Source organism: Oncorhynchus kisutch, linkage group LG4 (genome assembly GCF_002021735.2).
Source record: "Oncorhynchus kisutch isolate 150728-3 linkage group LG4, Okis_V2, whole genome shotgun sequence".
Lineage (NCBI taxonomy): Eukaryota > Metazoa > Chordata > Actinopteri > Salmoniformes > Salmonidae > Oncorhynchus > Oncorhynchus kisutch.
Genome location: NC_034177.2, coordinates 23,244,930 through 23,317,018, shown reverse-complemented (window position 1 = coordinate 23,317,018; position 72,089 = coordinate 23,244,930). Strand labels below are relative to the sequence as shown.

The window sequence follows — 72,089 nt, the reverse complement described above, 5'->3', positions numbered from 1 at the left end:
TGTTTATTAGATATTATTTACCAGAGTTCTGTTGAATCATTATGTTAGGTAATCTTCCATAAACACTCTTAATACTGTAATAATAATAATGTAATGCACATTAGTTTGACATGATTGACATTGACATACCTAACTTAAATGATTTACATTTTAACATCCAAAGTTAAGACATTATTGAAAGATACAGATGAAGAGGATGCTGAGTTAATCATCTCTATGTTATGACAAGGTGAAGGTGACAAGGTCATAGTGACAAGGTCATAGTGACAAGGTCATGACAAGGTCATGTTCTCCTTTCCTGACCAATTCTGCTATTTTGTGTGCTTTTTTGCACTGATCAAATATTTTGTACATAATGTTTCTGCCAATGTTTCCTATGACCAAAATAGCTTTTGGACATCAGAACAGCGATCACTAACCTCGATTTAGATGAAGAAAGGCACAGGGTGAACCCAAAGTGCAAAATATTAAGTACTCGGGAAATAGTAGGAGAGATTCCTCTCAGGAAAACAAGTAACATTTGCAATGACCAACAAAGACAAAAGGCAGAGGGAGTATATATACACTGTGATAGAGTGGGGATTGGAACCAGGAGTGTGTGATGATGACGAGACAAGTCCGGGGATGATGAGTGAAGGGCGTTTACCAGCAGTTGGTTCAGCAGCAGCTAGAAGGCCAGAGCTGGACAGGAGGGGGAGCCAAGTGAAGACTGGTGTGACACATGTCACCTGTGAAACTAGAGGTGAAAAAAACTCTAAATCATCTTCACTCCACACATAGAAATGCATACAAAGATCGCCCTCCATTTGGCAAATCTGACCATAATGCTATCCTCATGATTCTTGCATACAAGCAAAAACTCAAACAGGATGTACCAGTGGAAGTGGTCCGAAGAAGCGGATGCTAAGCTACAGGACTGTATCGCTAGCACAGACTGGAATATGTTCTGGGATTCACCCTTGAAAAGTTTACCACATCAGTCACTAGCTTCCTTAATAAGTGCATCAACGATGTTGTCCCCACAGTGACAGTACGTACATATCCCAACCAGAAATCATGGATTACAGGCAACATCCGCACTGAACTAAAGGCTAGAACTGCCGCTTTTAAGGAGCGGGACACTTATCCGGACGCTTATAAGAAATACCGCTATGTCCTCTGATGAACCATCAAACAGGCCTATCACCCCTATCACCAGCCTGTTCAACCTCTCTTTCATATCGTCTGAGATCCCCAAAGATTGGAAAGCTGCCGCAGTCATCCCCCTCTTCAAAGGGGGAGACACCCTGGACCCAAACTGTTACAGACCTAAATCCATCCTGCCCTGCCTATCTAAGGTCTTCGAAAGCCAAGTCAACAAACAGGTGACTGACCATCTCGAATCCCACCGTACCTTCTTCGCTGTGCAATCTGGTTTCCGAGCCGGTCACGGGTGCACCTCAGCCACGCTCAAGGTACTACACGATATCATAACCGCCATCGATAAAAGACAGTACTGTGCAGCCGTCTTCATCGACCTTGCCAAGGCTTTCGACTCTGTCAATCACCATATTCTTATCGGCAGACTCAGTAGCCTCGGTTTTTCTGATGACTGCCTTGCCTGGTTTACCAACTACTTTGCAGACAGAGTTCAGTGTGTCAAATCGGAGGGCATGCTGTCCGGTCCTCTGGCAGTCTCTATGGGGGTGCCACAGGGTTCAATTCTCGGGCCGACTCTTTTCTCTGTATATATCAATGATGTTGCTCTTGCTGCGGGCGATTCCCTGATCCACCTCTACGCAGACGACACCATTCTGTATACTTCCGGCCCGTCCTTGGACACTGTGCTTTCTAACCTCCCAACGAGCTTCAATGCCATACAACACTCCTTCCGTGGCCTCCAACTGCTCTTAAACGCTAGTAAAACCAAATTGTCCAAATGGTTCCGACCTTGAATATGTGGACATCTATAAGTACCTAGGTGTCTGGCTAGACTGTAAACTCTCCTTCCAGACTCATATCAAACATCTCCAATCTAAAATCAAATCTAGAGTCGGCTTTCTATTCCGCAACAAAGCCTCCTTCACTCACGCCGCCAAACTTACCCTAGTAAAACTGACTATCCTACCGATCCTAGACTTCGGCGATGTTATCTACAAAATAGCTTCCAACACCCTGCTCAGCAAACTGGATGCAGTTTATCACAGTGTCATCCGTTTTGTCACTAAAGCACCTTAAACCACCCACCACTGCGACCTGTATGCTCTAGTCGGCTGGCCCTCGCTACATATTCATCGCCAGACCCACTGGCTCCAGGTCATCTACAAGTCCATGCTAGGTAAAGCTCCGCCTTATCTCAGTTCACTGGTCACGATGGCAACACCCACCCGTAGCACGCGCTCCAGCAGGTGTATCTCACTGATCATCCCGAAAGCCAACACCTCATTTGGCTGCCTTTCGTTCCAGTTCTCTGCTGCCTGTGACTGGAACGAATTGCAAAAATCGCTGAAGTTGGAGACTTTTATCTCCCTCACCAACTTCAAACATCTGCTATCTGAGCAGCTAACCGATCGCTGCAGCTGTACATAGTCTATCGGTAAATAGCCCACCCATTTTTACCTACCTCATCCCCATACTGTTTTTATTTATTTACTTTTCTGCTCTTTTGCACACCTATATCTCTACCTGTACATGACCATCTGATCATTTATCACTCCAGTGTTAATCTGTAAAATTGTAATTATTCGCCTACCTCCTCATGCCTTTTGCACACAATGTATATAGACTATTTTTTTCTTTTCTTTTTTCTACTGTGTTATTGACTTGTTAATTGTTTACTCCATGTGTAACTCTGTGTTGTCTGTTCACACTGCTATGCTTTATCTTGGCCAGGTCGCAGTTGCAAATGAGAACTTGTTCTCAACTAGCCTACCTGGTTAAATAAAGGTGAAATAAAATAAAATAAAAAGGCAAAGTGTCAATACAAGGCTAAGATCGAATCCTACTACACTGGCTCTGACACTCGTCGAATGTGGCAGGGCTTGAAAACTATTACAGATTACAAAGGGAAACACACCCACGGGCTGCCCAGTGACGCGAGCCTACCAGATGAGCTAAATGCCTTCTATGCTCGCTTTGAGGTAAGCAACACTGAACCATGCATGAGAGCACCAGCTGTTCCAGATGACTGTGTGCAAGACCTTTGAACAGGTTGACATTCACAAGGCCGCAGGGCCAGACGGATTACCCGGAGGCGTACTCAGAGCATGTGCTGACCAGCTGGCAAGTGTCTTCACTCACATTTTCAACCTCTCCCTGACCCAGTGTGTAATACCTAAATGTTTCAAGTAGACCCCCATAGTCCCTGTGCCCAAGAATGCCAAGGTAACCTGTCTAAATTACTATTGCCCCATAGGACTCACATCGATAGCCATAAAATACTTTGAAAAGCTGGTCATGGCTCACATCAACATCCTTTTCCCAGATACCCTGATCCCACTCCAATTCACATACCGCCCCAACAGATCCACAGTTGACTCGCAATCGCTATTGCACTCCACACTGCCTTTTCCCACCTGGACAAGAGGAACACCTATGTGAGAATGCTGTTCATTGACTACAGCTCAGCGTTCAACACCATAGTGCCCTCCAAGCTCATCGCTAAGCTAAGGACCCTTGGACTGAACGCCTCCCTCTGCAACTGGATCCTGGACTTCCTGACGGACCACCTCCATGTGGTGAGGTTAGGCAACAACACATCCGCCACGCTGACCCTCAACACTGGGGCCCCTCAGAGGTGCACGCTTAGTCCCCTCTTGTACTCCCTATTTACCGACATCTGCGTGGCTGCACATGACTCCAGCACCATCATTAAGTTTGCTGATGACCCGACAGTGGTAGGTCTGATCCGTGACGACGATTAGACACCCTATAGAGAAGAGGTAGAGACCTGGCAGTCTGGTACCAGGACAACAACCACTTCCTCAATGTCAGCAAGACAAAGGAGCTGATCGTGGAATTCAAAAAACGGAGTGCCGAGCACACCCCCATTCACATCAACAGGGCAGTAGTGGAACGGGAGCTTCAAGTTCCTTGTTGTCCACATCACTATGGACCTAACATGGTCCACACACACCCCGCACAGTCGTGAAGAGGGCACAGCAGCGCCTCTTCCCCCTCAGGAGGCAGAAAATATTTGGCATGGGCCCTCGGATCCTCAAAAAGCATCACCGCTTGGTATTGCAAATGCACCACCCTTGACCGCAAAGTGCTACAGAGGCTTGGTGCGGACAGCCCAGTACATCGCTGGGACCGAGCTCCCTGCCATCCAGGACCTCTATATCAGGCAGTATCAGAGGAAGGCCCGAAAAATTGCCAAAGACTTCAGACACCCAAGCCATAAACTTTTCACTCTGCTACTGTCTGGCAAACGGTACCAGAGCATCGGCTCTCGGACCAACAGGCTCCAAGACCGCTTTTACCCCGAAGCCATAAGACTGCTAAATAGCCAGACTCCTAAATAGTAAATTAATGGTACCCAAACTATCTGCACTGACCCTACGCACATTCAGTAGACTATATATACAAACCATATACACACTCACTCATACACACTACATTGACACTGCCAAACAAAACCCACCCACATTCACATACACTACATAAGCACACATACACAACACACACACGCAGACAGACACAACACAAATGCACAAACATACACATTATACACCCACACTTTTCCACTCATTATTTGCTGCTGCTACTCTGTTCTTTATTTTACTCCCCTAGTCACCACCCTGCCTTCATGTACATACAGTATATACCTCAAATACCTTTGATCTGGTACTGGTATTCCCTGTATACTGGATACTGTAGCTCCATTCTTGTGTATTTTATTTTATTCCTCATGTTACTGTTTTATTTTTATACTCTGCATTGTTGGGAAGGGCTCGTAACGGTAAAGTCTACACCAGTTGTATTTGGCCCATGTGCCAAATAAAGTTTTATTTTATTTTGACATATCTACCGCAATTATCTCGTACCCCTGAATATCGAATCGGTAGTGGTACCATGTGTATATAGCCAAGTTATCGTTACTCATTGTGCATTTATTATTATTTATTTTATTATTACGTGCTTTATTTTTCTATTATTTCTCTATTTTCTTTCTCTCTACATTGTTGAGAAGGGCCCATAAGTAAGCATTTCACTGTTAGTCTACACCTGTTATTTACGAAGCATATGACAAATACAAATTTGATTTGATTCTAGTCTCTTTTCAGGTGCTCTCCCTATCACATGCTCAGCTGGCATGTTGTCGATGTGTTTATCCTGTCAATTACCTGGGATGAGATCAGACTGAGCTGAGCTGGGTATAAATAGAATGAGAGGACTGACACGCTAACCTCACTCTCAGTGTTGTGGGTTGTGCGGTTCCTCTAGTCCAGTGGTTCTCAACCTTTTTTGGTTACTGTAGCAATCACATTTTGCTCTGCCTGGAGTACTCCAGAAGTACCCTCTCATTCTTTCTACCAGTAGACCTACGGTTGTATGAGTTTTTTCAAGTACCCCGAGGATAGCCCAAGTATCCTGAGGGGTACACCCCTGAGGGGTTCACCCCTGTTTCCGAACCAATGATCTAGTCTATACTCTGGACCCAGATAGGCAGTGTAGGCGGTATGGGACTCATTACTGGTCCCTCCCCGGAAAAATAGTGTTTTTGTACAGTAGGCCTCTTATCAAATCAATTGTGTGCCCTCTAGCTCACCTATCTCAGGTTCTCGCCTTCATTGGGTGAGTCCCAGCAGATATTATCTCACAATGGCTTCCAGGGCCCATAGGAGCAATTATGTCCTGACACCTTTGTCCTTAGAGCTCCAAAACACACACATACTCAAGTTACAACCCAACAGCCAAAGTTATTGTCATACCTCCAGTACGCCAAATCAGACACAATATCCAATAGGTTAACAGATACCATTAGCAAAATGTGTGTGTGTGGGCCTGCTGTGGGGCTGTGAGGGAATTTGAGCAATTGGTCAAAGGCATGGAGTGCCTGTGGTTCGACTGAAGCCACACAGCTGATAGCTACTCTCAATGACCGAATGACAGTCACCATCCTCCATAGGGAAAACATACCATGCTGATTCATACTCATCCTCATCACCATCACCGAACATTCTCTCTGAAACATATCCGTGGACCTTTACAAAAACAGTCAACAGCAAAGAAAGGGTTCCCTATGTTGTTGTCAAGTGAAATAACAGCAAGGAGATGTAGACCAGAATTGAACAGAAACCTACTCTCTTGACCTGCCATCTGTTTAAAACGATTATCAAGTGCATATCTTAGTTGTTTATTTTATCTAACCTATATTTAACTAGGCAAGCCAGTTCAGAACAAATTCTTATTTACAATGACGGCCTACCAAAAGGCAAAAGGCCTCCTGTGGGGACGGGGGCTGTGATTAAAAATACAAATATAGGACAAAACACACGTCACGACAAGAGAGACCACAACACTACGTAAAGAGAGACCTACGACAACAACACAGCATGGTAGCAACACAACATGACAACAACATGGTAGCAACACAATATGACAACAACATGGTAGCAACACAACATGGCAGCAGCACAACATAGCAGCAGCACAACATAGCAGCAGCACAAAACAGGGTAAAACCATTATTGGACACAGACAACAGCACAAAGGGCAAGAAGGGAGAGACAAATAAAATACAATTGTTTTGGTCACATACACATGGTTAGCAAATGTTAATCTGGTGTAGCTAAATGCTTGTGCTTCTAGTTCCGACAATGGAGTAATATCTAACAAGTAATCTAAAAAATTCACAACAACTACTGTCACGCCCTGACCGTAGATTGCTTGGTATGTTTCTAATTTCATTTTGGTCAGGGTGTGATGTGGGTGGGTATTCTATGTTTTATGTCTAGGTGTTGTGTTTCTATGTTTAGGCTTGGTATGGTTCCCAATCAGAGGCAGCTGGTTATCATTGTCTCTGATTGAGAACCATACTTAGGCAGCCTGTTTTCCCATTATGGGTGTGGGTAGTTGTTTCTGTTTTGTGTGTGCACCAGACAGAACTTCTTCGGTTTCGGTTCGTTCTCTTGTTGTTTTTGTCATTCAGTGTTGTTCTATTAAATAATCATGAACACTTACCACGATGCGCTTTGGTCCTCACCTTCTTCCACCTCCAACAGCCATTACAACTATCTTATACATACAAATGTAAAGGGATGAATAAGAATATGTACATATAAATATACGGATGAGCGACGGCCGTGTGGCATTGGAAAAATGCAGTAGATGGTATAGAACACAGTATATACATATGAGATGAGTAATGTAGGACATGTAAACATTATTAAAGTGGCGTTATTTAAAGTGACTAGTGACACCTTTATTAAGTCCATTTATTTAAATAGCCTGAGAGTTGAGTCTGTATGTTGGCAGCAGCCACTCTATGTTCGTGATGGCAGTTTAACAGTCTGATGGCCTTTCAGTTTTTCAGTCTCTCGGTCCCAGCTTTGATGCACCTGTACTGACCTCGCCTTCTGGATGATAGTGGGGTGAACAGGCAGTGGCTCAGGTGGTTGTTGTCCTTGATGATATTTTTGGCAATCCTGTGACATTGGGTGCTGTAGGTGTCCTGGAGGGCAGGTAGTTTGCCCCCGGTGATGCGTTCGGCAGACCTCACTACCCTCTGGAGAGCCTTGCGATTGAGGGCAGTGCAGTTGAGTGAGTGTTTTCAGTGACAAGACAAATTTCTTCAGCCTCCTGAGGTTGAAGAGGAGCTGTTGCACCTTCTTCACCCCGCTCTCTGTGTGGGTGGACCATTTCAGTTTGTCCATGATGTGTACGCAGAGGAACTTAAAACCTTCCACCTTCTCCACTACTGTCCCGCCGATGTGGATGGGAGGGTGCTCCCTCTGCTGTTTCCTGAAGTCCACGATCATCTCCTTTGTTTTGTTGACGTTGAGTGAGAGGTTATTTTCCTGACACCACACTCCGAGGGCTCTCACCTCCTCTCTGTAGGCGTTCTCCTTGTCGTTAGTAATCTGGCCTACCACTCTAGTGGTGTCTGCAAACTTCATGATTGAATTGGAAGCGTGCATGGCCACGCAGTCATGGGTGAACAGGGCTCAGGAGAGGACTGAGAATGCACTCTTGTGGGGCCCCAGTGTTGAGGATCAGCGGGGTGGAGATGTTGTTTCCTACCTTCACCACATAGGGGCGGCCCGTCAGAAAGTCCAGGACCCAGTTTCACAGGGCGGGGTCGAGACCCAGGGTCTCGAGCTTAATGACAAGTTTGGAGGGTACTAAGGTGTTAAATGCTGCGCTGTAGTCAATGAACAGCAGTCTTACATAGGTATTCCTCTTGTCCAGGTGGGATAGGGCAGTGTGTAGTGTGAGGGCGATTGCATCGTCAGTGGACCTATTGGGGTGATAAGCAAATTGGAGTGGGTCTAGGGTATCAGGCAGGGTGGAGGTGATATGATCATTGACTAGTCTCTCAAAGCACTTCATGATGACAGAAGTAAGTGCAACAGGGCGATAGTCATTTAGTTCAGTTACTTTAGCTTTCTTGGGAACAGGAACAATGGTGGCTATCTTGAAGCATGTGGGGACAACAGACTGGGATAGGGATTGATTGAATATGTCTGTAAACACACCAGCCAGCTGGTCTGCACATGCTCTGAGGACGCGGCTAGGGATGCCGTTTGGGCTGGCAGCCTTGCGAGGGTTAACAAGTTTAAATGTTTTACTCACGTTGGCCACAGAAAAGGAGAGCCCACAGGCTTTGGTAGTGGGCTGTGTCAGTGGCACTGTATTGTCCTCAAAGTAAGCAAAGAAGTTGTTTAATTTGTCTGGGAGCAAGACGTCGATGTCTTTCTTTTTGTAATACGTGATTGACTGTAGACCCTGCCACATACGTCTCGAGTTTGAGCCGTTGAATTGCGACTTTACTTTGTCTCTATACTGACGCTTTGCTTGTTTGATTGCCTTGCGGAGGGTATAGCTGCACCATTTGTATTTGGTCATGTTTCCAGTCGCCTTGTCATGAATAAAAGCAGTGGTTCGCTCTTTCAGTTTTGTGCGAATGCTGCCATCAATCCATGGTGTCTGATTAAAAAAGGTTTTAATAGTCACAGTGGGAACGACATCTCCAATGCACTTGCTAATAAACTCGCTCACTGAGACAGCATATACAGTGGGGCAAAAAAGTATTTAATTAGCCACCAATTGTACAAGTTCTCCCACTTAAAAAGATGAGAAAGGACTGTAATTTTCATCATAGGTACACTTCAACTATGACAGACAAAATGAGAAAAAAAATCCTGAAAAACACATTGTAGGATTTTTTATGAATTTATTTGCAAATGATGGTGGAAAATAAGTATTTGGTCAATAACAAAAGTTTATCTCAATACTTTGTTATATACCCTTTGTTGGCAATGACAGAGGTCAAACGTTTTCTGTAAGTCTTCACAAGGTTTTCACACACTGTTGCTGGTATTTTGTCCCATTACTCCATGCAGATCACCTCTTGGGGTGGCAGGGAAGCCTAGTGGTTAGAGCGTTGGACTAGTAACCGGAAGGTTGCAAGTTCAAACCCCCGAGCTGACAAGGTACAAATCTGTCGTTCTGCCCCTGAACAGGCAGTTAACCCACTTTTCCTAGGCCATCATTGAAAATAAGAATTTGTTCTTAACTGACTTGCCTAGTTAAATAAATGTAAAAATAGAGCAGTGATGTTTTGGGGCTGTTGCTGGGCAACACAGACTTTCAACTCCCTCCAAAGATTTTCTATGGGGTTGAGATCTGGAGACTGGCTAGGCCACTCCAGGACCTTGAAATGCTTCTTACGAAGCCACTCCTTCGTTGCCCTGGCGGTGTGTTTGGGATCATTGTCATGCTGAAAGACCCAGCCACGTTTCATCTTCAATGACCTTGCTGATGGAAGGAGGTTTTCACAATCTCACGATACATGGCCCCATTCATTCTTTCCTTTACATGGATCAGTCGTCCTGGTCCCTTTGCAGAAAAACAGGCCCAAAGCATGATGTTTCCACCCCCATACTTCACAGTAGGTATGGTTCTTTGGATGCAACTCAGCATTCTTTGTCCTCCAAACACGACGAGTTGAGTTTTTACCAAAAAGTTCTATTTTGGTTTCATCTGACCATATGACATTCTCCCAATCTTCTTCTGGATCATCCAAATGCTCTCTGGCAAACTTCAGAAGGGCCTGGACATGTACTGGCTTAAGCAGGGGGACACGTCTGGCACTGCAGGATTTGAGTCCCTGGCGGCGTAGTGTGTTACTGATGGTAGGCTTTTTTACTTTGGTCCCAGCTCTCTGCAGGTCATTCAGTAGATGCCCCCGTGTGGTTCTGGGATTTTTGCTCACCGTTCTTGTGATCATTTTGACCCCACGGGGTGAGATCTTGCGTGGAGCCCCAGATCGAGGGAGATTATCAGTGGTCTTGTATGTCTTCCATTTCCTAATAATTGCTCCCACAGTTGATTTCTTCAAACCAAGCTGTTTACCTATTGCAGATTCAGTCTTCCCAGCCTGGTGCAGGTCTACAATTTTGTTTCTGGTGTCCTTTGACAGCTCTTTGGTCTTGGCCATAGTGGAGTTTGGAGTGTGACTGTTTAAGGTTGTGGACAGGTGTCTTTTATGCTGATAACAAGTTCAAACAGGTGCCATTAATACAGGTAATGAGTGGAGGACAGAGGAGCCTCTTAAAAAATAATTTCCAGGTCTGTGAGAGCCAGAAATCTTGCTTGTTTGTAGGTGACCAAATACTTATTTTCCACCATAATTTGCAAATAAATTCATTAAAAATCCTACAATGTGATTTTCTGGATATTCTTCCCTAATTTTGTCTGTCATAGTTGAAGTGTACTTATGATGAAAAGTACAGGCCTCTCTCATCTTTTTAAGTGGGAGAACTTGCACAATTGGTGGCTGACTAAATACTTTTTTGCCCCACTGTACATCAATGTTATTGTCTGAGGCTATCCGGAATGTATCCCAGTCCACGTGTTTGAAGCAATCTTGAAGCCTGGAATGGTCAGACTAGAGTTTTATATACCTGAGCACGGCTGTTTCCTGTTTTAGTTTCTGTCTATAGGCTGGGAGCAACAAAATGGAGTCGTGTTCAGATTTGCAGAATGCAGGGCGGGGGAGGGCTTTGTAAGCATTGCGGAAGTTAGAGTAGCAATGATCCAGAATGCTACCAGCTCGTGTCGTGCATTCGATATGCTGATAGAATTTAGGAAGTCTTGTTCTCAGGTTAGCTTTGTTAAAATCCCCAGCTACAATAAATGCAGCCTCAGGATGTACGGTTTCCAGTTTACATAGAGTCCAGTGAAGTTCTTTCAGGGCCGACGAGGTATCTGCTTGGGGGGTATACACAGCTATGACTATAATTGAAGAGAATTCTCTTGGAAGATAATGTGGTCGGCATTTGATTGTAAGGAATTCTAGGCCAGGTGAACAAAAGAACCTGAGTTCCTGTATGTTGTTGTGATTACACCATGAGTCGTTAATCATAAGGTTAATCACCCCCGCCCTTCTTCTTACCAGAGAGATGTTTGTTTCTGTAGGCGCGATGCATGAAGAAACCGGGGTGGCTGTACCAACTCTGACAACATATCCCGAGTGAGCCATGTTTCCGTAAAACAGGGATTGTTACAATCTCTGATGTCTCTCTGGAAGGCAACTTGTGCCCTAATTTGTGCCCTAATGTAAGAAATAATACATAAAAAAACAAATAACTGCATAGTTTTCTAAGGATCTGAAGCGAGGTGAACTTCTCTGTCAGTGCCATCTTACAATACATCACGCAAAGCAGCTACAACTGTCAGTAAGAGTGTCCATGATTGAGTCTTTGAATGAAGAGATTGAGATAAAACTGTCCAGTTTCAGTGTTTGTTGCAGCTCGTTCCAGACGCTAGCTGCAGCGGACTGAAAAGACGAGCGACCCAGGGATGTGTGTGCTTTGGGGACCTTTAACAGATTGTGACTGGCAGAACGGGTGTTGTAAGTGGCAGATGAGGGCTGCAGTAGATATCTCAGATAGGTAGGAGTGAGGGCTAAAAGGGTTTTATAAATAAGCATCAACCAGTGGGTCTTGCGACGGGTATACAGAGATGACCAGTTTACAGAGGAGTATAGAGTGAGAGAGAGAGCTTCCTACTGCCTGAGCTATGTTGTTGATGTAAATTGAGAAGAGTGTAGGGCCTAGAATCGAGTCTTGGGGTACACCCTTGGTGACATGCATTGGCTGACAAAGCAGATGTTCTGATTTTATACATTGCACTCTTTGAGAGAGGTAGTTAGCAAACCAGGCCAAAGACCCCTCAGAGACACCAATACTCCTTAGCCGGTCCACAAGAATAGAATGGTCTACCATATAAAAAGCTTTGGCCAAGTCAATAAAAATAGCAGTACAACATTGCTTAGAATCAAGGGCAATGGTGACATCATTGAGGACCTTTAAGGTTTCAGTGACACATCCATAACCTGAGTGGAAACCAGATTGCATACCAGAGAGGATACTATAGACATCAAGAAAGCCAGTCAGTTGATTATTGACAAGTGTTTCCAACACTTTTGATAAACAGGGCAAAATAGAAATGGGGCTATAACGGTTAGGATCAGCTTGATCTCCCCCTTTAAATAAAGGACGAACCGTGGCTGCATTCCAAGCAATGGGAACCTCCCCAGAGAGGAGAGACAGGTTTAAAAGGTCAGAGATGGGCTTGGCGATTATAGGGGCAGCAACCTTAAAGAACAAAGGGTCTAAAACATCTGAACCAGATGTTTTTTGGGGGTCAAGTTTAAGGAGCTCTTTTAGCACCTCGGATTCAGTGACCACCTGCAGGGAGAAACTTTATAGTGTGGCAGGTGAAAAAGAGGGAGGAGCATCAGGGCTAGTCGCATTAGAAGGGGTGGGAGATGAGGAAATGTTGGACGGGCAAGGAGGCAAACAAATAAATCTAGATCTGTGAATGTTTCTGACCTAAGTGAATGTGTGCTGGGATTTGGATACTAACAGGGATGGCAGCAGAACAGAATCAGCATGATCGATCAGGGGAGATTGCCTATGCTGCTCTATCTGCTGAACCAGTGCACTGACATGTGACCTCTGGTAATGTTAACACAGTCACAATTTACACTTCCCACATGTCATCACAGTTATATCATCAGTTAGGCAAACCTCATACTTTTGTAGGCCTTCTTTTGTACTTCATCCATACTTTTATTCAATGTGATATTCAGTCTGATCCAGAGGGGTTGGGTTAAATCCGGAAGACACATTTCGGTTGAATGCATTCAGTTGAGCATCTGACTCAGTATCTCCTTTCCCTTCCCAGTTCATTAACTTTAATATGCAGTGCTTTCATATGATAACATTTGGAATTTGCATTATAATGGAGTTGGAATATCTTTGTGCACTGTGCTCAGCATTTTGAAAATGCTATATTTGAGAATAGATTTTTATTAGAGTGTGCTGACCCATCAGGTTTTTGGTACTGTAGTGCAAAAAAGCTTTAACTAATGGTGACATCTACTGTTTCTTTATGGAAAGTGCAAGGCCATATTTTAGCAGGGAAAAGGCCCCACAACAAGCTCAGAAAACTTGAAAATCTCATTAGGTGAAATTCAAGATGACCATATACAAATAGCCCTTAATGTTTATGATTACCAGTTGTATGAGGTCAAGGAAGGAAATGCCATTAGATAATACTCAAACATCAAACAAGTGCATATTTATCCATATATGAATGCAGAGTTTCGAAATATGTGTGCATAATATATTTCTAAAGACGTAGAAGGGTAGCCTACTTTTTTAGGCCATAGTCCGAACAAGCTACTGTACAGCTCAACTGTATATAAAGGCCGTACACAGACAGAGTGACGCAATGAAAATAGCAATTCCAGAAATTCACAAACTTCACTCTTCTGCTGCTCCTCTTACACTAATATCAGTTTGCAAAGACATTTGAAGACAAATTATGACATATGTGTCTGTCTTAAAAACAATACACTTCTTCAACTCATACACTTTAGAGGTTGACTTGCGCTTTACAAAGTACATTCTCGTTTACCAAATCAGAGACGTAAATATTATGAGCGCATGTGAAAAAGATGTGTAGGCTAGTGCAGATACTTTTCTGACCAATCACACCAGCAGCTGGGGTTACTGACAAGCTGTAGTACACCCAATCGAAGTGTATGTTTTTAGCTGATGGGTTTAGCTGGCAGTTTGGAATAATGTCACGTTCAAAACAACTGGGAAATCGAAAAAACGAGCTTCGACTGTGAAAAGTATTTTGAACGGTCATCCAACTCGGAATTGCAAGCCGGAAACTCTGGCATCTTGTTAGATCTCAGACTTTACTACCTGAAGATGACTTACGTTATGATTTGACCTCGTTTTCCCCTAAATTCACACTTGTCTTTAAAGCACCAAAGTTACCACACAGCTGTTTTTCGCGATTTCAGGGATATGACAGGATGTAAGGGGGGGGGGGGGGGGGGGGGGGGGGTATTACTTGAATTGCATTTCAAAACAGCTACGGGGTCTTTATAAAAAGGATAGGTCTAAACATTTGTTTTGTTCAAAAACACTGGGAACTCAGAACTCGAAAATCTCCGACTTCAGTGCGTTCAAGAGAACTGGGAAATCTCCAACTGGGAAAAAAGTTTTGAACGGTCATCCAACTCGGAATTCGCTGTCGGAAACTCTGGCATATTTCTAGAGCTCCGGCTTTCCGACCTGAAGATATCTGACGTCATGATTTGACCTCGTTTTTTCCGAGTTCCCAGTTGTTTTGAAAGCACCAATTGTTGTTATTCGTCTGGAACAAATCTGAACGCGTCCCTGGTTAAATTTACGACCAATAGGATTTAACTGAATCGTTTGCGTTTAAACTTTAACCCCTAGGTTACTGGGTATAGTTTATAGGCTACATGCAGTTTATGGTCTTCTTTATTGGCAGACACTCCGAATTTCAACGAATACCGTGCGGATTCCCATCGAAAATGATTTTCTTACAGGGAATAAACGGAAAGTAGTGCCTTTGACACTGGAAGTAAATTATCTATGTGTGTAATACTCATATGGTGTTTTTGTTATTTAAATCTACTTCATGTAGTACTTGTTCCATAATCGACTGACGTGGGGACCTCGGAGGGCTGGTCGAGAAAGCCTGGATGACTGGATACTACGCTGAGCCTCGCAGTACAGTAACCCTACTCATGCTTTTGTTTATAGACTTTCAAGTGATTATCGCTTTGGTTACATATTTCAACAATGTCGCAACTGGCCTGTAAACAAAGAAAGACGACGTGCTGTAATTTATTTTCCCGAAAACTCATGGTCGTGGATAGTCTACATTGAATACGATTATTGTCAACCAAATAACCAGCGTCATTGACCCAGGTGGACGTTTACTAACTGTTCAGGCAGGTTCCTGCACGCTCTCTGTTTAAAGGTTAGGCTACTTGTACCGTAAATGGAGGTTTGTCTTGACTAAGTTTGGTATTGCCATTTTATTATTGTTAGGCCTAATCGCAATCAACAAAATAATCCATGTTTAAACGTGTGAGTCGATTTTAAAATGGTTGAAAATCGATGCTCCGTTCAAAGGGAAGGGGTCTACCGCTGGTTTTCCATATTGAACTCGGCCCAGAGAGCTGAGTTCATTTGTGGGCTTTTGGACCTCTGTGTTCCCATCGAACTACGCTTCCTCGGGTCGTGCTTGGAAGATTTAGCCCGCAAGGACTATCACTCCCTCAGGGATGCCGAGATCAAAGCCAACAACCCCGCTGACCTCTCGAACCTTACCAACATCACGGACGAGGTCGTGAGGAGCAAGCTGCTTATCTCCCTTGCACTTCTCAGCTCCGACAATCGAGAGGCTGCTGGTGTTCTCTTCCGAACGCTCACGCACATCGACAGCATCATAAACAACTACGGCCTGCAGCTCAACGATGGACAAACGGATGAGCAGTTCCTTCTCCTCTTCACCATGGCATCCAATCACCCGGCTTTCAGCTTTCATCAGAAGCAGGTGCTAAGACAGGAGCTTACCCAGATCCAGGAGATCCTGCAGGTCACCTGTGGAGAGCAGCAGCCCGGGACTGGTGGCTGCGACGGGACTGGAGCGCTGGCCACCCTGTCTCCCGCCACTAACATCCCAACCTACATCACTGCGCCCACCCTCGACTCCTGTCAGGTCGGGTGTCCATGTTCTCATAAGGTAGGTACTATATTGTCCTCCCTGTTGTCACTTGATGGCCAGATATATGAATGGTATTGTGCCACTTACAAGTTTGAGCAACCATCCAAAACACAAAGTTCTAGGATAGCCTACACTTGTAGAAAATAGGTGCTATCTAGAACTTAAAAGGGTTCCCATATGAGAACCCTTTGAAGAACCCTTGTTGGTTCCAGGTAGAACCCCTTTGGTACCAAGTAGAACCGTTTTGGGTTCCATGTAGACCCCAACATGGATCCCAAAATGGTTTTACCTGGAACCAAAAATATTTTTTACTTGGAACCAAAAGGCATTCCCCCATGGGGACAGCCGAAGAACCCTTTTGGAACCCTTTTTTCTAAGAGTGTACCTAACAAGCCAAAAGGTTAGTGAGTGTCAGTGCTAGGAGGCTAACCAGAATCATTCAACAGCTCCCTACACTGTTCTGGTTCTGGGAGTGATGCATCTTGTGGGACAGGCAGCTATTGTACCCTCTTTTGGATGACATGATCATACGAGGGGATTTTCTTTTGTACATACACTGTTGGCCTACATTATTTATAACTGATTGAGAATAGATTGTTGTTACACTGTAATTACGCTAATACGCCTACACCTTTTACTTGTGTGGGTTTTTCCAAAAGAAGGAAGAGAATGATAACATTCTAGCCCTTCCCCCATTTCTAGGTCATGTTGAGACATACTAGGGCAATTCTACGATAACAGAAATGATGCCGAGACTCAGATAGTTGACTTTAAAATGTATGTCAAACAAAAACCACTGATTGCAAAGTTAAACAAACCATATAACTTAATGCACAAGGACGACTTAATCATTTCCACAGTAAATTTGACAAAAACACATTTACTATTTTTTTGGTCATTTAGCAGACACTCTTTTCCAGAGAAACTTCCATGAGCAATTTGTTCACCTAGTCAGCTCGGTGAATCGAACCAGCAACCTTTCAGTTACTGGTCCAACACTCTTAACCACAAGGCTACCTGCAGAACAGTGCAGATGCAAAGTTTGGTAACACAATGACTGCACAAACAGCACAAAACGACATTCTGTTATCAAAATTTGCATCTGCAAAAACAGTGTTTTTGTTAAGTCTTCATGGACATTTTTTGAAGTGGTCCTGGTGCATAATAGTTGTATGGTTTGTTTAACTTTGCAATTATTGTTTTTTGGTTTGACATACATTTCGACGTGAACTATCTGAGTCTGAGCGTCATTCTGTTATCATGGAATTTCCCACTACTAACAAATGTGACCTAAAAGGAATGAATTGAACTAAACAAACATGCTTTTTTCTGGTCCCCCCAGTGGCATATCTGTCTGTTGTCCTCAACCATTGGTGTCCTGAACATTCACTCATACACTCTGTCTGTAGATTCAGCATGACTTTTTACCTCTTTGGACAACCAGATGTTAACACAGTAATGTGGGATTATGAAACCTTGTTAACAAAATATACAGCTTTCTTTGCTTTTAGGATTGTGACATTTATTGCAAAGTTATAAATGATATTATGCCATTTTAAGGGTATTTTGTCATGCATCAGGAATATTATTGTTGATAAAATAAACACCTCAAGAAACATCTGGAAATGTCATTACCCTTCTATTTACAATATTACAGTGTGTGTTTTGTGTGTGTGTATATGTATGTGTGTTTTGTGTGTGTGTATATGTATGTGTGTTTGTTTGAGAGAGAAAGAATGAAGAACACATAAAAGGCTAAATGTAATGCTTCAAAAGAAAAGTTAACCTTACTACTTCAATTGGATTTGAATACATTGGCACACAGACACAGGTTAACTTTTTTCTATTCTTAAACAAAGGCAGGATCATTACAAGTGCCTGTTTGTCAATGTGTTGAATCAGAGACACCCAGCAAACACACAGGGCTGTTCAAACATGTGTTTGAGGGGAAAGTACCCTGGCAGCTCAAAGGAAAGCGCTTGGTTGTATTTAGTGTTTTGTTGGTCTTGGCCTCCATTAAGTGCAGGTCAGCACATTTCTCAATGCTGAAATCAATCCTGTGTGAGAGAGACTCAACCCTCCAGTGAATCACCAGGAAGCTCTAGTCTAACTGCTGCTCTCTCTGACTGTTTGGAGAAGCCTTTACGTTAACCCTAACCCGATCAGACATGAAACATAGCTAAACCACACACACTCCTTAGTGGTGTTTCATCTGCCATGACCTGTGCTACTGCCATGTCCATTTCAGTTCTAAATCTAGCCCAGGCAGCTAGCATCTCTCCTAGCAGCAGGACCTTCCCTTTCCCCTGAGAAAAAGAGCAGATTTGGCAGGAATGGATGCGGATGTGGCAGTAGCACACTGTAAAGAACGCTTAATTGGTTTCAGAGCTCGTCTGTGTGTTGCTGTTGCTGCTTGGTTGAGCGCGTGTGCTGTTTTACCTCTGCTCTTATACACATCAGCCTCACCACTTACAGGGCTTCAAAGAGGAAAGGTGCAAAACACATACAAAATATTTGGTTGGAATGAAGATATTTGAACTCTGCACAATCTTAGCTAAGACATTTTGCCGGTACATGTAAATAATTACAGAAGCAATAAGATTACTGGGCATATGAATGTAAACACAAGCAGGACGACAGTCTCTTTCAACAGATATTTTAAAACGGCTCTCCTTTCTAGGAAACTAGTTAGTTATAGGTAAAGCCCTGTGTTTTGGTTTATCATGTCACATGACGTAGATTTGATCATTTGACAGAAATGAGAATTGAACCAAAAATGAAAGCAATTATCTGAGGATGGTGCTGGACCATCTGAAAGAAAAAGCAAATAAGACAGTATGTTGAAAAGTCTTGAATAAAAATCCAGGCCATGTGACATGATTAACCAAAATACAGGACCCTAGTTCAGAGTGCAGTGGCTATTACTCTCCCCTAGCTGTCTTGACAGCCTTTCATGATACCTAATCACAGAGCAAGCAGCACAGACACCTGCTCAGTGTGTCACAACAATACACCGTCTATGGCCATAACGTATAAATCAATATAGACTATATGATACTGCAAAAGAGCTATAATATTCTGCGAATCAGCTGCCGTATTTGTGGTAACCTTTTACTAATGACAGCTTTTCTTCACTTAAAGATGCACTCTCAAACTTTTGTACAATTTCAAAAAGGCCTCGGTTTTTTTGTACTAAGTCATTCACTTGTGTACTACACAGGGCTCAAAAGTGTGTCCAAAATGTTGCTGTGCGAACAGGACTTTTATTTTGGGAGCAAAAAAAAAAATCCTATAAAAAAGCAATGCCTAAAAATATTTCATTGCAACACTCTTCTCTTCACTGCTCAAATAAGACCGACTGAAACATTGTTTACAAATCATAACCAATCATAATGCTACAAATGTTTAAATGCAGCTAATTAAACCAATCAAACACCAGTCACAACCCTTTTCGCAGAATTCTTCCCCCAGAACTGTGCCACCCTTTTCTGTCAGCTAATTAATGGCATTAGCTAGCAAGCTAGCTAGCAAGAACAACACGTGGAATTTTACCTTTATTTAACTAGGCGAGTCAGTTAAGAACAATTGAAGCTTTCTTTAACAAATTATGAAATGATCAACCACAACCAGAAGAAGATGATTATGAGGACAATGTAGCAGATGCTGCTACTGGACCACCTCTTCAGAAAAATACAAATATCTACATGTTTCTAGAGGGGTTGCTGCACAATGTTCTGTGAGCACAATGTTCTGTGAGTACTGTCGAATGTGTGGAGTAATAGCAGCAGGGAGGACTTAATTGCCACAACCTAAAACACACGTTTTTGCTAAAATATAACTTTAAGCCAAAAGCACATCAAGTGCCGGGACAAGTACATCGGGGCAGGGGCTGGAGCAACATACCTATGTCTACCAGACGTATTTGACAGCCATGCTGGTCAACAGGCAGAGCTAACTGACCTAGAGATGAAATGTATCACCGTTTACCGCATTGCCAAAGAGGAGATGGCCTTCACCAAATTCAGACTGATGTTACTCACCCAGAAAAATAGTGGATTTCAAATCAACCCGACATATGGAACAAGGTTTATTTGGCACCATCCTTGGGACGTCCCTAAACTCGAACCCTAAAATAAAGTTGTTTTATAAGGTAGATTCTAGATCAAAGAAATTGATTTGTTCATGTGACTGGAGACTGAACATTTACTTCAGTATCCACATATCAGTTCATAGTCAGCATGTTACATTACTATTATTAGCTACATAGTTTGTATAATTTTTTATTTTTCTATCTGTTAGCTGAATGCAGTATATCATAACAGTTTGTGGTTGGATTTTTAAATACAATAAAGGTTATGTTTTAATCACCTGTATAAATATGTTTGTTGTTTCACTTTTGCATACAATCAATGTTCTGTTTTGTATATTACATTTGTTTGTCCAAAACTAATCACCTATGTAAATATGTTTGCAGTTGCACTTTTGAATACAATAATTAAAATGTGTTTTTATTCAAATGTCTTGCCCACTCTCTAGTGATGCGTTCTACATCATCAAAGTAACAACGGATGACAATTAAGAACGATAGGACAGTCATTTGCAGTAAAAAATAAAGTAAAACATTTTCTGGTGCTCCTACCTACCAATGAATTTATTTAGAGCGCTGGTACTACGTCATCTATTTCATGTGATATGTTTCGAATTTTGCAAGTTGTATGATATGTTACGAATCCAAGTTGTGCAATACAAGGTACAAATCTGTCGTCTGTCGTTCTGCCCCTGAACAAGGCAGTTAACCCACTGTTCCTAGGCCGTCATTGAAAATAAGAATTTGTTCTTAACTGACTTGCCTAGTTAAATAAAGGTAAAAAATGAGGTAGTCACCTGGAATGCATTTCAATGAACAGGTGTTCCTTGTTAAAAATGTATTTGTGGAATGTCTTTTTTCTCAATGCGTTTGAGCCAATCAATTGTGTTGTGACAAGGTAGGGGTACAGAATTTTTACTAGGATTAAATGTCAGGAATTGTGGAAAACTGAGTTTAAATGTATTTGGCTAAGGTGTATGTAAACCTCCGACTTCAATTGTAGATTTTCAAGCAGATTTAAGTCAAATCTGAACCCTGTTTGGTAAAAGACCAAGTCCGTATTATGGCAAGAACAACTCAAATAAGCAAAGAGAAACAACAGTCCATCATTATTTCAAGACATGAAGGTCAGTCGATACAGACATTTTCTGTCAAGTTGTGATGATGTGTGGGTGCTTTGCTGGTCACATTGTCTGTGATTTATATAGAATTCAAGGCACACTTAACCAACATGGCTACCACAGCATTCAGCAGTGATACGCCATCCCATCTGGTTTGCGCTTAGTGGGACAATCATTTGTTTTTCAATAGGACAATGACCCAAAACACACCTCCAGGCTGTGTAGGGACTATTTGACCATAGAAGAAGAGTGATGGAGTGCTGCATCAGATGACCTGTCCTCCACAATCATCCAACTCCTTCAAGACTGTCGGAAAGTTATTCCTCATGTATAAAGTTATTCCTTATTCCTCAGCTGGTTGAGAGAATTCCAAGTGTGTGCAAAGCTGACATCAAGACAAAGGGTGGCTAGTTTGAAGAATCTAAAATCTAAATTATATTTAGATTTGTTTAACACTTTTTTGGTTACTACATGATTCCATATGTGTTATTTCATAGTTTTGATGTCTTCACTATTATTCTACAATGTAGAAAATAGTAAAAGTAAAGAAAAACCCTTGAATGAGTAGGTGTGTCCCAACGTTTTACTGGTACTGTAAGTTTTCACACCCTTGAGTCAATACTTTGTAGAAGCACCTTTGGTGGTGATTACAGCTTTGAGTCGGGTGTGTCTGTATAAGTTTTACACATCTGGATTTGGGGATTTTCTTCAATTATTCCTTGCAGATTTCCTCAAGCTCTGTTAAGTTAGATGGGGAGTGGCGGTGAACAGCAATCTTCAAGTCTTTCCACTGATTTTCAACAGGATTCAAGTATGGGCTTTGGCTGGGCCACTCAAGGACTTTCACATTCTTGTTCTGAAGCCATTCCAGTCATTGTCCTGTTGGAACGTAAATCTTCACCCTCCCAGTTTAAGGTCGTTTGCACTCTGAAGCATGTTCTCATCAAGGATGTACCTGTAAAGTGCATTCGGAAGGTATTCGCTTGTTCCACATTTTGTTATGTATATAAAAATAATCTGCATCTATCTACAAACAATACCCCATAATTACAAAGCAAAAAAAGTTTTTTATAAATTTTAGCAAATTTATAAAAAATAAAAAACAGAAATACCTTATTTACATAAGTATTCAGACCCTTTGCTATGAGACATGAAATTGAGCGCAGGTGCATCCTGTTTCGATTGATCATCCTTGAACTCTTTGGTCTGAATGCCAAGCGTCACGTCTGGAAGAAACCTGGCACCATCCTTACATCCTTATATTGAAGCATGGTGATGGCAGCATCATACTGTGGAGATGTTTTTCAGCGGCAGGGACTGGGAGACTAGTCAGGATCGAGGGAAGATGAATGGGGCAAAGTACAGAGAGATCCTTGATGAAAACCTGCTCCAGAGCACTCAGGACCTCAGACTAGGGCAAAGGTTTACCTTCCAACAGGACATCGACACTAAGCACACAGTCAAGACAATGCAGGAGTGGCTTTGGGACAAGTCTCTGAATTTCCTTGAGTGGCCCAGCCAGCGCCCGGACTTGAACCCGATCAAACATCTCCGGAGAGACCTGAAAATAACTGTGCAGGGACTCTCCCCATCCAACCTGACAGAGCTTGAGAGGATCTGCAGGGAATAATGGGAGAAACTCCCTAAATACAGGTGTGCCAAGCATGTAGCGTCATACCCAAGAAGACTCGAGGCTGTAATCGCTGCCAAAGGTGCTTTAAGAAAGTACAGAGTAAAGGGTCTAAATCTTTATGTAAATGGGATTTTTTATACATTTGCAAACATTTCTGAAAACCTGTTTTTGCTTTGTCATTATGGGGTATTGTGAGTACATTGATGAGGGGAAAAAACGATTTAATACATTTTTGAAGAAGGCTGTAACGTAACAAAATGTGGAAAAAGTAAAGGGGTCTGAATACTTTCTGAATGCACTGTATTATGTGATTTGTTAAGCACATTTTTACTCCTGAACTTATTTAGGCTTGCCATAGTAAAGGGGTTGAATACTTACTGACTCAAGACATTCTCTTTTAATATTTTTCTTTCTTTCTAAAATGTTCTACAAACAGAATTCCACTTTGATATTATGGGGTATTGTGTGTAGATCAGTGACACACAATCTCAATTTAATACATTTTAAATTCAGACTGTAACACAACAAAAGGATGTGGAAAAAGGAAAGGGGTGTGGATACTTTCTGAAGGCACTGTATTCCTCATAACAATTCTATCTCTGAGATCTACAGACTGTTCCTTGGAATTACAGATAATTGTATTTCTGGGGTGCAGAGATAAAGTAGTCGTTTAATAATTATGTTAAACACTATTATTGCACACCGAGTGAGTCCCTGCAACTTATCATGTGACTTGTTTAGCACATTTTTTACTTGCCATAACAAATGTTGAATACTTATTGACTCAAGACATTTCAGCCTTTCTTTTTTAAATTAATTTGAAAACATAAAAAACAAACATAATTCCACTTTGACAGTACGGGGTATTGTGGGTAAGCCAGCGACAAAAAAAATACAAAATTTAATTCAGGCTGTAACACAACAAATGTGGAAAAAGTCACAAGGTATAAATACTTTCAGAAGGCCCTGTATGTGATGACAATGATTTTCTATGTTCTGTTTTGAAAAATATAGTGTCCTAAGAAAATTACCCCATAGGATGTCATCAGAGGTCATTTTCAAATAAAGTCAGTGATTTCCATAAGTCTGTGAGTGTGATCCTGTCTCTTACCTCTGTAAGGCATAATACACGAGGGAGACGATTATATGACAGTGAGTGAGTAGGGCAGTCTGAATGACAGTCAAGGTGCTGAAGTTTTAGTAATCCCTAACCCTCTGACCATGATATTAACCTACTTGACATGACCTTTGACCTATGTTTCACAGACACTGCACCGAGACGTCGGGGCAGGGCGAGGGAACGAGGGAATTGTCCCAGAATCCATGCCTCACATGCCATCTCTCTCATGCAAGGAGCTGCCAGTCAAGGTGCACGTTGGGAAACTCAGCAAAGGTGAGAAACATAACTTTTCTCTGTCACGCTTATCCACAGAACTCTCTCACACTAATTTACTCTATATACGAATGAGACAAGGACAGGACATTACAGAGACAGTAAGGGTCAAGGTTCACTCCAACAACGTCACACATGGGAATCTGTAGTACTATGCGATTCTTGAGATCACAGGTGTTGTTGCTCATACAGTACATGTCTTTGGAGGAAGCAGTTCTGTTACAGATGTAGGATCTTCATTTGATCACTCATTTTGTTGCTTAGAATTTTCCTGCACAGCTGGAAATGCAAACTTGTAGTGTATTCAAGGTTTAAAAAGTATTCTAAAGTTTGTAGTTTCCACTTTAAAATGCCAGACTTGCTTTGCCCTAATGAAAAATGTATCAACACCTGCAAAAAATATCCATGAACTATAATCCACATAATAATTTCCATTTCCTTTTGCTGCAGGATTATTTTCCTTTTGAAGCAAACTGGCTGAAATTAAGATTTTACATCGGTAGTTGTCAGACAGATCATGCTTTGTAGTTGTGTCAGCCACTCACACATGCACGCAGAACAAGAAACCACATGCTGAAATACCGATATCGACCAATCAGGCTCCTTGAGGAATGTGGAGGCATGATTGCCCTATGGCCCTTCCCCAATCAGAAGGAGAGAGAGAAGGTTGCTCATTAATCTAGTTCTCAACCTGAGGGAGTGCTGGCCGTGTGCCATGAAGGGCATCAGTGTTATGTTTTACACACTGCTACGCTGTCTGGAGGGAGCAGCTGCTGCAGGAATCTCCCATTATCCTCTGTTTCACACTTCTCATTCTCCCATTCACTCCTTCACACTGTACATACTACTGAACAGTTCCACTGCTATGTGGAATGATGTTTAAAACTTGTACTCTACTAGAGTGTCACTTAGGTAATGAGGTATTTGTTTTGAGGGGGTGTAGCAGATTGTTCTTCTTCTCCTTAGTACAATATTTGTAAATATTTGCTGCCATTGGCCTGAATAGACAACTTGTACGCATGCACAGCCAGAAAGAAACAAACTCACAAAAGGCCATGCTTGTTTGGATTTGAATGATACTGTTGCTTGGGATTGTTTTCAGGCCACATACACTACAGCTATAAATATTGTATGTTTCTTAGTTGTCTGCATGTTTTTTTATTTTTCTCTATTTTTTCTTGTTGACTAGACCAAAACCCAGATGTTCACTCCAAGTGTGGTCACGTGTTATGTAATTCACAAGCCAAATTTTCTCCTCCAGTTTTGGAAAGCTTTACCTGGAGGTAGGAGTGGCTTGGTGGACAATGATGACCTCAGCAATGTCATTTTTCTCTGAAATCCTGACAATAGTAGGAAGTAGATGTTACTACAGTAGAAGAGATTTAAATCTGTTTTAGATTCTCCTTATTTGATACACTGTGTCTTATCTTGAGGTCCTTCTTTCTATACTATAGGCACCACTTGACTGGTCAATGAATTGTACAGTAACATTTGTAGTGACGTGTTGTTTTAATGTCATATAAGAAAACAATGTTGAACATCCTTTTACTGTCTGTCTATATGTTCTTCCAAGCTCTCTCGCTCTCTAAGACAAATGGTCATAAAAGTGACCCTTCACACCTAGGTATGATACATTGTTACGTCATAGGACTGCAAAAGGACTGCTGTCTCCCACCTCACTCTTTTATCCTGCTGGACTCAAGTTGGACCTCTCTCGAGGAGGGAGATGAACCTCCATCTTCAGTAGGCTGACCACAGGGCCTGGACCTTAGCCTCTAATGACAAGAACTGGTGAATTTAGCTTAGTGAAAGTAGATTTTAGGGAATAGTACCTTTAATCCAGTACAGACATTGGTGCGGAAGAGCCCATGCACTAAACAGTCTCAGAAGGAGACAGTCTTTAAAGAGCCAGTGTAGCCTGAACAGTACATTTAAGCTAACCTTCTTCAAGGAAAGAGGGAGAAAATGATTTAGAGCACAGCCTCTGCAACTCAAAGGAAGAGCTAGCAGACAGGGCCAACAGGGACACAACCCAGAGGAGCAGCCCACGAGGGACCTTCCAAACTCAGAGGAAAGGAGCGAGAAACCACCACCAAGGAACCCCTCAACTCAGGACTAAGAACACACCTCCATCTTTCCTTTGTTCACTTCCATGCGGCCTAACCAGAGCCAAGGACAACAGACTTTGTTCACAGACTGAGTATCACATCTTTAATATTCAGATATTTTAAGGTCTCTTTCTTGTCTTTCGTTCTATTTCCTACCTTTTCATGATGCCTCTCATTATGTTTGTAAATATTTTGATTAGCGTTATTGGCTGTTGATTGTACAGTCGTGGCCAAAAGTTTTGAGAATGACACAAATATTAATTTCCACAAAGTTTGCTGCTTCAGTGTCTAGATATTTTTGTCAGATGTTACTATGGAATACTGAAGTATAATTACAAGCATTTCATAAGTATCAAAGGCTTTTATTGACAATTACATGAAGTTCAAATCAAAGTTTATTTGTCACGTGCACCGAATACAACAGGTGTAGTAGACCTTACAGTGAAATGCTTACTTACAGGCTCTAACCAATGGTGCAAAAAAAGGTGTGTGTGTGTAGGTAAGTAAAGAAATAAAGCAAAAGTAAAAAGACATTTGAAAAAAGCTTAGCAAGGCTATATACAGACACCTGTTAGTCAGGCTTATTGAGGTAGTATGTACATGTAGGTATCGTTAAAGTGACTATGTATATATGATGAACAGAGAGTAGCGTGGTTGGCGGGTGGTGGGACTGTAACGATCTCCTTCATCTGAGGAACAGGAAAGATCGGACCAAAACGCAAGTGTCCATGTTAATTTAATACCACAGAACACGAAATACAAAATAACCAAGGGGAACAACGAAAATCGAAACAATCCTGAAAGTTGACACAACACAAAACAGGAAACAACTACCCACAAACACCAGGTGGGAACAGGCTACCTAAGTATGGTTCTCAATCAGAGACAACGATTGACAGCTGCCTCTGATTGGGAACCATACCAGGCCAAATACATAGAACTATAACACACAGAACAAACATAAAATGCCCACCGCAACTCACGCCCTGACCAAATTAAAATAGAGACAAGAAAAAGGAACTAAGGTCAGGACGTGACAGGGACACAATGCAGATAGCCCGGTAAGCCAATGTGCGGGAGCACTGGTTGGTCGGGCATTTAGATAGTATGTACATGAATGTATAGTTAATGTGACTATGCATATAAGATAAACAGAGAGTAGCAGCAGCGTAAAAGAGGGGTGGGGGGTGGCACACAATGCAAATAGTCCGGGTAACCATTGGGTTACCTGTTCAGGAGTCTTATGGCTTGGGAGTAAAAACTGTTGAGAAGCCTTTTTGTCCTAGACTTGGCACTCCGGTACCGCTTGCCATGCGGTAGTAGAGAGAACAGTCTATGACTGGGGTGGCTGGGGTCTTTGACAATTTTTAGGGCCTTCCTCTGACACCGCTTGGTGTAGAGGTCCTGGATGGCAGGCAGCTTTGCCCCAGTGATGTACTGGGCCGTATGCACTACCCTCTGAAGTGCCTTGCGGTCGGACGCCGAACGATTTCCGTCCAGGCAGTGATGCAACCGGTCAGGATGCTCTCGATGTTGCAGCTGTAGAACCTTTTGAGGATCTCAGGACCCATGCCAAATCTTTTTAGTTTCCTGAGGGGGAATAGGCTTTGTCGTGCCCTCTTCACGACTGTCTTGGTGTGTGTGGACCAATCTAGTGTGTTGTTGATGTGGACACCAAGGATTTTGAAGCTCTCAACCTGCTCCACTACAGCCCCGTCGATGAGAATGGGGACGTGGACTCCTGGGTGGCGCAGTGGGTAAGGGCGCTGTACTGCAGCGCCAGCTGTGGCATCAGAGACCCTGGGTTCGCACCCAGGATCTGTTGTAACCGGCCGTGTCCGGGAGGTCCGTGGGGCGACGCACAATTGACCTAGTGTCGTCCGGGTTAGGGAGGGTTCGGCCGGTAGGGATATTCTTGTCTCATCGCGCACCAGTGACTCCTGTGGTGGGCTGGGCGCAGTGCATGCTTACCAAGGTTGCCAGGTGCATGGTGTTTCCTCTGACACATTGGTGCGGCTGGCTTCCGGGTTGGATGCGCGCTGTGTTAAGAAGCATTGCGGCTTGGTTGGGTTGTGTATCGGAGGATGCATGACTTTCAACCTTTGTCTCTCCTGAGCCCGTACGGGAATTATAGCTACTAACAATTGGATATCACGAAATTGGGGAGAAAACGGGGTAAAAAAAAAAGAGCGACTGGGGACGTGCTCGGTGCTCATTTCCCTGAAGTCCACAATAATTTCCTTAGACTTGGTTACGTTGAGGGATAGGTTGTTATTCTGGCACCACCCGGCCAGGTCTCTGACCTCCTCCCTATAGGCTGTCTCGTCGTTGTCGGTGATCAAGCAGCAAACTTAATGATGGTGTTGGAGTCATGCCTGGCCATGCTGCCGTGGGTGAACAGGGATTACAGGAGAGGACTGAGCAAGCACCCCTGGGGAGCTCCAGTGTTGAGGATCAGCGTGGCAGATGTGTTGCTACCTACCCTCACCACCTGGGGGCGGCCTGTCAGGAAGTCCAGGATCCAGTTGCAGAGGGAGGTGTTTAGTCCCAGGATCCTTAGCTTGGTGATGAGCTTTGTGGGTACTATGGTGTTGAACGCTGAGCTGTAGTCAATGAACAGCATTCTCACATAGGTGTTCCTTTTGTCCAGGTGGGAAAGGGCAGTGTGGAGTGCAATAGAGATTGCATCATCTGTGGATCTGTTGGGGCGATATGCAAATTGGAGTGGGTCTAGGGTTTCTGGGATAATGGTGTTGATGTGAGCCATTACCAGCTTTTCAAAGCACTTCATGGCTACGAACGTGAGTGCTATGGGTCTGTAGTCATTTAGGCAGGTTGCCTTTGTATTCTTGGGCACAGGGACTACGGTGGTCTGCTTGAAGCATGTTGGTATTACAGACACAATCAGGGACATGTTGAAAATGTCAGTGAAGACACCTGCCAGTCGTTCAGCACATGCCCAGAGTCCTGGTAATCCGTCTGGCCCCGCAGCCTTGTGTATGTTGACCTGTTTAAAGGTCTTACTCACGTCGGCTACGGAGAGCGTGATCACACAGTCGTCCGGAACAGCTGATGCTCTCATGCATGCCTCAGTGTTGCTTGCCTCGAATCGAGCATAGAAGTGATTTAGCTCGTCTGGTAGGCTCGTGTCACTGGGCAGCTCGTGGCTGTGCTTCCCTTTGTAGTCTGTAATAGTTTGCAAGCCCTGCCACATCCAACGAGCGTCGGAGCCGGTGTAGTATTATTCAATCTTAGCCCTGTATTGACGCTTTGCCTGTTTGATGGTTCGTCGTAGGGCATAGCGGGTTTTCTTGTAAGCTTCCGGGTTGGAGTCCCGCACCTTGAAAGCGGCAGCTCTACCCTTTAGGTCAGTGCGAATGTTGCCTGTAATCCATGGCTTCTGGTTGGGGTATGTACGTACAGTCACTGTGGCTACGACGTCCTCAATGCACTTATTGATAATGCCAGTGACTGATGTGGTGTATTCCTCAATGTCATCGGAAGAGTCCCGGAACATGTTCCAGTCTGTGATAGCAAAGCAGTCCTGTGGTTTAGCATCTGCTTCATCTGACCATTTTTTTATAGACCGAGTCACTGGTGCTTCCTGCTTTAATTTTTGCTTGTAAGCAGGAATCAGGAGGATAGAGTTGTGGTCGGATTTACCAAATGGAGGGCGAGGGAGAGCTTTGTACGCGTCTCTGTGTGTGGAGTACAGGTGATCTAAATTTTTCTCCCCTCTGGTTGCACATTTAACATGTTGACAGAGATTTGGTAGAACTGATTTAAGTTTCCCTGCATTAAAGTCTCCGGCCACTAGGAGTGCCGCCTCTGGGTGAGTGGTTTCCTGTTTTCTTATTTCCTAATACAGCTGACTGAGTGCGGTCTTAGTTGATGCAAAGAGTCAATATTTGCAGTGTTGACCCTTCTTTTTCAAGACCTCTGCAATCCGCCCTGGCATGCTGTCAATTAACTTCTGGACCACATACTGACTGATGGCAGCCCATTCTTGCATAATCAATGCTTGGAGTTTGTCAGAATTTGTGGGTTTTTGTTTGTCCACCCGCCTCTTGAGGATTGACCACAAGTTCTCAATGGGATTAAGGTCTGGGGAGTTTCCTGGCCATGGACCCAAAATATCGATGTTTTGTTCCCCAAGCCACTTAGTTATCACTTTTGCCTTATGGCAAGGTGCTCCATCATGCTGGAAAAGGCATTGTTCCTCATCAAACTGTTCCTGGATGGTTGGGAGAAGTTGCTCTCGGAGGATGTGTTGGTACCTTTCTTTATTCATGGCTGTGTTCTTAGGCAAACTTGTGAGTGACCCCACTCCCTTGGCTGAGAAGCAACCCCACACATGAATGGTCTCAGGAGAATGGTCTCAGGAGAATTTTTCAAGAGCGCCCTGGCCAAGATAGGCAGCACCAAGTCATTACAAAGAAATTACAGACAGACAACATGAAAAACTAAGTAATTTAGTAATAACCATTGAATTCACAAGAGTATAAAACAGTAAATTAAAAACATTGACAGGTCAGGGAATCAGCCTCAAAATCCTTCATCAGTGATTTAAAAACACCAATCAGGACAAGTTCTTCCAGTTTAAAAGTATTTTGTAAGGTGTTCCAAGATGATGGTGCAGAGTACATAAAAGCCCTTTTACCAAATTCAGTTCGGACATTTGGAACAGTTAGCAGGATAAAGTCCAGCGAACGAAGAGAGTACCCACCACATTTCTGAACAATAAAAATGCACAAATAAAAAGATATTGAACCCAAAATGGCTTTGTAAATAAAAGTATACAAGTGACTGAGCCTACGAGTGACTAGAGAAGGCCAGCCAACCCTGGTATACAAAGTGCAGTGGTGCGTAAGGGTTTTGCAGTTTAAAATACATCTCAAAGTGCCACGGTAAAGAGTGTCAATTGATCTCAAACACTGAGCGGAAGCATTCATATATAAAATATCCCCATAGTCTAGTAAAGGCATAAATGTAGCTGATACTAGCCTCCTTCTGGCTTCAAAAGAAAAACAGGCCTTATTCCTAAAATAAAATCCCAATTTCAGCTTAAATTTTTTTGAAAGTTGTTGAATATGCAATTTAAAAGAGAGGCCGTCATCAATTAAAATTCCAAGATATTTATATGAGGTTACAACCTCAATCTCCTTGCTGTGACAGGTGAAAGGTTCAGAGGTCTATTTCTTGCATTAGAGAACACCATTAGTTTAGTTTTGTCAGTATTGAGAATAAGCTTCAATTGACACAAGGTATGTTGAACAGTATAAAAAGCAGTTTGCATGTTCTGGAAAGCTTTTTGTAAGAGACTAGGCACAACAGTAAATAACAGTATCATCAGCATAAAAATGAAGTTGTGCATTTTGGACATTTTTGTCTAAATCATTTATATAAATAGTGAATAAGAGAGGACCAAGTACAGAGCCTTGGGGCACACCATCCAAGACAGACAATTTAACAAACATAAGCCCATCAAATTGAGTGCACTGAGTTTTATCAGACAGATAGTTAGCAAACCATGCAACTGCATGCTCCGAAAGACCTACACTCGACAATCTCTGCCTTAGTATAGCATGATCAACTGTATCAAAAGCCTTAGAGAGATCAATAAAAAGTGAGACACAGTGCTGTTGTTTGTCAATGGCTTCAGTGATATCATTTAAAACCTTCATGGCTGCTGTAATTGTGCTATGCTTCTTCCTGAAACCCGATTGGTATATTGATAAAATAGACTTAGTAAATAAAAACTCTTTTAGCTGTTCACTTACAAGGGTTTCAAGTATTTTCACCAGGGGTGACAGCTTTGAGATTGGCCTATAATTATTTAAAAGAGTTGGATCTCCCCCTTTTGAAAGTGGTAGGACAAATGCTGATTTCCAGATCTTTGGAATTTCATTACATTCCAGGGTTAGATTGAACAGATATGTAAGTGGTTCAGCTATGAAATCAGCTGCCAGATTTAAAAAGCAGGGATCCAAAAGATCAGGACCTGCAGATCTAAGGATTTCAGGGCTTTATGTACCACCTGCACTGAAAATGGCAAAAAGCTAAAAGTTTGACCAGCTCTCAGTGGTTCATACACACAGGGTTGTACAGAGACAGAGGGCAGTGCTCATTGAAACAATTCAGCATTTCAGTTTTGTCATACATAGCAACAGAGTCCTTCAAAACACATGACGGTAATTCATTAACATTATTGTTACCAGACATAGACTTAATAGCCTTCCAAAACTTCAGGTTGTCAGTGGTAACAGACATAAAATATTCAGACTTGGCCTTCCTGAGAAGAAAAGAACACTTGTTTCGTAACTGCCTAAAAATAAGCCAATCAGCATCAGAACATGATTTCCTTGCTTTAGCCCAGGCTAGATTACAGTCGTGAATAATACAAGACAGCTCAGAAGAAAACCATTTATTATTCCGCCCTTTAACCTTGAACCTGCGGAATGGGGCATGTTTGTTTACTATTTGGGAAAAACCAACATGAAACATTTCCAGGCAGTTTCCACATCAGGGATAAGCTCAATCTTGCTCCAGTCAAAATAAAACAAATCATGAAAGAAAGCCTGCTCATTAAAACACTTCAAATATCTCTTATGAATAAAACGTGGGTTTGTCTTTGGAACCTTAGTATTTCTAACAGCAACAACAGCACAATGGTCACTTAAATCATTACAAAAAACGCCAACCGCAGAATATTTATGTGGAACATTTGTCAATATCAAATCAATCAGGGTAGATGTATCTGGCATTTAAGATTTGGGCGAGTGAGTAAGTTAATCAACTGGGTAAGATTCATAGAATTACAAAACATTTTTAAATCATCAGACACCGGCTTTAACCAACACCAGTTGAGATCACCTATCAAGATCATTTCACTGTAAAGAAGTTTAGACATAAGGTGCGTCAAAGAAGAAAATGCATCACCGAGAGCAGAGGGGGGGTCTATAACAGCCAATCACAGTTATAGAGAGCAGGGGGGGGGTCTATAACAGCCAATCACAGTTATAGAGAGGCCCTTTGAAACCTCAACATTCAAAGCAAGAAATTCCAACTGTTTACAAATAGTTTCAGACTTTGCCAAACTTACATGGAATTTAGATTTTTCATATATAGCCACACCCCCACTTTTCTTAACCCGATCAGTGCAATAAACATTGTAACCACTTATACAAATATCCTTATCAAAAACAGACTTGCTGAGCCTGGTTTCAGAAAACACATCAGCATCAGTTGATTTAGCCCAAATCCTAACCCCATCAATTTTTGACAACAGGCTGCGTACATTTAAATGAAAAATACCAAAACCAGATCTTGATTTAAAATCAGAGGGTGTTTGGAGACATTGCATATCAGGGCAGCAATATCCTTGCCTGGGAAGCCCTTTTCGTGCAAAGCAATGATGATGATGGCACGTGTTTCCTTGCAGGTAACCATGGTTGACAGAGGAAGAACAATGATTCCAAGCACCACCCTCCTGAAGCTTCCAGTCTGTTATTTGAACTCAATCAGCATGACAGAGTGATCTCCAGCCTTGTCCTCATTAACACTCGCACCTGTGGTAACGAGATAATCACTGACCTGATGTCAGCTGGTCCTTTTGTGGCAGGGCTGAAATGCAGTGGAAATGTTTTTTGGGGATTCAGTTAATTTGCATAGCGAAGAGGGACTTTGCAATAAATTGCAATTCATCTGATCACTCATCATAACATTCTGGACTATATGCAAATTGCCATCATACAAACTGAGGTAGGAGACTGTGAAAAGGAATATTTGTGTCATTCTCAAAACCTTTGGCCACGACTGTATAAAGAACTTGTATTTGTCTAGTTATTTTGGGAAAGAACTCCAATTGATTCTCAAAGAATTCATACCTTCATATTCATCAATTTATTAATGTATTACTATTATTCAAATTTGAGTCTTATAGAGTTATTGTAAATAACTCACAAGTCAGGCCTACTTGGTACTACTTACCAATTTTGTCCAAGAAAGGACTGGTACTCCATTAATAATTTAGATACTACCTTACATGTAATATTTTGAACTCAGGTTACACAAACTGTATAATGGTATAATGAGTCAGTGTGTAGGAATGTCTTCTATCTGAGGGGAGTTTAAGTATGGGTTGATAGTTAAGGGTGTTAGAGGATTAAGGAGTTGATTGTTAGAGGAACAGATTAAGATGAGGGCTGATATTGCTTTGAAAGGAGCAGGTCTCTCCGTTACTCAGAGAGTATTGGTAACCCAATGCTGGGCTAGCTACACTTCCTCATGGCTAGGGCTGCATGCCTGTCATCACACAGCACAAAGCAGGACGAACATACCTCCACACACTCACACACACAGCAGCGAGGGTGCACTTGTTATTCAAACATGTAGATAGTGAATTACTTACTTTGTAATGCCATCTTGGTTTTGGTGTCATTTTCATACTACACACACCACATGAAATGTGCTGATAATGTAAAAAATACAAACATTGTCACTGTTGATTAGTCACTTTGTGTGTCTCTGTGCGCCAGTGTATTGCACAGGGTATAGGTATAGTATGTAACCAGATCTGTTAGAATGGTAGTATGCCCTGGATTAATGAGTCTGGCACCAGGCATATGGAGACTCTTGCACCTACTACCTACTGAGAACAGGCAGGGTGCTGAGGGAGAGGCTGGGTGGCATGGCAGAGGGTACAGGTCACCTGATTGGCAGGGTAGGGGGCTGATGGAGGGGCACGGTGCTGAGGGAGTGGGGCCACCTGATGGGGCAGGGTGGCAGAGCAGGGGACTGAGGGAGAGGGACAACCTGACGGGGCAGGGTGGCAGAGCAGGGGACTGAGGGAGAGGGATGACCTGGTGCAGGGTGGCTTGGTATGCGACAGGGTGCTGAGGGAGATGGACTGCCTGGGTGGGTGAGAAGGACCGATACATGACTAGGTTACATGTGAGTACATGGCTTGGGTTACTACTGTGTAGTACAGGATGTGGTTGAGAGGAGATGTACTCTGTCCCTTAGGTTGAGGATGTGTGTGTTGGAGGAGGTTGGAGATCTGTGGGCTCAGCTTTGGCTGAGTGGTGGGTGGAGGGAGGAGTTAGTGTGTGGTAGATAAACTGAGTTTGCACATTAAGAGGTATGATTTTTGGGTTAAGATGGTGTATTTTGAAAGACTAGCGCTGTGAGAAAGGGCAGAAAAGTGCATAGATTTTTAAATCTTACAAGCTGTCCCCAGATCTGTTCCTGGACTGATGTCAGTTGGCCGTCCTTATTTTCCTCAGTGCTCGTAATATGTTTAATTTCACTTTAGTGGGTTTTTAGACTACAGACTTAGGAAATCCCTAGAAACATTGTATCACAGTTCAATTCAAATAGGAAATCTGGCCCATTATCAGTACTGGAAGAAGTTTTTGGATGAAGTTGGTCCTACGCATCAGTTTGGACCAGAGAGGATCTCTTGGCTGAAGTGGTTGTTGTTGGTTTAGGGGGGTTATTAGGTTATTTTAGCTATGAGATATGAATAGCAGTCAATGTCTTTTTCTTTCTCATCACTTCGCCTTCACTCTGTTTTCGGAGAGTGATGCTTTAACACAGATAATAATACACACTGCCCTCCTGTCTACACCAGACAGTCATGGGAAAAATGACGAGCATATTTTAGAAACCTCAAATAAGTCCATGTCACTAAGCGATTTAAACAGTGAAAGAAGAGCAATTCTTGCCAGTAGGTCACCTGTAGTGCAATGCTCTGAATCTGGAAAGATACTAAGATAGCAGCACTCAGTTTGTCTGTGAGAATATAGGCCTAACAGATAACAGGTGAATGTGCATGGTCAATGCAGGCTTTGGCTATGTATGATCAGACTATACCAACTCATCTCAATTAAGTCAACTAACCATTTGTTTTCAGGGAGTAGATTAATTTTCAGTTGCCTTACGATAACATGGGTGATATGCTAAACTAAACTAAGGATGGGATTGTGTCTGTGTAAACTCTGCTGTGAGTGAGAGTGATATTAGGTCAGTGCTATTGTCTCTGGCTACTGTCGGGTTCTGTATGGTCTGAATATGGGCAGGGTAAGGAGCCCACACAGGAGAGAGGGTTCAGCACAGACAGCATGACATACAGTACTGTAGTTCCTCCTCTGTCCACACTCCAGAAGCACACAGGTCAAGTTCACTTTCCCCACTTACTCACTCACTCACTTTTCTACACACTGTCCCTACTCTCTCTTTCACTTACTCACCTTTCTTTTCTACACACTGTCCCTACTCTCTTTCACTTACTCACCTTTCTTTTCTACACACTGTCCCTACTCTCTCTTTCACTTACTCACCTTTCTTTTCTACACACTGTCCCTACTCTCTCTTTCACTTACTCACCTTTCTTTTCTACACACTGTCCCTACTCTCTCTCTCTCACTTACTCACCTTTCTTTTCTACACACTGTCCCTACACTCTCTTTCACTCACTCACTTTTCTACACACTGTCCATACTCTCTCTTTCACTTACTCACCTTTCTTTTCTACACAATGTCCCTACTCTCTCTTTCACTTACTCACCTTTCTTTTCTACACACTGTCCCTACTCTCTCTTTCACTTACTCACCTTTCTTTTCTACACACTGTGCCTACTCTCTCTTTCACTTACTCACCTTTCTTTTCTACACACTGTCCCTACACTCTCTTTCACTCACTCACTTTTCTACACACTGTCCCTACTCTCTCTTTCACTCACCTTTCTTTTCTACACACTGTCCCTACTCTCTCTTTCACTTACTCACCTTTCTTTTCTACACACTGTCGCTACACTCTCTTTCACTCACCTTTCTTTTCTACACACTGTCCCTACTCTCTCTTTCACTCACCTTTCTTTTCTACACACTGTCCCTACTCTCTCTTTCACTTACTCACCTTTCTTTTCTACACACTGTCCCTACTCTCTCTTTCACTCGCTTACTTTTCTTTTCTGCACACTGTCCCTACTCTCTCTTTCACTCACTCACTTTTCTTTTCTACACACTGTCCCTACTCTCTCTTTCACTTACTCACCTTTCTTTTCTACACACTGTCCCTACTCTCTCTTTCACTCACTCACTTTTCTTTTCTGCACACTGTTCATACTCTCTTTCACTTACTCACTCACATGTACATGTGTACACACGTACACACACACACACAATGGGTTCGACCCTGCTGCTTCTGTATTGATCTTGATGGAAGTTCTCGAGAGTAATGAAGGTTTGAGTGGGTGGTTAGGTAGGAGCAGGCAGGCAAGCAGTCTTACAATGAGGAGGCCTATAGACTTTCTGCTCTGCTCCTCAAAACATTCCAGATAAGTTCACACTTGCCCGCCAGGGGAGAGGCCCTTTCCTGGCCTGACTGAGACCCAACCCTCTGGGGAAGTAGTGACGGGGGAGGTTTTTCACAATATTTAGTCATTTCTGATCCCCTCAGATAGGAGGCTTTCAGCACAGAGCTTCATTCAGCTAGCTAGCACCTCTCCCAATGCTAATACACAACAAAGGAAGTGCTGAGTCTGCAGGGTATATTTAACACACAGACCTGTGTGTGTGTGTGTAATCTACTGTGTGTGTGTTTATGAGTGTTGTGTATGTGATTTCAGAGGGTGTGTGTGTTCTCTGAATCTCTCTCCAAAATGTCACTGGCAGGATCCTTGAAATGTGCCATTAATCCAACCATAAATCTAGATGATCCTCCTGTCACTGTTTCTCTCCATTGCTCTCTCTTTCTATCTAGTTTCTCTATCTGTATGCTCCCTCTAGTCTTTTTTTGTTCTTTCTCTCTGTCTTCCTCTGAACTCTTTCCAATTTTCCTGTGGTTCTATGAGATTGCCAGTTTCAAGTGTTTAATGTGTTTAAATGAACACCAGGTGATATTGTTCCCTGTGATTTTCCCTGTGATTTTCCCTCTCTGAACTCAGACATTTGATTTAATTACATATATTTGGTGCCAAAACAACATGTGTCTGTGGCTGAATCAGCCTTGAAGGCACAACCTACAGCAGAGCGAATAGTACCACTAATCACTCAATTTCGTCTAGCATGTGCTACCATACTCTAGCATGGTATAATGTAGGACTCGAAAGCACATGATGCTCTTAGTTTGTTAGACAGTGTTATCAGATAATGAGAATGATCATTTGTTTGTATTTCAGTGAACATAGAGAGGATAGAGCTGAGGGGAGTAACCAACAAGGGGGGGAAACCAAGTGAATATATGCTAGAGGTGAGTACACACACATTCATGCATGCACACGCACGCACGCACGCACACTCACACACACACACACACACACACACACACACACACACACACACACACACACACACACACACACACACACACACACACACACACACACACACACACACACACACACACACACACACACACACACACACACACACATAGTTACGTATGTACTGTATGTTCGTTGTCATGTCCTGTTGCCATCTACTCTCTCTCTCCTCATCCCGCAGGTCAAATGGTCAGACTCCTCTGTGTCCACTGTGAGCAGGACTCACCAGGAGGTGCTGGACTTTCTCTCCCAGGTAAGAGAGTGGCCAAAGCAGAGAGAGGGGACTGAACGCACGTGTCTCTTATTTACTTTAGGTGAGGCAGATGAACCTGTAGACATATTACTTCGACATTATTTAACATTAGATCGTCTCTAAGCTTTATAGGAATGTGGTTCTGAATATAGACCGCAACAACGCCTCCGTTGGCATTTCTGTCTTTTCGGTACATGTTATAACCATGTATTGCTACCACTGTATCATCAAAGGTATTATCTAAGTGAGTTTCAGAGATAGTCAGAATATGAATGTCATCTGTTACAAGCAAGTTATTGACCTCATGGACCTTGTTTCTCAGGCTGCATATGTTAATATGGGCTATTTTTAGCACTTTTCTGGGTTGCTTGATTGTTTTTAATGCTTTACTGGGAAGCTTATCAGAAGTACACTTGGACATGTTATTTATATTGGAGCTGATAGTGCACGGTGAGCTGCACAAAATGGTCTTCCTACTAGGGCACTCCGCCTCAGTGCTAACAGTGAAACTCTGGTTTATAGGCTCATGATTACTGCATACAATAGCTGTATGATAAACAGAAGTATTCGGTGCAATTAGAGGCACATAAATTAAGTGACTTACATTGTGTTTGCCAACGCCCCTAGGATCATGTACATTTGATGCAGCATTATGACGACTCATTGTCACAACGGTAGGGATTAACTGAGCTGGTCTTGAATCATTGATGTGAAGGTCACTATCTATCTTGTGTTTCTCCCAGGTCTCCCAGCTTTTCTCTGATGAAGGTTTAGAGAAGTTCCTGCCTCAGTCCCCTGGCCTTGATCAGACCTCTGAGCTGGACCCCAGGTAAGGTCCATCAGCATTGTGTCACTGACCAAGGTAGCCCACGTAAATATGTTCACTTGATAACAGTGGTGCATAGTTAATACTGTATGTGTTGTGATATATAATATGTTCACTTGATAACAGTGGTACATAGTTAATACTGTATGTGTTGTGATATATAATATGTTCACTTGATAACAGTGGTACATAGTTAATACTGTATGTGTTGTGATATATAATATGTTCACTTGATAACAGTGGTACATAGATAATACTGTATGTGTTGTGATATATAATATGTTCACTTGATAACAGTGGTACATAGTTAATACTGTATGTGTTGTGATATATACTATGTTCATACTGTATATGTATGATAAGGAGTAACAACCAAGGAGTTACTGTAAATGAGAAAACATGCCATGCTGTTGTAATGTTGTTGTTGACCTAGTTCTTGGTGTTACTGGCTCTGAGTCAAAGACAACAGATAAGGAGGGAATGAATCATGCCAAGCATTGAATTTAATGTTATCTCATATGTTCACACTTTAACCCTCTCCCTGTGCAGGTGCCTAACAGCGCTTCCAGTTCACATTCTCAAACACTACCGGGCCAGACTCTTCTTCAGCACTACTGCCCCCACCGCCACCGTCCCCTCCTTTCTCCCCACTTCAAGTAAGACTCCTGTCCTAACCCTAATCAGAGTTCATGGGACGTATGTGTCCCCCTCTCTGATTGGGGTAAAGTAGGGACACTTCATCTTTGGGGTTTGAGGGGTTTTGGGATTTCTATTTTAGTGTTGTGTGTGAATTTGGGCTGGCATGTTTGTGTTGGTAGGCATGGCGACTGCTACTCCCTGTATATACATGTAGCTTCATTCTTGAATATTTGTATTCCTTGTGTTATTTTATATTTCGTTGGAAAAGGGCTCGTAAGTAAGCATTTCCCAGTAAAGTCTACACCTGTGGTATTCGGCAAATGTGACAAATAAAATTTGATATGATTCGATTTGGTGACCTCATCCTAGAGTGTATTTATAGTTCCGTCCCCCAGGCGGGCAGGGACGTGGAAGACCTGTATGTGTGTCTGGAGCAGCCAGCTATTCCCCCTTGGCAGATATTAAGAGACCCTTGGGATGCAGTGAAATAAAAATGGCTCTTACTCTGCTGTAATGTGGTACCACCAGCCCCCGTGGCTGTACAGACACTGCTGCAATGTCACACTGCTCTCAAATTAACCTGGACAAACTGGCGACACTCAACTGATATTTAGCTTGTTGCAACTTGCAAAGAGGTCAAGAAGTCAAGAGTTTATTACATACATTTTGTAAACAGTATCTAGCTATTTATAGTATGCTAATTTAGAAGTTGTTCAATATGTGAATGACTGTGGATCTATGTTTCTTTCTTTTGCTACAGATCTTGGGTGCCTGCTTCAATACAGAGGAGCCAACAGGTGGTCTCTCCTCTCTAATACGCAACGTACTCTTTCACTATGTCTCAAATAGACTGTTGCTGCCTATCCAAATCTGCAAATGATGATGTATAATGATCTAAATATTGGAATTACAATCTTTCCATCCTTTGCAATATTTGTCTCTTCACTGTCCATTTTCTGTCATTAACTTTTCCTTATTTTCCCTCCATGTTTCCACTCATCTTTCATCCCTCCACCCTTTCTCCCAAATTTGTCTCAGGGCTGTGTGTGGTGTGGCCAGTATCCAGCCAGTTATGAGCATTCACAACTCCATTCCGCCTTGCTCTCCAAACCAGCTGCTCCCCCAGGGCACAGTGCCCACCCTTCCCCCCGGCAGGGTGGGGGTATCAGGGGGGGACAACGCGCCCTCTCCCGGGCACCTCCAGAACCCTGGCCCTCCACAGATGAGTAGCCCAGAACAGAATGGCATCCTGGACTGGCTGAGGAAACTCCGCCTGCACAAGTACTACCCAGTCTTCAAACAGCTGACCATGGAGGAGGTGGGTGGGATCTGGGGAAGGGGGGAGTTTAGGTTACAGCGGATGAGTGGCATTTAAGACACCTATGGAGCTGTAGACATTAGGGCATAAGGAAAAGTGTGTTTGTTTTGGCTTCTCAAAGAGGCAATTAATTTTGCAGCAATCACAATACAGATTAAATCATATATTAACAAACAACAACATCAAAAGAGCAAAGGATATTTAGAAGCAAGTAGGTGGGACAAGTCCAATATCAATGATACAATTTCATAGTAAGGCTACATGTCAAAGGCTACGTCTAATATTAGAAAGCCCCAACAGTAAGACAGAGTAGATCAAACAACAGCTGCTGTTTTTCCCTATCAGACTCATTCTCCCTCTCTTCAACCTGCTCTCCTTTCCCTCAGTTCCTTGGACTCACAGAGGAGGATCTGAACAGGTATGACCTCACCCAGGGAGCCAAGAAAAAGCTGAAGACGCAGCTGGAACTGCAGAAGTGAGTCTGAACCTTGAACTCTGAACCCCCACATCAAGCTCTCTGTCCCCCAGCTCAATAAAAACAGTGAAAATCCCAACATACTTCTATTTAGAAACAGGTAGTTCAGAGGGTAATGACATAGATAGATACACAAAAGGTGCTCTCTAGAACCTAAAAGGGTTATTTGGTTGTCCCAATAGGATAACTCTTTGAAGGACCCTTTTTGGTTCTAGGTAGAACCCTTTTGGTTCCAGGTAGATCTCTTTACACAGAGGGTTCTACATGGAACCCAAAATAGTTCTACCTGGAACCAAAAATTGTTAAACCTGGAACCTTATTTTCTAAGAGTGTAGATAGATAGATAGATAGATAGATAGATCAAATCAGGTCATTGTTATACAACGGTGCAAAATACACAGAATTAGGCCAACATTACCTACTATGTCTATTTACAACTAATGTTTAATATTTGTATTTATTTAAATAGTCATACTTTATCATTTCTGTAGCATATGTAAAATGTTAATCTGTTGATGGTATATTTTATTAAACATTAACAAAGGAGATTGATCAATTATGTTTTTGTGTGAGGGAATATAGAGGAATAATGGCCATTTGGTTATCAATGGTTAACTAGCATGCCAGTGGGGCAGATTGGTTAGCCCAGATAAGTTTACCTAAAGGGTAAACTACCACTGTTAAACAGTCACCTTTTGTAGCATAGGAGTGGTACTGAGAGAAAACATTATCACTAAGCCTGTTTCCATTGCTAATATCAACACGTTTCCACTAGCCAGGTTTAGCCAGGTACGACCATGTCCGTTGATTACATGAAGCGGAAAGTTCCTCAGGTGCTTTTCCATAGGTGTGTCTGACAGAGAGCTAAATGGGAGCTTATTCAGGATCACTATTTCTACTGTCAAATCTGATTTTCCTTCACCTGGTGCTGCAGCGAAATGAACACTATTTTCCCTCTGTAGGCCTATATGGTTGTCCAAAAAACACTCATGTGTCATGTCTTCCTCCATGTGTACCATATCTGGAAGACACACGGACTGCTAACAAAAGTGCTTTTCTATATCAATTCTCTATTGCACCAGGAACAGCAGAAATGAATCTCAGATAACTATTTATCACACATATATCTCCATCTCTCTCCCTGATCATACCATGTATATAAGCAAATATGAAATATGTCCCAAGGTTGATATGGTATACAGTGCATTCAGGAAGGTTTCAGACCCCTTGGCTTTTTCCACATTTTGTTACGTTACAGCCTTATTCTAAAATAGATTAAATCGGTTTTTACCTTCATCAATCTATACACAATACCCCGTAATGACATAGCAAAAACCGGTTGCTGGAATTTTTTGCAAATGTATTACAAATAAAAAAAACATATCACATTTACATAAGTATTCAGACCCTTTACTCAGTACTTTGTTGAAGCACCTATGACAAAGATTACAGCCTCGAGTCTTCTTGGGTATGACGCTCCAAGCTTAGCACACCTGTATTTAGGGAGTTTTTCCCATTTTTCTCTGCAGATCCTCTGTCCGGTTGGATGGGGAGCGACGCTGCACAGCTATTTTCAGGTCTCTCCACAGATGTTCGATCGGGTTCAAGTCTGGACTCTGGCTGGGCCACTCAAGAACATTCAGAGACTTGTCCCGAAACCACTCCTGCGTTGTCTTGACTGTGTGCTTAGTTGGAAGGTGACCCTTCGCCCCAGTCTGAGGTCCTGAGTGTTCTGGAGCAGGTTTTCATCAAGGATCTCTCTGTACTTTCCTCAGTTCATCTTTCCCTTGATCCTGACTAGTCTCATAGTCCCTGCCGCTGAACAACATCCCCACAGTATGATGCTTCCAGAACCATGCTTAACCATAAGGATGGTGGCAGGTTTCTGCCAGACGTGACACCTGGCATTCAGGCCAAAGAGTTAAATCTTGGTTCTATCAGATCAAAGAACCTTTTGGCAAACTCCAAGCGTGCTGTCATGTGCCTTTTACTGAGGAGTGGCTTCCGTCTGGCCACTCTATCATAATGGCCTGATTGGTGGAGTGCTGCGGAGATGGTTGTCCTTCTGGAAAGTTCTCCCATCTCTACAGAGGAACTCTGGAGCTCTGTCAGAGTGACCATCAGGTTCTTGGTCACCTCCCTGACCAAGGCCCTTCTCCCCTGATTTCTCAGTTTGGCCGGGTGGCCAGCTCTGGGAAAAGTCTTTGTGGTTCCAAACTTGTTTAATTTAAGAATGATGGAGGCCACTGTGTTCTTGGGGACCTTTAATGCCACAGAACTTTTTCGATACCTTTCCCCAGATCTGTGCCTCGACACAATCCTGTCTAAGTACAATTCCTTCCACCTCATGGCTTGGTTTTTGCTTGACATACACTGTTAACTGTGGGACCCTATATAGACAGGTGTGTGCCTTTCCAAGTCATGTCTAGTCAATTGAATTTATGACAGGTGGATTCCAATCAAGTTGTAGAAAAATCTCAAGGATGATCAATGGAAACAGGATGCACCTGAGCTCAATTTCGAGTCTCATATCAAAGGGTCTGAATACTTATGTAAATAAGGTATTTCTGTTTTTTTTTTATATCAATGTGCAGAAATTTCTACAAAACTGTTTTCACTTTGTCATTATGGGGTATGGTGTGTAGATTTATGAGGAATATTTATTATTTAATCCATTTTAGAATAAGGCTGTAAGTACCAAAATGTGGAAAAAGGGAAGGGGTCTGAATTCTTTCCGAATGCACTGAATGTACTTTATAGTTCAATTAGTGTGACGTGAAGACTGGGGTAGACACATATTACTGCATGTCAGACCCTGGTGTGCTTGTGCAATGTTGACTAGACTAGAGAACCCTCTAGGGTTTCAGGAGTGCTAGTGAAAGACCATCTCAAAGATCTCTCCAGCTTATTTCTTCACCTTATATAGTAGGTGTCTGGCGCCTGCTTGTGTACTTTATAATTATTTTGATTGGCTGTGATGATATTCCCCTCAGTTATGCTGTTTTGTGTCTGTGTGATGACTGACTGTGTGTGTTTGTGTTGTCAGTAGGGAGAAGAGGTATATGATGTCCCAGTTCCCTGTGTCCTGTAGTGGCATCGCCAGGGTTACTCCATCCAGCCACATTGGTCTAGTGGCACAAGTCCACTCCAGCAACAACACAGGTAACTCTTCTAACATGCTGACTACACCAGCATCGTGCGCATGTTGATTTTGTCTGTCCCCACCAGACGCGATCATGACACGAAGGTTAGGTTAAAATGCCAAAATCAGCTTTGAATCAATTATATTCATTTTGGGGCAGGTCAATGCGCGTATGAAACATTCATGGATATTTGTCCTGGGAGATTAACATTGGGTTATTTTACTTGACATGGATGTGGTCCTCTTTTTAGCTGGTTCATTGTAGAATTTTGACCTGGAGTCATACAAAATTGTGTGTTTCTTTACTCCGATGATAAATCCACAGATAAAATGGGAAACCTAGTTCGTTTTTAGTTAGTTATCTTGAATTAATATCTCCACGTTGGCCTTTCAAGCATCCATGTGGGATTGTACCTTCCTGATATCCAATAAGAAGTGGACTTGCAGCGTGTGTTGCCTCTCCAATAGAGCCAAGGTATATTTTAGCGCTTGACTATGCAGACAGCAGACGGTGTGAGCGGTGTGGGCGGTGTGAGCGGTGTGGGCGGTGTGGGCGGTGTGAGCGGTATGAGTGGTGTGGGCGTTGTGGGCGGTGTGAGCGGTGTGGGCAGTGTGAGTGGTGTGGGCGTTGTGGGCGGTGTGGGCGGTGTGAGTGGTGTGGGCGGTGTGGGCGGTGTGAGCGGTGTGGGCGGTGTGAGTGGTGTGGGCGGTGTGGGCAGTGTGAGCGGCGTGAGTGGCGTGGGCGGTGTGAGCGGTGTGAGCGGTGTGGGCGGTGTGGGCGGTGTGAGCGGTGTGAGTGGTGTGGGCGGTGTGAGTGGTGTGGGCGGTGTGAGTGGTGTGGGCGGTGTGGGCGGTGTGAGTGGTGTGAGCGGTGTGGGCGTTGTGGGCGGTGTGAGCGGTGTGGGCGGTGTGAGCGGTGTGGGCGGTGTGAGCGGTGTGAGTGGTGTGGGCGGTGTGAGTGGTGTGGGCGGTGTGAGTGGTGTGGGCGGTGTGGGCGGTGTGAGCGGTGTGAGCGGTGTGGGCGGTGTGAGCGGTGTGGGCGGTGTGGGCGGTGTGAGCGGTGTGGGCGGTGTGAGTGGTGTGGGCGGTGTGAGCGGTGTGGGCAGTGTGAGTGGTGTGGGCGGTGTGGGCGGTGTGGGCGGTGTGAGCGGCGTGAGTCGCGTGGGCGGTGTGAGCGGTGTGGGCGGTGTGGGTGGTATGAGTGGTGTGGGCGTTGTGGGCGGTGTGAGCAGTGTGAGCGGTGTGGGCGGTGTGAGCGGTGTGAGCGGTGTGGGTGAAATGATTGAATAGCATTAATGTGTAAATGTATTTTGCAACGTGGCTGATATGGTTTGTATGTAACTCCTCTAGCATTGTACACTTTCAATACAAGTAAACTAGACACTTGATACAGGTCATTCAAATGCATCTGTTCTGTACTGTGCTCCTTGAACATGTAAACTGTACACAAAGACTTAAATAAAGGTTCATTACAAAGGTAATCGTCCAAAGTACACCTTCTCAACGTTATCTATAGAACGTGATACTGCAGGTAACCTGTACGCCAGGGTTCACCAACTGATTTTATTTGCCTCCCCACAAAAAAAAGAAGTGATTTTAATTTGGGAAATCTTTTCAAAGTATTCCCACGCATAATAGCGATATATACTGTGCATTCGGAAAGTATTCAGACCCCTTGACTTTTTCCATATTTTGTTACCTTCCCTCGTCAATCCACACACGATGCCCCATAATGACAAAGCAAAAACAGCCTTTTAAAAACTGAAATATCACATTTAAATAATTATTCAGACAATTATTCAGACCCTTTACTCAGTGCTTTGTTGAAGCACCTTTGGCAACGATTACAGCCTCGAGTCTTCTTGGGTATGACACTACAAGCTTGGCATACCTGTATTTGGGGAGTTTATCCCATGCTTCTCTGCAGATCCTCTCAAGCTCTGTCAGGTTGGTCTCTCCAGAGATGTTTGATCGGGTTCAAGTCCGGGCTCTGGCTGGACCACTAAAGGACATTCACAGTCCCTACCACTGAAAAACATCCCCACTGCATGATGCTGCCACCACCATGCTTCACCGTAGGGATGGTGCCAGGTTTCCTCAAGACATGACGCTTGGCATTCAGGACAAAATTTTGGTTTCATCAGACCAAATCATATTTTTTCTCATGGTCTGCGAGTCCTTTAGGTGCCTTTTGGCAAACTCCAAGCGGGCTGTCAGGTGCCTTTTACTGAGGAGTGGCTTCTGTCCGGCCACTCTACCATAAAGGCCTGATTGGTGGAGTGCTGCGGAAATGGTTGTCCTTCTGGAAAGTTCTCCCATCTCCACAGAGGAACTCTGGAGCTCTGTCAGAGCGACCATTGGGTTCTTGGTCACCTCCCTGACCAAGGCTCTTCTCCCCCGATTACTCAGTTCAGGCAGGCAGTCAGCTCTGGGAAGAGTCTTGATGGTCCCAAACTTGTTCCATTTAAGAATGATGGAGGCCACTGTGTTCTTGGGGACCTTCAATGCTGCAGAAATGTTTTGTTACCCTTCCCCAGATCGGAGCTCTACGGACAATTTATTCTACCTAAATTGTAAAAATGCCTACAAACCTGTTTTCTCTTCATCATTATGGAGTATTGTGTGTAGATTGATGAGGGAAATTGTTTTATTTGATCAATTTTAGAATATGGCTGTAACATAACAAAATGTGGAAAAATTCAAGGGGTCTGAATACTTTCCGTATGCACTGTATGTGATCGTATAGAAATATAAGCATGGTTTGAAATTATTATGCTTTAGTCAAATATTATATCTGCTCGTGGTCAATTTGCAGTCTACAATTTATTTGTAATTATGTTCCTGTCCCCTGACCATCCGCTCAAGAAGAAATCAGCCCACATGTGAATCTGGTTGATGATCCCTGCTCTACACTTCAGCTTCATTTAGCCTACATGTGTTTCTGTGTTCAGAGCTACGTGTGGAGGTAGAGACGGGCATGCACCCTCTCCCCCGGGACAGCAGCTCCTCCTCGGGTTATTCCAGCTCTTCCTCCAGCCCCATTACCCCTCTGTCTCTGTCTCGGGAAGGGGCCTTCGACAGGGCCAAGGAGCCGCACAGACGTGAGTCCCCATCCCTCTTTCAGCAGTCATGCTAATTTAAAAGCAGGGTATATAATTAATAACAGTTTATCTCTGATAACAGTTTGTTCTGTCTCCCATCCAGGTATGGGGTCAGGACTAGACTTCGGAGAGAAGGACAGGACATGTGTTCCCCTGAACCCCACCGTTACAACAGGTCCTAGTCGGCCCACTGCTCAGGTTCTTCCCGTGCAGAATGATCCTACTCCCTGCCCCTCCCACATTGGCCTTCCTCCACCCTCCTTGCCCCTACTGTCACCAAGACGCATGCTGGGCTCCCCCCGTAAGTCCCGGCCCCCTCCCCTTTGCCCTAATGAGCGGGCCAAACCCCTGGGTTCAGGCGTAGCTGTTGGGGTGCGGCTTGAGAGCCTGTTCCCTGGCCTGAGTGTGGACAGTGTGGGGTTCCCTCCCCTCCACCAGGATTCTGCTGGGCCCCGGGGGCCCTCTGGGGTCACCATGCTGCGCTCCCTTCCAGGCCTGATGGTGGAGACCAGCACCGCCCTCACCACCACCTCTAACACCCTGCACCACGTCTCACACCCCCCTCTACACCTACAGGTGTCCCCCTCCTTACCCCGTGCTGGACACTACCCTTACCCGTCTTCCTCCGCCTCCTCTTCCTCATTATCTCCCTCCTTTAAGTCAGCCTTCCCATCTGTGAGTGGCATTTCCATGGGAACCGCGAGCAGCGTTCCCATAGCAGCGGTGCCAGGCAACACCTATTGTGTCAACAGTAGCGCCGCTGTCCTGCCAAGCTCCAGTCCCACTTCCACAGAGAACAGTGGCTACACCATCGCCTCTGGCTCCACCCCAAGCCCATCTGTGTGCGTGTGCAGCTCCTGTGGTTGCAGGGGGAACTGTGGTTCCTACGGGGCCCTCCCGGCCAGCTACGCAGGGTACTTCCAGCACCCCTTCTCAGGGACGTCAGTGTTCACCCTGGGTCCCCTGCTTCACCTCAGTCCCCTGCTGGCTGGCAGCAGTACTGCCTTCCCCTACCCCCTGGTGGCACCGCCCCTCTACAACAGCAGCATGTCTCACAGCCATGAAACACAGGGGCAGCAGGGGCTGGTCCTGCCCCCCATGCAGGGATTTCTGGGGGCCGGGGCCAACATGTACCAGCCTCATGGAGTGGTGGGGAACGGAGGGCACAAGAAACCAGAGAGCCTGTCCTGCTACAACTGTGGGGTCATCGGCCATCGGGCACAGGAATGCAAGCAGCCACCCATGGACGCTGCTCAGCAAGGTATAAAGTAGAAACCGTACAGCTACTGCAAGAAATATTGTAATTCTATTATTTAAAATATGTACAGTACCAGTCAAAAGCTTGGACACACCTACTCATTCAAGCCTTTTTCTTAACTTTTACTATTTTCTACATTGTAGAATAATAGTGAAGACATCAAAACTATGAAATAACACAACACATATGGAAACGGTAGTAACCAAGAAAGTGTTACAAAAAAATAAATATATATTTGAGATTCTTCAAAGTAGCAACCCTTTGCCTTGATGGCAGCTTTGCACACTCTTGGCCTTCTCTCAACCAGCTTCATGTGGAATGCTTTTCTGACAGTCTTGATGGAGTTACACATATGCTGGGCAGTTGTTAGCTGCTTTTCCTTCGCTCTGCGGTCCAACTCATCCCAAACCATCTCAATTGGGTTTAGGTCGGTTGATTGTGGAGGCCACGTCATCTGATGCAGCACTCCATCACTCTCCTTATTGGTCAAATAGCCCTTACACAGCCTGGAGGTGTGTTTTGGGTCACCAGATGGGATGGCGTATTGCTGCAGAAAACTGGTAGCCATGCTGGTTAAGTGTGCCTTGAATTCTAAATAAATCACAGACAATGTCACCAGCAAAGCACCCCCACACCAGCACACCTCCTCCATGCTTCATGGTGGGAACCACACATGCAGAGATCATCCGTTCACCTACTCTGCGTCTAACAAAGACACGGTGGTTAGAACCAAAAATCTCAAATTTGGACTCATCGGACAAAATAACATATTTTCACCGGTCTAATGTCCATTGCTTGTGTTTCTTGGCCCAAGCAAGTCTCTTCTTCTTATTGCTGTCATTTAGTAGTGGTTTCTTTGCAGCAATTCGACCATGAATAACTTGATTTACACAGTCTCCTCTGAACAGTTGACGTTGAGATGTGTCTGTTACTTGAACTCTACATTTATTTGGACTGCAATCTGAGGCTGGTAACTCTAATGAACGTATCCTCCTGCAGCAGAGGTAATTCTCGGTCTTCCTTTCCTGTGGCTGTCCTCATGAGAGCCAGTTTCATCATAGCGTTTGATGTTTTTTGCGACTGCACTTGAAGAAACTTTCAAAGTTCTTGAAATTTCCGGATTGACTGAGCTTAATTTCTTAAAGTAATGATGGACTGTCGCTTCTCTTTGCTTATTTGAGCTGTTCTTGCAGTAATATGGACTTGGTCTTTTACCAAACAGGGCTGTCTTCTGTATACCACCCCTACCTTGTCACAACACAACTAATTGGGTCAAACGCATTAAGAAGGAAAGAAATTCCACAAATTAACTTTTAACAGGGCACACCTGTTAATTGAAATGAATTCTAAGTGACTATCTCATAAAGCTGGTTGAGAGAATGCCAGAGCTGTCACCAAGGCAAAGGGTGGTACTTTGAAGAATCTCAAATATAAAATATATTTTTTATATATGTTTATCACTTTTTTGGTTACTACATGATTCCATATGTGTTATTTAATCGTTTTGATGTCTTCACTATTATTCTACAATTTAGAAAATAGTCAAAATAAAGAAAACCCCTTGAATGAGTAGGTGTGTCCCAACGTTTGACTGGTACTGTATATTTTTTATATCTACAGAAACCTCTTAGGGAACTTGACATATTGACCGTAATTGGTATTTTGTTTTTCAGGCACATTTCGGCTGAAGTATGCTCCTAAATCAGACAGCCAGGACTCAGGGGACTAAGAAAAACTCCTGTGATCTCACACCTGCGCACATCAGCACCTTATGTTCCTCAGATTGGAGGAGCTCCTTTCATTGACGTGACTCTTTGAACCCCAGGCACAGTTTTGATGGTAGGCTGGTGAATGGTGGCCACTCAACTCAACTTAGATTCTTGCTTGAGACCATGAAGAAAGTGAAATTATAGAGTCAATTTGGAGGGTGCTATTTTAGATTTTTTTAAATATATTTTTTTACCTTTATTTAACTAGGCAAGTCAGTTAAGAACCAATTCTTGTTTTCAATGACGGCCTAGGAATAGTGGGTTAACTGCCATGTTCAGGGGCAAAACAACAGATTTGTATTAGTTCCAGTCCATCTATAACAGATGATTTTGGTCAAAGGAAAAAATTTAAATATGACAAAACTCCTCACGCTACTCAGGTCACACCTGTGTCACTCAGTTCTGTAGCCAGACCCAACCCTTTCAAAACAAGTCATGTACTGTTCTAAGACAAGATGGCCTTTTAAATTGCTCTGGAGAAGAAAGTTGGATGTATATCTGAGAGGATGATGAAGTGTGAATGTAAAGACATAAGATGACTGCCAAATAATGCACATTGACTGACTGTCTGCCAAATCCCCCTCCTCTGGAACAAAGCATGTCTCTGAGGAAACAAGGAAGTACTTCTGTAATTTCCCTTTGTGTTGCCAGACAGCACAGGGGAAGAGGAAGTGAAACAAACAAGTGCTTTATTCAAGAAATCATTCACTGTGGGTACTTAGCCCTGTACAGTGCAGGTATTAATGATGAAAAGAAACAGATGGTGCCAGCATTACTAAGATGTGCCATTGATTTTGTTTTGTGCCGAACTGCCTGGAAATTATTCCAAACTTGTTTAATAATTTAGAAGTTTAGAAGTTGGAGCAGTCTAATTGTTATAATCACCACCCAAAATGGGTGGTGGTGAAATGTAAGAGGATCCTTTTTGAGAAAGATTAGATATTGAATGTGTCAGTGAATGTCTCCTTAAGTTGCCACCATGGTGTGGCATGTGAAGCACTTTTATGAGACTGGCTGGTCCCAGGCCATTGGATGTGAGTGTGACATGAGGACAGTGGTCCTCAAGGATGGACAAGTTATTATAGGTTTGTTGTGTTGCACTGGAGTGTCCCTAGCCAGGTATGGAGGACACAATTCAGTCATAAGGGACATTTATTTGATAATGATCATATGTACCAATAAACACTTGCACCTATTGCTTCCAATAGATAGTCAAGACTTCGACAAAATCAGGATCAACTTGGAGTTCCATTCTGGTGGATGTGATATTTGTAGGTAAGGATCAGGAAGTGGTCACTGAAGATCAAGGAATTGTAGGACAATCCAGGATTGTATCTTGACTATCTGTACAGTATTGCATGTCAGGGACTGTTGTCAAAAATGTTTTGACCACATCCATGCTGTTTATGGTCTAGGTCTCATGGGAGTAAGAGAGTTTACAGTAGGCACATTATGGCTGCAGAGCAAACATGATTCTCTGGTGGTTCATTTGTTTTTACACTGTTCTGTAACATTGTGCTTAGTTAATCAAATCAAATCAAATCAAATTTATTTATATAGCCCTTCGTACATCAGCTGATATCTCAAAGTGCTGTACAGAAACCCAGCCTAAAACCCCAAACAGCAAGCAATGCAGGTGGAGAAGCACGGTGGCTAGGAAAAACTCCCTAGAAAGGCCAATACCTAGGAAGAAACCTAGAGAGGAACCAGGCTATGTGGGGTGGCCAGTCCTCTTCTGGCTGTGCCGGGTGGAGATTATAACAGAACATGGTCAAGATGTTCAATGTTCATAAATGACCAGCATGGTCGAATAATAATAAGGCAGAACAGTTGAAACTAGAGCAGCAGCACAGTCAGGTGGAAGTTGAAACTGGAGCAGCAGCATGGCCAGGTAGACTGGGGACAGCAAGGAGTCATCATGTCAGGTAGTCCTGGGGCATGGTCCTAGGGCTCAGGTCAGTTGAAACTGGAACAGCAGCATGGCCAGGTGGACTGGGGACAGCAAGGAGTCATCATGTCAGGTAGTCCTGGGGCATGGTCCTAGGGCTCAGGTCCTCCGAGAGAGAGAAAGAAAGAGAGAAGGAGAGAATTAGAGAACGCACACTTAGATTCACACAGGACACCGAATAGGACAGGAGAAGTACTCCAGATATAACAAACTGACCCCAGCCCCCCGACACATAAGCTACTGCAGCATAAATACTGGAGGCTGAGACAGGAGGGGTCAGGAGACACTGTGGCCCCATCCGAGGACACCCCCGGACAGGGCCAAACAGGAAGGATATAACCCCACCCACTTTGCCAAAGCACAGCCCCCACACCACACCCAGGTTCATGCTGCAAACATTTTGTGTAAACAAATTAGATTTATAATCACGTCTTTATATCATTAAAATAAAATAGTGAAATTATTGACCATGGGAAATCATGTTTGTGCACAAAGCTGTGCATCCTAGATGCCTTAGCAACCCTGCATGGTACAATCATTTACTAAAGAAAATGTATGGCCATAATAAAATTATACTGCATTTTTGCTTCTGGAACAGTTTCAGCTTACTTGGTTCCAATGAGATTCTTGTCAAACATAGAATGACATGTAATTAGCTGGTATTATTTGACTGTAATGTAGCAATTGTCTTAGTCAATAGCTATGCATGTTTGATTTAAAAGGTGTTTTAAAACATTTGGTATTATTGTGAAGCAGATTTGAACTTGAAGGTCAGATCCTGTTTTATTTTTTTTATGTCAGATTTTTGTATCGTATGGTGTAGTGTGTTTTAAGATTTACTTGTTTTATATACTGCATGAAAAACATTGTAAAAAGCATTTTGTTTTCTGATTTCATTGGCAACACAGTGTCTAATACCAGCATAGGCGTTCTAGATGGGGAACACAACACAGAAACGTTTACATCGTTTACATTTTTTTTTATTCATAAAATACCAACATAAATACAAGAAAAGGTTGTAATACTGCTGTAAATATGAAGAATGAGTGGCAAACACAGGAGAATGCAGAGGAACATTGGGTTGATAACTGTACCATTCCTCTGTTATTAAACCCTCAATCAAACTGATCATAGAATCATTCTTATTCATTATGCACAAGTATAGCATATGGACATTTGTACAACGAAGCAAAATCACATTGAATGAAAAAATAAAGATGGAACTGCCAAAAATGCTGACATAAAAAGGCATCTAACATTTTAAACAGTTGAGGACAGCGAGAGGGAAGAGGACACAAGTCAGCACACATTATAAAGGTGTAAATAACCCTCTATTAAACAAATTGAATATTCTAAAAGTGTGATGCCACCCAGAGATGAGCTCTGTCCGGAGCCCTAGGGCAGGTCTAGGTGGGGGAGAGATGGACAGACCCAGCCCATGATGCCCGCCCAGTCCTAACTGGCCACCAACCCCACATCAGTGACCCTTTCAACACACGTGCAATTCCATCATCATGTCCTATCATAGTGATCAAGGTCAGTTTATTATTCCTTTCATTTGTCCAATATCTGTACACACAGAGGCAAATCTCTTATTACAATCATCAAAGCAGGTTTTCGGTAGCATAGCATTTTAAAAAAAGACGTTTTTTTTTAAACAAGTCCCTCACATCTCTTCTATGTGGAGACATTTACGACAAAGGCAGGGAAATAAAAACATATTTGAAAAAGGACCTTCGTTTTCATTAAGGAGAAAATTGTACTTATCGCTGAACCCATAACCATTATAAAGACAGGGGGAGGTGAATGCTAAACTGAACACACATTAACATGTAAACCTTAAAAACTATAGTTTGCCAAAGTAAAGACTAAAAAGGAAATAGAAACAGTAATTTTGTCACAGCGGTTAAGACTATTGGCCTAAGTCACCCATCACAGGAGACTTTACCACATGATGACACATGTTGTGGCAGTAATGTCCCATGTCAGTCAAACTGGATTCAACTAAACTGTTACAAAATTCCTAAGCAGCTGTTGTGATTGAAGCTTCATCCAAAAGACTGAGCTCATTCAAGTTTAGAAAACCCAACCAGTGGAAAAGAAAAGATGGGGTTTGCTGTATCTGAACTCAACCGTGATGGACTCAAGCAGGGATTTAACATGTAACATGTTTGAAACTTGTGCGAGCGAACTCAAGCTGAACTGGCAATCATCTCTGCTATACTAATCCATCCTATACAACAAAACCCAAACAAACTATTTAATCCCTTTCCCTAAACACATGGCTGAATGTATGGGTAAGGGACAGAGTATGAGAAGGTGCAGGATAGGGCTTTTAATAACTATAAGGGGCCCTTTAGCGCATGGGAGAAGAGGTCGGCTGGTTCCTATGGTCTTCGCTAAGGTTGTAAAGCAAGCATGGGTTGGAGGGAAGGCAGGGGGATAGGTCTGTATTTAGGAACGAAGGATCAGGTAGGGGGGGTGGTAGATAGTATCAATGTCAGAGTGCTGGCGTGGTGGTGGGAGGCTGTTACTGGGGGGCCATGGTTCCGAAGGTCTCCTGCGAGGCGTACACCATGTAGAGGAAGCCATCGTCGTCCTTCTCGCGCTCGTATACCTCAGCGATGGCTGCCGACACGGACACCATGCTGTGGCCATTCACCAGCAGGAAGAAGGCCTGGTTGGAGTTCAGCTGGAGGCGCCTCCTGGTGGGACAAAGATACATGGACAAAGAGTTCAGCACATCAGATCCACACATTGGTAGAAGTACATTTGCTGTAGTGAGTGCCTGATAAATTGATGTAAGTAAATACAGAGAAGGTCGAAGATAATGTAACATCATGAAACAGCACCTGATGATTTTGATCAGTTCACTCATGTTGACATGGTCAGGAACCAGGAACTTGGTTTTATCCAGGATGGGCAGCTGCTTCTCTCCCTTGTATCTCTCAATGATGACCTTAAAGGAAGCAGAGGAAACATCTTGTTATAGAGCTCACTGTCCCCACAGCACACCATGCAAGAAGGAGTCACATTACCAAGACCATAGAAATAGAATGGGCTCCAGAACCTCTAACCCTGGCGATATGACTGGTAAACTCAGGTGTACACCCGCAATGGCTGCCTAGTATTGTAATTTATTGTAATTTATTTAGTTGAGTCAACTAATCACAGCACATATTGATGGGTACACTTCCTGCTTTCATTTCCAGCTTTGCCCATCGCAATGACCGCCATCATTGACCTGAATGGGGACGCCCGTTCCATTTATTATATTTCTATGACCAAGACACAGCTAGTGTCAGTCAGAGGGGGAGGGGCATTACTCAGGATTTTGGGGCCCCTGGACAGACAATGGTAAGGATCAGGAAGTGGTCATGTACTGTAACTGAGGCCCTTTCAGTCAGTCAGTCAGAGTGTGTGTGTGGAGGAGAGAGGCAGCAGATGGAAGGTTAAGAGAGATATTCAATCTGATATGTAGTCTGTTTGGGTCCTGACACATGGCTAACACAGAGACGGTTCCATACCCTTCTACCTATTCTTCATGAGAATATCTGTTAGGAAGGATAACCTCTGTTGAGGAAAGCATTGGATGGGTCTGTATTTAGGAATATTCTCTATCCCAATTTATAAACTGGGTGGTTCGAGCCCTGAATCCTGATTGGCTGACAACCGTGGTATATCAGACCATATACCACGACAAAACATGTATTTTTACTGCTCTAATTAAGTTGGTAACCAGTTTATAATAGCAATAAGGAACCTCTGGGGTTTGTGGTAATAGCTGTATCTGGGCACTCTGCGTTGCGTCGTACATAAGAACAGCCCTTAGCCGTGGTATATTGGCCATTCACCACATCCCCTCATGCCTTATCGCTTAAGTATATTATATCTTTGCATGGTTGTGGTGGTAATAGATCTGATACTAACCGGAATCTTGTTGGGGTGCTGCTCTCGGATCAGTCGTACATCATCTACTCTCTGCTCTGTGGACACAAGGAAGAGAGAACAGGTGAGATGACAAAACAACTATCAGACTATCTGTTCTATATCCCATCTGCCTTTCACACAGGTAACTCAAAGGAAAAATATATGTTGCCCATTTATCTCAAACCCCCTATGGTTATAGACAATACAATTAGCGCAGCAAACCAGGTAATGAATCAACTCAGACCATAAATGAAACAGCAAGTGAACATAATATTTTCTAAACTAATCCCATCCTGCTGAACTTTGCAACTCGGTGGCCATTTGCAACAAGGCCAAAACAACGGTTTCCATGGCACCAGATAAGGCCTTGGGCCTCTTTGTTTACACACAAACCCTGGGTCAGTTTTGACTGATGGACAGAAGAAACAACACCACAAGTGCCTGGAAGGATGGACCTCTTGATCCCAATTGCTCCACTAAAATGTTCATATTTAGGGAATTCTATCCAGAAATACATGAGAGATTTTTACAGGAATAATAATTAACTTTGCTCTTAAGTAAATACAATAGACTTAAAGAGACAGTTCAGACAAATTGTTTTCTCAAAGGAGTCTTTTAGAGTTGAATATTGTATATAAATTCATTCATATGATTATATAAAGGCTGAAGGCTTAAAAACAGCCGTTACTATATCTAGACCTACACTGAGTGTACAAACAATAGGAACACCTTCATAATATTGAGTTGGACCCCCTATTGCCCTCAGAACAGCCTCAATTCTTCAGGGCATGGACTCTACAAGGTGTTGAAAATGCTCCACAGGGATGCTTGTCCATTGTTGACTCCAATGCTTCCCACAGTTGTGTCAAGTTAGCTGGATGTCCTTTGGGTGGTGGACCATTCTTGATACACACTGTTGAGAGTGAAAAACCCAGCAGCGTTGCAGTTCTTGACACACTCAAACCGGTTCACCTGGCACCTACTACCATACCCTGTTCAAAGGCACTGAAATATTTTGTCTTGCCCATTCACCCTCTGAATGGCACACATACACAATCCATGTCTCAAGGCTTAAAACTCTTTCTTTAACCTGTCTCCTGCCTTTCATCTACACTGATTGAAGTGGATTTCACCAGTTAAATGTAATTAAATGTCATCTACGTAATCCCCAAATGTAATTATTTATCATGAGAGGGCCATAATGCTGCATACTCAAAGAAAGGTTAAAATCTCAACTTTCTGGCAAAAATTGTTATAAATTGCTGAGATGTAGTCACTTTTGAGGACACAAGCTCAAGTACACTTTTTTTTTTTACATTTGGAAATTAAATATTTTATGATGTATTCCATATTCAACAAAACGGTATGAATAAGGCTTATAAGGAAGGTGAAATCTTATAGTTTGTCGTTTCATAATTTGATTATGCTATATTTAGAAAGTATATAAGTCATTTCCACTGTTAAATACATATTTATATGTTTAGTGTTAGAGAAAATGTACATATTTTCTAAAGGTCTCTCTTGATCAAAACGTCTGCCAGCATCGCTGTGAACGTCAGTTCTAGCTTGGCTTCCTGAACTCGTTAGGAACTCGCCTCATATTAATCTTATGTGTCTAGGACAAACAATGTTTTTTTTGTTTGTTTAAAATATATGAAATATTTTAGATCAATGGCTATAAATCGATCATTGAATGTGCTACTGTAGGGCTGGGCGGTATACCGTATTTTACTATATACCGGAATTTATGCACGGACCGGTTTGAGTTTTTACTTCACCTTCTATAACGGTATTTTAAATGTTTGGTTTGTTAAATGTAATATACATTTTTATAGTTTACTCGGCTACTCAGTCATCCCTTTCTCCATGCCGCTTTCCACAGACCTAGTCCCACCCCGTCACTCAAGGGGTGCATTTGTTGTTGCTTGACCACGAGATACTTTCATTCAGTCTGCATGGTCAATGCAGCACATGCAACAATGTTGATGACAACGATGTTGTTTACACTTTGATCTTAATGTAAATCCACAAGCGTTCTATGATTACAATAATAGTTTGTGTTTCTTACATCTGCAAACAGCTAGTTTATTTTCTTAGCAAGTTAAGCTAAACCGTGTTAGCCACTAATGCTAATCGCTAGTCAGCTGGCTAGCTAATAAAAGTACGGAGTCAGAGCAAACGTAGCTAGCTAATGCAGCCTGATACCAATACTGGTGGAGGCTTAAATCAGCATGTTGTTTGTGCAACAGTATCTTCTAAATCAAAGAGGAATAGGAGAAGCATGAATATGTTGGCTATATGAATAAAGAGGTCATGTAACTAAAGATTATAGGGTCCCCAAGGAAACACTGAACATCAATTTGGTTCCTACCCTGTCACAATAACTCGTCCATGGCATTTTCATTCGTCGTCATGTCAAAAACTGTATTCAAAGTGCCTACTATTATTTATATTCAAACTATAGAATTATAATAAACATTCTATTTCCATGATTCCAAAAGTTCACCCAGGTGTTTTGATCTAAATCGCAATTGCAACATTTGGTTAAAAATAAGGCCTAGTATTTTTGCCATATCGTGGCAGGTTGGAAATGATCTCAAATGAGTGCAGGAAATGCAGAATTAGGTTGAAGTTGAATTGAACAGTATAAAACAATCAGAATGGAGAAATAATTTAGAATATATATGTATTGCCACCCTAGGGTCACGCACTACTCAAAGCAAATGTAGAATTTTTATTAATCAAAAACATAAAATATTGTCAAATAGTCATTCCGTAAAAAAAGTGAAAAATACCATATGATATATTTTGGCCATATCGCCCAGCTACCATGGTAAAACCACTCCCTACAGCTGCGCTACAATGTAACGATTGCAGGCATGTGCATTGTCAGTGGTTGTGAGGTAAGAGTTGATGGACAGTCGTAAGAGCAAATGAAATATTATGAAGGAGGACATCCCAGATTCAAGTGGTTTCAGATTTCACATTCCACTTCACACAGGCACAGAAGAAATGCTACGGTGTCTGTGGGAACCATGGCTTTCGCTCAATGTGAGCCATTTTGATCTACGGTGTACACAGATCGATTTATAAGCGGAAATGTCGGTCGGAACCAGTACCATGCACATCTAAGAGGTTTTAAAAAGTGACATCTCTTAGGGATCAAAGACTAGGGATCAAACCTACATATATATTTTTTCCCCCGCATTGTTTGAAACTCATTTTGTACATAATGTTGCTGCTTCCGTCTCTTATGATCAAAAAGAGCTTCTGGACATCAGAACAGTGATTACCCACCTCAAAATGTACAAAGATTTTTCTTTAACGAGTCAGACGCGAAGGATATACTGCTTTGTCGAGACAAGGCCCAAATCCCTGTCATCCGCGTGTAGAAAAGACGGAGAAAAAGTGGGAGAAGGGCGGGGTGCCTTGTAAAAATTTGCTGACGAGTAGGTAAACCACCACCACCCTCCGTATTATTGGCCAACGTGCAACCACTTTTTAAAAAAAATGGCCAATCTACAAGACTATCCTACCAACGGGATTTTAAAAAACTGTAATATCTTATGTTTCACCAAGACATGGTTAAACGACGACAAAGATAATATAGAGTTGACTGGCTTCTTCATTCATCGGCAGGACAGATCAGCGACAGTGGGGAGAACAAGTACTTGACACACTGCCGATTTTGCAGGTTTTCCTACTTACAAAGCATGTAGAGGTCTGTAATTTTTTTATCATAGGTACACATCAACTGTGAGAGACAGAATCTAAAACAAAAATCCAGAAAATCACATTGTATGATTTTTAAGTAATTAATTTAGCATTTTATTGCATGACATAAGTATTTGATACATCAGAAAAGCAGAACTTAATTTTTGGTACAGAAAGCTTTGTTTGCAATTACAGAGATCATACGTTTCCTGTAGTTCTTGACCAGGTTTGCACACACTGCAGCAGGGATTTTGGCCCACTCCTCCATACAGACCTTCTCCAGATCCTTCAGGTTTCAGGGCTGTCGCTGGGCAATACGGACTTTCAGCTCCCTCCAAAGATTTTCTATTGGGTTCAGGTCTGGAGACTGGCCAGGCCACTCCAGGACCTTGAGATGCTTCTTACGGAGCCACTCCTTAGTAGTCCTGGCTGTGTGTTTCGGGTCGTTGTCATGCTGGAAGACCCAGCCACGGCCCATCTTCAATGCTCTTACTGAGGGAAGGAGGTTGTTGGCCAAGATCTCGCGATACATGGCCCCATCCATCCTCCCCTCAATACGGTGCAGTCGTCCTGCCCCCTTTGCAGAAAAGCATCCCCAAAGAATGATGTTTCCACCTGCATGCTTCACGGTGGGGTGGTGTTCTTGGGGTTGTACTAATCCCTCTTCTTCCTCCAAACACGGCGAGTGGAGTTTAGACCAGAAAGCTCTATTTTTGTCTCATCAGACCACATGACCTTCTCCCATTCCTCCTCTGGATCATCCAGATGGTCATTGGCAAACTTCAGACGGACCTGGAAATGCACTGGCTTGAGCAGGGGGACCTTGCGTGCACTGCAGGATTTTAATCCATGACGGCGTAGTGTGTTACTAATGGTTTTCTTCGAGACTGTGGTCCCAGCTCTCTTCAGGTCATTGACCAGGTCCTGCCGTGTAGTTCTGGGTTGATCCCTCGCCTTACTCATGATCATTGATGCCCCATTAGGTGAGATCTTGCATGGAGCCCCAGACCGAGGGTGATTGAGCATCATCTTGAACTTCTTCCATTTTCTAATAATTGCGCCAACAGTTGTTGCCTTCTCACCAAGCTGCTTGCCTATTGTCCTGTAGCCCATCCCAGGCTTGTACAGGTCTACAATTGTATCCCTGATGTCCTTACACAGCTCTCTGGTCTTGGCCATTGTGGAGAGGTTGGAGTGTGTTTGATTGAGTGTGTGGACAGGTGTCTTTTATACAGGTAACGAGTTCAAACAGGTGCAGTTAATACAGGTAATGAGTGGAGAACAGGAGGGATTCTTAAAGAAAAACTAACAGGTCTGTGAGAGCCGGAATTCTTACTGGTTGGTAGGTGATCAAATACTTATGTCATGCAATAAAATGAAAATGAATTACTTAAAAATCATACAATGTGATTTTCTGGATTTTTGTTTTAGATTCCGTCTCTCACAGTTGAAGTGTACCTATGATAAATTACATACATGCTTTGTAAGTAGGAAAACCTGCAAAATCGGCAGTGTATCAAATACTTGTTCTCCCCACTGTATGTCTACTAAGACGAGGGGCGGGAGTGTGTGTCTATTTGTCAATAACTGCTGGTGTGCAATGTCTAATATTAAAGAAGTCTCGAGGTATTGCTCACCTGAGGTAGAATATCACATGATATGCTGTAGACCACACTATCTATATTACTCATAGCAGTCTATTTACCACCACAAACTGATGCTGGCACTAAGACCGCACTCAACGAACTTAAATCCGTTTTAACCTAATTTCTACCAGCATGTCACATGTGCAACCAGAGGGAGACCACCTTGACACCACACACAGTGACCGTACATACATATGCCAACCAGAAGCCATGGAATACAGGCAACATCCGCACCGAGCTAAAGGCTAGAGCTGCCGCTTTCAATGAGGGGGACACTAATCCGGATGCCATGTCCTCAGACAAATCCCTTCATGTCCTCAGACAAACCAAACAGGCAAAGTGTCAATACAGGACAAATTTTGAATCCTACCACACTGGATCTGGCAGGGTTTGAAAAAACTGACTACAAAGGGAAACCCAGCCACGAGCTGCCCAGTGACACGAGCCTACCAGACGAGCTAAATGCCTTTTATGCTCACTTCGAGGCAAGCAACACTGAAGCATGCATGAGAGCACCAGCTGTTCTGGACGACTGTGTGATCACGCTCTCCGTAGCCAATGTGAGCAAGACCTTTAAACAGGTCAACATTCAAAGCCGCGGGGCCAGACGGATACCACGACGTGTATTCAAAGCATGCGCGAACCTAGCAAGTATCTTCACTGACATTTTCAACCTCTCACTGATTGAGTCTGTAATACCTACATGTTTCAAACAGACCGCCATAGTCCCTGTGACCAAGAAAGCAAAGTTAACCTGCCTAAATTATTACCGCCCCGTAGCACTCACGTCAGTAGCCATGAAGTGCTTTGAAAGGCTGGTCATGGCTCACATCAACACCATCATGCCGGAAACCCTAGACCCACAATTCGCATACCGCCCCAACAGATCCACAGATGACACAATCTCAAATCGAACTCCACACTGCCCTTTCCCACCTGGATAAAAGAAACACCTATGTAAGAATGCTGTTCCCTGACTACAGCTCAGCATTCAACACCAGTGCCCACAAAGCTCATCACTAAGCTAAGGACCCTCAGACTAAACACCTCCCTCTGCAACTGGATCCTGGACTTCCTGACAGGCTGCCCCCAGGTGGTAAAGGAGGCAACAACACATCTGCCACGCTGATTCTCAACACTGGGGCCACTCAGGAGTGTATGCTTAATCCCCTCCTGTACTCCCAAGACTGCTTGGCCAAGCACGACTCCAACACCATCATTATGTTTGCTGACGACACAACAGTGGTAGGCCTGATCACCGACAACGATAAGACAGCCTATAGGGAGGTGGTCAGAGAACTGGCAGTGTAGTGCCAAGACAACAACTTCTCCCTCAATGTGAGCATGACCAAGGCGCTGATCATGGACTATGGGAAAAGGAGGGCCGAACAGGCCCCCATTAATATTGATGGGCTGAAGTGGAGCGGGTTGAGAGTTAAGTTCCTTGGTGTCCACATCGCCAAAGAACTATCCTGGTCCAAACTCACCAAGACAGTTGTGAAGAGGGCACGACAACACCTTTCCCCCTCAGGAGAGTGAAAAGATTTTACATGGGTCCCCAGATCCTCCGAAAGTTCTACAGCTACACAATCGAGAGCATCCTGACCAGTTGCATCACTGCCTGGTATGGCAACTGCTCGGTGTCTGACCGTAAGGCGCTACAGAGGGTAGTGCGTATGACCCAGTACATCACTGGGGCCAAGCTTCCTGATATCCAGGACACAGGATCCAGGAAGGCCCAAAAAAATTGTCAGACTCCAGTCACCCAAGTCATAGACTGTTCTCTCTGCGACCGCACGGCAAGCGGCACCGGGGAGCCATGTCTTGGAACAAAAGGCTCCTTAATAGTTTCTACCCACAAGCCATAAGACTGCTGAATAATTAATCAAATGGCCACTCGGACTATTTACATTGACACCCCCCTCCCTTTGTTTTTACACTGCTGCTACTCACCGTTTATTTCCTATGCATAGTCACTTTACAAATTACCTCAACTAACCTGTATCCCCGCACATTGACTCGGTACCGGTCTCGCTATTGTTATGTAATTTTCTTGTGTTACTTTTTTAATTTGATATATTTATATATTTTTTAAACTTGAGTTTATTTATAAAATACTTTCTTAAATCCATTTCTTGAACTGCATTGTTGGATAAGGGCTTGTAAGTAATAATTTCATGGTAAGGTCTACCTACACCTGCTGTATTCGGCGCATGTGACAAATACAATTTGATTAAAATACTGTCAAAAGTGCTGTCAGACTGATTTGTAATAGACTGCCATAGCCGCAATTAATAAAGTAAACATTGGCCGTTGATTACATCACTTTTTTCACCACATGGGGTACCGCCCATGTTCTCAGATAACACATGAACTAGAGTGATGCTGTGAAGTCAGCACGTTCCTAGTGTGGAGGACAACCTCCCGAAAATGTGGTTTTGAGCGATGTAAGTAAAGAAAACTGACCCAGAAGTGTTTTTCTGTTGTAGAGCTGTGTATAGTTGTTTAAGGTTCCAGTTACAAAAACATGAAATTATGGCTGATAGTACAACTAAAACAGATATTGTGCACTTCTCGCCCAGTCTGTCCTCAGATTAGACATAACATAGTTACTGTGAATCCGGGACACACAAATTAGTATGATATATTTGGTATGGTTAGGCTGCGATTTAGGTAATATTCTGAATGGAGTTATTTTTAACTGTAGGATGTGAAAGCGCATGCAGCCTCAATTAGCCTAGCTAGATAACGCTAGCTAGCTTAACTAGCTTCTCCCGGATTGATGCAGTCAAGACAGGTACTACTTAATAATTTTTGATAAATAACCTAGCTATGGCAGCTATTAGTCTACTATAGCTGTGAGTAGGCCCCACTTGCTAGAGCGGCACCTCTCTGCCTTGTCTCGCGCATTATCAGCTCTGCTTAATAAATTAGCTTTAAAAAGGTACTTTTCTGTTGCTTTCCTCACTCAGATTGGATCGGGTCCGGATCCAATCAGGTCCATACGGAATGAGTCTAGTTGTCCTCGGGTCCGTTTGGAACGGGTTTCTATATTTAGAAAATGTATTTATGCATATCAGGTCTGGGTAGGAAAGCCCCAGGTCCAAAAGACCTCTACCCCTAACTTTAAATAAAGGAAAAATAAATAAATGAATCAGTAATAAATTACGAATTCTAGCTAGGTGGCTAACGTTGGCTAGGTGGAGTTAATTAAAAGAAAACAATACAACTTATTTTTTTTTTAACCTTTAGGCAAGTCAGTTAAGAACAAATTCTTATTTAACTGATGACCTAGGAACAGTTTGTTTAACTGCCTTGTTCAGGGGCAGAACAACAGATTTTTACCTTGTCAGCTCAGGGATTTGATCTAGCAACCTTTTGGTTACTTGCCCAACACTCTAACCACTAGGCTACCTGCCGCCCCACTAGGCTACCTGCTGACATTGGCTAGCTGGCTAACGTCGGCTGGGTTAGTGTTAAGGAGTTAAGTTAAAGGGTTAGCTAAAAGGGTTAACTAGTCAAGCCAGTTAAGAACAAATTCTTATTTACAATGACAGCCTTCCCAGGCCAAACCCAGACGATGCAATTATGAACCGCCCTATTCCAATCACGGCCAGATGTGATGTAACATGGATTTGAACCGAAAGAGGCAGTGACACCTCTTGCATTGAGAGGCAGTGTCTTAGACCACTGCGCCACTTGGAAGCCCAGTGGTTAGAGCGTTGGGCCAGTAACCGAAAAGTTGCTAGATCGAATCCCAGAGCTGACAAGGTAAAAATCTGTCTTTCTGCCCAGAAGTCATAATACAAATCACAACATATCATACTGAATGCAAAACATAACCAAAAGTAACATTGCAGTAGTTCAGTCGGAGTAAAAAACTAAAAGTTTTACTTTCGTCCAGGTTCTCCCTACTGTGGCAAAAAAAAGATTTCAAAATGGGGTCGCGGGCCAAAAAAGTTTCGGAATCCCTGAGTTAGGATAATTAGGTTAAGATTAAGAAAGGGGTTAGGGTTCGCTGAAAAGCTCTCCTAACCTGCTACGACAACTAACGTCCGGTCGTAGCTGTACTCCATCTAGTCACATCACAACCCTAAACAAGGAACCTCATCTCAGACGCAACACTGTATTGAACAAAGGCCTATTGACAGAAAGCGAAATTAACACGACAATCCATATTTGGTTTGTTATCTAGGTCTACATGATATAATGTTACAGTTAGCCTACAGACATTTGTTTTTGGCCCCTTCCCCCAAGGCCCTCTTTTCACCTCCGCAATCCGTCCCATCCCATCCCCCAATTTTGCAGCGCACTTCCCTGCATTTCGAGAAGAGCAATAGGCCTATGTAGCCTACTTGTTTTTTTTTTAAACATCCCTTTCCCAAACAAATTGAGCTCAACAGAATCCGATTATCGTTTCGCTGTCATTGACATACATTTTACAGAGACAGACATTGTAGGCTAAAGCCTACCAACTAAACACAACACCAATATTTGCTCAGTCTATTCGGATTGCATAACATGACCCACTGAGGATATAACCTTTTTTATTAGCCTAGATACAGCCACCACACGTAATTATCACGAATTTGTCGTTTTGAAAAGCCAAGTGTAGGCCTATATTATATCAAATTAATTATCTTCCAAATTTGTACCTAGACTGTTTATTGCCTTTGGCGTCTGGTCGAAGTTGAACTGATGAACTATTCAGACACTAGGGGCAATTGGGAAACCATCTGTTTTCCACATAAAAGATGACATTACGAAATAAGGATCCTTCAAATGTGAACAGTTACTAATTGAAATAACGACATAATCTATAAAATCAGATTCCAATGTTAAAATGTGTGGTGTTAGTACATACCAAATGTCCTCCTTTGTTTGAATGTCTTCTCTGAAGGCATATTTCACGCAGGTCAAACTGTTTCGTAAATGAGGCAAAAGATGCCTGTAAGAATGGGAAATATATTTTCAACCGTAGGCGATTTAAACTGTTGGGCGATCCAATACCAATTTTTTGTAAGAATAACAAATTATTTTACTCCTTTGATGTCGTTCGACTCCTTCCTTGCTATCTGCTGCGGAGTCTACAGCAAAACAAACCAGTCAGCTGATACTTGACGTCATTGAGAGAGAGAAATTACTCTGGTTCAGGTCTGGAGTGAATAATCTGAAAACCTGGCTAACGAACAATTCGACTCAAATTTGGCCTACAGATACAATTAGATAAGGTTTACTAAACTAATGCGTTATTAGTTGTTAGGAACATGTAGGAGGCCTTATTATTGTGCCGTGCTCATAGGCTATAAAATAATAGGTGAATGACATTCTGCACCTTGCTAATAGAAAAGAGGAGGAAAGACACTATGTTGATGATGATAATGTTTGCAAACACATTTACGTATACATTATTGCTATGCCCATAGAATAGGAAGCAATGTGAATTATAAAGTGGGTGGTTTGAGCCCTGAATGCTGATTGGCTGACAGCCGTGGTATATCAGACAATATACCACGGGTATGACAAAACATATATTTTTACTGCTCTAATTATGTTGGTAACCAGTTTATAATAGCAATAAGGCACCTTGGGGGTTTGTTACATATGGCCAATATACCATGGCTAAGGGCTGTGTACAGACACTCCGTGTTGCGTTGTGTGTAAAATAGCCCCGAGCCGTTGTATATTGGACATATACCATATGACATTAAAGCAAGCTAGTCATTTAGACAAGCCAAACTAAGTTTGAGACAGAGACTACGGGTCCCACAGAGAGACAACCCTACTAGCCCGTACACACCTGAGGGAACTGGATAGTTGTAAACAATATTTTCAAACTTCCCTGGGGCCCTAGGAAGTCCCTAGGAGGTAGGGATTATTTCTGGACATAATCAAACTAATTTCCCCTCATGGATTTGTGTAGGATAAGCACTTCTGTCATTTTCTTACTGTAGTCTATTACTTTTAAATCCAGGAGGGGGAGTGAATGAGCCGTGACACATCGGGGTGAATGGTTGAAGACCAAACCACAGCCTGAATGGCATTAGTGACATGAAGTTATTTGCTGTCAGAAAAAACAGGGATCTCTCTTTCCAGCCCTCATCTTCAAACCTTTAATTCAATTTGACCATATTTGTCTTGCACCACGTTCCACCGTCTTCACTCATTTTGAAGCGATCAGCTGTGGTTACAATGTGCCAAAAAAGAACATGCTGCACCCTGAAATTCAAGAGACTTGTGGTGCATTTCCACTGAGGATTTACTCCAGTGTTTTACCAAAAAGCCTCAGACTTTTGTGTTTCCACCTTCACACCCTGCTCCTGGGACTCATCGGGCCATGGCCTCAGTGAACATGCCCTGACTTGTGGCCAAGGCAAGGCCGCTGGGACTATTCTGCCTGGATTTACATATCAGCGGGTAACTGTGAACATGGGTTAACGGTAATTGCCATAATCTTGTTTGGACCCCTAGAGGAGTAGCTGCAGCTAATGGGGATGCTTAATAAATAGAAATACAAACACTGTGAAAAGTCACAAAGCAACTGTTTTGATTATGCAGAGGTTGTTGATTCTGCTCTTTGCAAGTCTACACTATCAGCCCTAGCTATGGAAACACAATTAACCTAGTATAACACAAGAGTGTAGCCTATACACTAGAGTAACACTTTTGGTTCAGTCTCTTAGCAACGCTCAGCATCAATAAAGTTAGTCAGGAAACAGTGTAGCTCATATCCACAGGCTCAGCTCGCCTCCACGCTCTTGTGCTCTTCTTTAGCCGTAGCAGGTTAACAAACATTGTGTAGCAGATGATGGAACCTAAAAAGCCTTTCTCTTTTTTCGTCCATCTTCTGTCCATCAGCTTTTGCACAAACATGGTCAGAAGGGGAAGCTCCCGTTTTTGAACAGCAGGTGGCGCTCTCTGATAACCTCTGCCAATCATCCTTCAGATTTAGACATTTTGTGTAGTTTGTGACAGATTCAGACATTTTAAAAGACTACAGTGTCTAAGATATTCACCGGAAAAAAAAACATTTATACATTTTACCTTTAATTCACCAGATGAGGTTGATTGGCTATGCTACTGTTGAGAAAGATACTGTCCCTCCCCTTCAATATTCACCATTAAGGGTTTCCCAAACTCGGTCCTGGGGCCTCCCAGGGGTGCACGTTTTGTTTTTTGCCCTAGCACTGCACAGCTGATTCAAATAATCAACTCATCATCAAGCTTTGATTATTTGAATCAGCTATGTAGTGCTAGGGCAAAAACCAAAACGTGCACCCCTGGAAGGCCCCAGGACCGAGATTGGGTAACAATGATGGGGAATATTGCAGGGAAGGGGTGAGACAGAGGTAATGACTAGGCCTACCTACTGTTGATTACTAGGAGCAGAATCTTTTCATTTGACCTTTTTTTACTCTGTAAAGTTGATTGAGAAAACATTTATAATTATGACCTGGGGAGTACTCAAGGAGAGTGACAGTATTTTTCTCAAAAGTAGCCTAGGTTGTACTAGGCCTAGTACCTACTTTTGATCACTGCAGACCGCAGTGATCTGAGATTGAAATCAAAAGAAGTATCAATAAATTATTTATATAAAATAGTAAATTCTTAAAATAATAACATGACACCTACTAATAATGTTACTTCTCAAGATTGAAATAATGTGATTTGAATTTTTGTATAGACTAATAGACATTAATGTTCAAGAAAGGAAAAGGTTCTTAGCGCGTTGGTGCTGTGCCTGCTATCACACAATGATACTATGTTAGTATATATTTGCAAACAGCAAACCCCGTTTCAAAACAAAATAGGCCTACCTTTAATTAAATCCATCATTATAAGCCTTTCTCTGTTCTTGCTCACCAGACGTTGCTCTTTCTATATGCAGCAGCCTGAAGCTTGTTGCTGGATATGAATGAGGATCAGCTTGCCTGCCACTATCTCCCTCTAGGTCACAGTAAGAACATAAATTATGCTAATCTAAGGGCTCTATTCAATCTGTATCACTGAAGCGTTACAGATCGCATGATAGAAATGTAAAGATAATTTTAGATCGGGCCGACATATGCAGTGTTTACCATGAATGCAGTTTCCGCTAACGTGGGAACATTGCCTTTAAATTTCAATCACGCTGTAACCATGAACTTCTGTGATACGGATTGAATAGATCCCTAAATGGCCATCCATTCAATATCTAATAAACACACTGCTCGTTGAGGTAATGAGTTTTTAAACAATCTTTAGGGATCTAGTGTTCAAATGATAAAGGGGATGCCAAGTGTCTTCAACAATGACCCTCGAGGCCTCTAAAATCATCCAGCCCATTCTGTGCTGCTGGGAAGCTTCAGGCCAAGGCTAGTCATTCAGTATGGGTTGCTGTGGCAGTATCCATGGAAACATCCTACACTTCACTGAGAGTTGAAGGTAACACCCACTCTCATTGTCCAATCTCTGTAATGCATATTTATACCCTCAGACAAGCTATTATGAAATGTTTGTATTAGTATACCAATCTATATATTCATTCATCCATCTACCCTTTCACTACATGGAGCAATTACTATGGCAATAGTTCACAAATGCACTCTCCATCCTTTCAACAAATGTTAATACATTCATAACCTTGCTTGATTACCACAGTTAAAGCAGAATGAGATGTACAATATTGTGGAATTCATTTATATTATCAGAATCTGTGCATGGCATATCGAAGGTGCTTTATTTCAGCATACATTATTTACAGATTGCAAGAGAATAGTGTTGAGGTCTTAATAGTGATGTTGATTTATATTGTGCTGAAATTTAGGTCAAATCAATACACACAATACAAAGTAAAAGCATACAAATCATACCGTATTGAGTAATACTTTAATTGCAAACATGCACATGGAATAAAGTATAACTATGTACTGTACACTTGTATACCTCATATGTCTTTCCAGGGTAGTTGGTGCTCAGTTAAATAAGGAAATGTGTTAGTATACTTTTATGTACACTTTCATGAGTGATAGAGATGAGTGTAGAATTGTTCACACTGGCTGGACTTACCGGTTTTGACAGTGTTAAGATCTCACTGACTGGATTGGAAAATGCAGTGACATCTTCAGAGTTAGGTGAACACATTATGACATGA

General features: G+C 42.9%; 2 protein-coding genes across 2 annotated transcripts; one reads left to right on the top strand and one right to left on the bottom strand.

Annotated features, from left to right (window-relative positions):
• Positions 1-14,887: 14,887 nt before the first annotated feature.
• LOC109889248 (zinc finger CCHC domain-containing protein 14) lies at positions 14,888-54,794 on the top strand. The gene is made up of 13 exons (XM_020480550.2): positions 14,888-16,287; positions 24,377-24,503; positions 38,794-38,864; positions 39,119-39,190; positions 39,934-40,019; positions 40,566-40,672; positions 41,416-41,452; positions 41,694-41,973; positions 42,360-42,448; positions 45,495-45,610; positions 48,542-48,691; positions 48,795-49,952; positions 51,623-54,794. The coding sequence occupies exons 1-13, from the start codon at positions 15,646-15,648 to the stop codon at positions 51,676-51,678; spliced, it is 2,991 nt and encodes a 996-aa protein (XP_020336139.2). The 5' UTR covers positions 14,888-15,645; the 3' UTR covers positions 51,679-54,794.
• Positions 54,630-68,088, bottom strand: LOC109889247 (microtubule-associated proteins 1A/1B light chain 3B). The gene is made up of 4 exons (XM_020480549.2): positions 67,821-68,088; positions 57,597-57,652; positions 56,519-56,625; positions 54,630-56,371 (listed from the first exon to the last, which is right to left on the bottom strand). The coding sequence occupies exons 1-4, from the start codon at positions 67,858-67,860 to the stop codon at positions 56,197-56,199; spliced, it is 378 nt and encodes a 125-aa protein (XP_020336138.1). The 5' UTR covers positions 67,861-68,088; the 3' UTR covers positions 54,630-56,196.
• Positions 68,089-72,089: the final 4,001 nt, after the last annotated feature.

Excerpts from the sequence above, each read along its gene's own strand:
- LOC109889247 (XM_020480549.2), bottom strand. The coding sequence starts at position 67,860 with ATGCCTTCAGAGAAGACATTCAAACAAAGGAGGACATTTG. Across the intron at positions 57,653-67,820 it reads CAAACAAAGGAGGACATTTG|AGCAGAGAGTAGATGATGTA; the intron begins GTATGTACTAAC and ends TTGTGTCCACAG. Across the intron at positions 56,372-56,518 it reads GAACTGATCAAAATCATCAG|GAGGCGCCTCCAGCTGAACT; the intron begins GTGCTGTTTCAT and ends TTGTCCCACCAG.
- LOC109889248 (XM_020480550.2), top strand. The coding sequence starts at position 15,646 with ATGGTTGAAAATCGATGCTCCGTTCAAAGGGAAGGGGTCTACCGCTGG. Across the intron at positions 38,865-39,118 it reads CAAGTGAATATATGCTAGAG|GTCAAATGGTCAGACTCCTC; the intron begins GTGAGTACACAC and ends CTCATCCCGCAG. Across the intron at positions 48,692-48,794 it reads GGCCAAGGAGCCGCACAGAC|GTATGGGGTCAGGACTAGAC; the intron begins GTGAGTCCCCAT and ends TCTCCCATCCAG.